The sequence below is a fragment of the Cryptomeria japonica genome, chromosome 7 (assembly GCF_030272615.1).
Source record: "Cryptomeria japonica chromosome 7, Sugi_1.0, whole genome shotgun sequence".
In the NCBI taxonomy this organism is placed as follows: Eukaryota; Viridiplantae; Streptophyta; class Pinopsida; order Cupressales; family Cupressaceae; genus Cryptomeria; species Cryptomeria japonica.
In genome coordinates, this window is record NC_081411.1 from 174,562,443 (window position 1) to 174,634,531 (window position 72,089).

Below are 72,089 nucleotides of genomic sequence, written 5' to 3' on the forward strand. Positions count from 1 at the left end.
TCCAACAAAAGTATCACCTATTACAAGATCTTCAGGATGATTTTTCTGTAAAAGCTTAGTGGATAATTTTGTGGATGTTTTTACAGGGGTATTCTAAGTGCTTCTTTCTTCTGGTTTGTGTTCTACATCAGACATTTGATTAATTTTAGAGTATTGTTTAGATTGAGCAATACCATGTTTAGTTTCAGGCTGGACAATACTGTCAATGTCATCAATATGATGTTCATTATGCAAATTTTCATCAATTTTAACATTCGCACTTTCTATTATCCTTTTTAGCCTTTTATTATAACACTTAAAGCTTTGTTGTGAGTAGAATAGCCTAGATAAATACATCACAACGTGATTCAAAATTGCCAATTGTATCACTATCCCTCTTAATATAGCATTGATTGCCAAATTTTTTGAAGTAGCCAACATTTGTTGGCTTACCATACCAAATATCACAAGGAGTTAATTTAGTGTTCACTCTTAACTACACTCTATTTAAAATATAAACAACAATATGTACTGCTTCTTTCCAATAGGTATTAGATAGTTTTGCATCTCGAAGCATAGTTCTTGCCATCTCTTTTACAATTATGTTTTTCCTCTCGGCCACACCATTTCATTGTGGTGTTTTGGAGGTTGAGAATTGTCTTCTTATCCCATGTTCTTCACAGTAGTCCACAAATTCTTGTGCAGTGTACTCTCCCCCTTTATTTGATCTAAGACATTTTATCTTAAGATTTGACTAATTATTGGGTAATCATCAATAAATAACATGAAGTACCTTTCATTGTTTAAAAACTTTATTCTTTTAGAACCACTCATGTCAATGTGTATTAGTTGTAATGGCTTTGAGGAAGAATACTCTTTAGGCTTGAAACTCACCCTAGTTTGTTTGTCCTCTTGACATTATTTACCCACGCTGTTATCAGGTTTAATTAGATTTGGCATATTTCTAACATTCTAATTTTTACTAATTTTGATTAGGTTATCATAATTGATATGTCCTAACCCTCTATGCCAAAGCTTAATTTCATCAATTTGACTCATAAAGCACACACTTGGTTCCTTTTTGTTGTTGGTGCTTTCATAAAGATTATAAATATTACCATTTGTTCTGAAACTTGCAACTATGATCTTACCTGATTTCTTTTGTATTTCACATCCTAGTGCATTGAATGAAACATTGAAACCATTATCACAAATTTGGCTCACACTAAGAAAATTATGTGTCAATCCTTCAAGATAGTACACATCATGCACCAGAGTTTCATTATCAAGTAACACAATGCCTTTGCCTACAATCTGAATAGAGTGATCATTTCCAAACCTCACAGCTCCTCCTAAGTAGTTTTCATATGGTGAGAGCAGCCACTATACACTACCTAGAGACTCTTTTTGTCTGAATGCAAAGTTGTCTGCACAAATAAAGCTCTGGGATTACCTTTTCATTTCCAGACAAGTTTTTGTTTGACAATCTTATCTAACTTGTTTGATTGTTTTATATAATCAGATTTACAAAAAAACAATAGTGTTCAATGTTATGTCTAGAAGAAGACCAAACTTTATAGCCTAAGGAGGTTAAATGTATTTTCATTCTGAACTTCCTGTAGCGTCCTAAAATTGTGACACTTGCAATTTCGACTGCATTTCGGTCTTCACAATGGCGACGCAACATGCAACCTAAATGGAGAACCCGAAACATTCCACGACACCAAAAACTGCATTTTTCAAGCACCCTGGCATGAACCTCCTTTGCACCCTGTTGTCCCGGGAGGTGGGACCAGAGCGCCCAGCGCCCTGGTCCCCCAGGACCATGGCGCCCAGTGCCCTGGTCCCTAGCCCTATTTTGGGCCCGGTCTCCTTTGGGACTTCGGGTCTTTTTGTTTGCAATTTGGAAAATAACATTTCCTGGTCGGCCTAAGGTCGGGAAAATCAGTCTATTAACCCTAATTGGCAAGTATATAAACTACATTTTCCTCTCCCATTTGGGTAAGAAAGAGGGACATATGTGTACAAGCGTGGAAACGATACTCAAGCATTTAAGCATTCAAGCATTCAAGCATTCCTTCAAGCAATTGATCATTCCAAGTCTCCATTCAAGGCTGAGTGTTGCATTCAAGACAAGGATTCAACCATTGAAGAGGAGATCACTTACTACATGCTACATACAACATACAACATACAACAAACAACAACATCTATACCTTCGCACATAAGGATACAAACATCCTTACAACAAGGTATTAGTACTTGTTTTACATTACAAACATTTACATTTACAGCATTTCTCATTTCTTGGTTAATTCCAAAACCGGGGTTTGACCTAAAGGCAAACCCCTAATCCCTAACCCCCCAATCGTCTTCGCTTTTCTGTGTGTAGGTTGCAGGTACGCGGCTGAAATTGAAGATCTGGAATCCTTGTGCAGAGATGAATAGATCCCCCTTCTTTTCGCGGATTTTTTGGAGGACCGTGTGCACGCCGGGCGCCATCGTCCCGTCAACTTTTGCTCAAATTTGCAGGACAGCGCCGTATCGACATTTTACTGCTAATTCCAGGTCCGTAGCTTCATCCTATATCCCTATCTCAGTTTATAAGTGAATCTTTCTCACTTTCTATGCATTCCTAGCTTAATTCTTCTATCAACATTCTTTACAAAAGAGGGTAGCCTTGCTGTCTTAACCCTTGAAACTCATTTAGAATCCAATCTTGCATTGTGTGGGATTGGATCTTGTGGGTTTCAACCCCTCTTTTGAATGTAAAGTCTCCCAAGTGAAAACCATCAACCCTAGCAACCTCCCTTCTCTCTCCTCGGAGTTGGAAGAGGGGAGAGCAACTAGGGTTCGATTGCGATTTTCCGCTTTACATTTTGGTGAACCCGACGTGAACATCCTTTCTGATTATTCATGATTAGATCTGAAAATTGGCTTCTTTGATTACATTTCCATGTTTGATTTTAGAGGTTAATTGCATAAAAACCCTAAATTTTCTTTTTGAAAATTGAGCTTGCGAAATGTTTAATTATTAATGCTTGCTTCAGATCTGCTCTTCTATTACAAATTATCAATTCATATTTGTGCTTTAATTTTGAAAATTAAGTGGTTAAGTGTCAAAACCCTAATTTTTGAAACCCTCTTGATTCAACCTTTGTCCGACAATTTCACTAATCAAAACATCTCCAAATCAGCTGTAACTTTGGATTCCGCAATAAAATCACAATATCTTTCATCCCTGAAAATTTGGAAAAAAGTTGCGAGGACCGTGTGCACTCCGAGCGCCATCGTCCCCGACATTTTTTCCGAAATTTCGGGAGCAAGATCTTACTGTATTTTTCTGCTAAAATCCAGAATTTTGGCTGATTTTATCAATTCTAACACTTTCAAAATTACAGTCAAAGTTGGTCTTGTGGTTGCTTGGATTAAGGCTTCTAATTATTCAAAAATTGTTGAAATTGAAATTTTGTGTCAAAATTGTGTTCTTACTGTCCTAAATCTGAAAAGTGTGTTTGCATTCATTCGAAATTTCAGTGCTTTATTCAAATTTTTGCAATTTGTGACTTTAGAAATTAAGTGCTTAATTACAACAACTTTGATTTCCGCTTTCAAAATTGAATTTTGCGTGAAATTGAGTCAATTTTTAATTTTCAAAACTTGCATTGCTCTTAAGATTCCCTCTAAAATTATAAAATTCAAAATTTCAGTTTCCCTCTCTTTTTCAAAATTCAAATTTTGCATTTTTCGACAATCTTGGTAGGATTCAATTTCGAGATTGCAACTTTAATTTGGCCTATCTATAGATCGTAAAATCACTCAATTTTTTCAGATTAGCTCTAAAATCATCATACCTTTCATCCCTGCAAATTTCGAAAAAAGTTGCAAGGACCGTGTGCACTCCGAGCACCACGGTCCCGGACATTTTTTCCGAAATTTCGGGAGACTGTCATGATTGCATTTAACAGCTTAAATCTAGAAGATTGGCTGATTTTACTGAAAATTGCTACCTCTGAATTCAAAATCTTCTCTCCCTCTCTAGTGCATGAGTTTTACAACAATAAGCCCTACTTACACTATTCCCGTTAGACGAAGTCGTAGAATTAAGTCTTTCCGAGGTTTAACTACCGAGGAGATGGAACCTAATTTGAATAGCCTTTTTAACGAGGACATGGGTAACTCTAATCCTCCTAATGATGAAGAAGCTCTCCATGAGGTTTCTGTAGAACAACTTGCGAAATTGGATAATCAATTTGACGATTTTCGACAATGGATGTCTCAAGAATACCCTGATAGTCAAGCTCTTCCTTTAATTGAGGGTCTAAAACGCATGCTTCAAAGTGATAAGAATGGAATTGATATTTTGCGTGGTATTGCACACATTGTGGATTCGAATGTGATGCCTATGAAGAATTTTGTCAAATCTTTAGGTTATACACAACCTCCTACACAAGTCAATCATTCTATTCCCTTGACAACTCCTATTGCTAGCATACCCACCTTTACATCAAACATAATGACTACTTCTATACAAGACATTCCTCCCGTGATTACCAGTCATGGGGGCAATCCTTCTTTTCCGACTTCTTCATTCATTCCTTCAATGAGTGTTCCTATTACATCTCCACAAATGAACATGACACAAGGGGGCAATTCATTCAATCATTCCATTCCTCCTTGTAGTGTTCCTCCTGTCCAATCATCTCCTATGACTAACTATCATAGTGTCCCACCACCTTACTCTCTACCTTCTTTCAATAACATAACACCTCCATCTCAATCTAACACATCTAATATGAATTCTTCGACTGAAGCGACCATTAACAATCTTGCACAAACTGTCTCTTCTTTACAACAACAAATTGCCTCCATGAATCAATCTAAGTTTAGTGTGCCCACATTTGATGTTGCGAGCCCACTTTCTCTTGACATTGTTTGAGCTATCCCTCCTAAACATGTTGAAATCCCGCATTTGGAGCTTTATAATGGTAAAGGTGATCCTCTAACACATGTTAAGACTTTTCAAACAATTTGTACCGATTTTGCTTATGACCAAAGGTTGCTTGCAAAGCTGTTTACTAGAACATTAAGAGACAAAGCCCTACAATGGTATTGCTCGTTGCCTTCTTATTCTATTACTTCTTTCGAACAACTTGCAAATGCTTTCATTCAACAATTTCAAAACAATATAAGTCCTAAAGTTACTTTGATTGATTTAATGCATTGTAAACAAGGTGTTAAAGAAAAAGTGACTGATTTCATTGGTAGATATAAGCATTTGTATGCTCAAATTTCTTTTCCAGTGCCTGACAATGATATTCAAAGAATCTTTATTTCTAATTTATAAAAAGATATTTGAGACAAACTTCTGTTTTCTGAGTTTACTTCTTTCCAACAGTTGTGTGCAACTCTTCACAATTATCAACTGACTGTGAGTCAAATGGAACAATCACATCCTATGGCTCTGAGTGATAAGGGTGATAGCAGTCAACAACCATTTGGGAAGTTTAAACCGAACAGAGATTCCATCAAATTCAATGAAAACATCATCAACAACAATGTGAATGCAGCATCAGGTGTGCCTCCTATTTCTAAGTTTTTCAAGAAAGAAAGAAAGTATACTCCTTTGAATGAATCATTGCATAGTATTATGAATAAGTTATTGGAACAAAATGTGCTTACTCTTCCTCCTGTACGACAAATTGATCCTGCAAAGATTACTTCACCTTATTTTGATAACAAAGCTTTTTGTCAATTTCATCGTCAACCTGGGCATGATACTGAAAAATGTTTTTCTTTAAAGGGTAAAATTCAAGATTTGATTGATAATAATACTATCTCTGTTTCTGGAATGAATGATAAAGGAAACACATCTGTAGCTCCTCCTAATCAAAATCTTCAGATTTTTACTGATCCATTACCTTATCATACCTCTAATGCGGTTGAGACTAATGATTCCTCTCTCTCATCTGATGGTCTTGTGTCTATGACTCCGAATGTGATTAACTTTGTAGAGCAGCAAGAAAACCCTAAAGAACCTTCCATCACATTTGATTCTAGTGAAACTATCAAGGCACCTGATGGTCCTTTATACATAGTTGCAAAAGTTAAGGATACACCTTGCCGTGGAGTGCTTATTGATCCTTCGTGCATGGTTAATGTTATTACTGAAGAATTCCTTTTTACTTTGCAATTGAATCAAGTAATCTATGACAAAACAGATGTGGTTGTGAAATTATTTGATGCATTTTCTTCTCCTGCAATTGGTTCTATTACATTACCTATTGAAGTTCATAACAGATCCCTTGATGTGAACTTTGCTATTATTCCTTCATCCGAACACTTTCGTGTGAAGCTTGGCTATCCTTGGCTATCTTCCATGAAAGCTATTGCTTCTCCTATTCATAAATGTTTAAAATTTCCCCATAATGGTGAAGTTGTTACTGTCAATCATAGTCTCTTTAAACCAGCTGAAAGAACTTCTAGTGTTCCAATTGATTATTTTTGGCCTAAACAATTCGAATCCCTTCCTCCGCGAAGTGATCATCTTTTCAAATCTTATCAAAAGTGGAAAACAGATATGATCCTATCTCTAAGTGAACCTAGAACACCTAAACTTGATATTCCTATCGTTCTTGAGAAGGAAGTTCTTCCTTTGAAAGATAAAACTAATGTCTTTCCTCAAGAAGATTCTCAACCCATCCCTATGGATGTGACTATGTCTATGCCTAATAAACCTTCTAAAAGTAGACCTATACCTCCTCGTCATGAAGGACTTGGTCTTCTTCCTAAACCAAACATTCCTCCTTTATATGGAGCAGTTCCTCCTCCTTCCTTTTATAGAGAGAAGAGACCTTCTTCTTCTCCTATTATCCAGCCTAAGAGACCACAACCTAAACACCCAAGTGATAAGGATGAGAACATTCCTCCTCCTCAATCTTCTTCACTTCCTACTAAGACTAGATGAAATCATTCTGCACGTGAACACTGATGAAAGCGTCGTCTTAGAGCTCAAGCAGCTGCTTCTCAAACTTTGCAATCTCCAAAAACACCTTCAACAAGCATTATTCCATTTTCTCCAAAATCTCCTAAACATAAGATGCATGATGGTCTTGATCTTGTACGGGTTAAAGATCCTATTTTTATAAATCTTGATGATGATATAGATGAAAATGTTATTCATGATGAACATGTTACTCCTCTTGCTTCTGATAGTGAATATGAACTTGTTGATATTGATAACCATTTATCTAACGAATTTTCTAAAGCACTTATCCTAGCTCCTAGACAAGAACAATGTGGCTCGGAACATGAACATAGCCCTTGTTTGGATCTTGTGATAGCTCCATCTGCTGTGTTGGATGTTCCTCCTCTAGCGTGTTCCCTGCCTTCCCGAAACATTGATTAGCAAGATCGGGGGGTAGATGACGTGCTAGACTAGTTACATTAGCATAGCAGATTCTCTCCTCCTCTCTTTTGTTACTTCTTCTATATGTTATTCTCATTCTTCTATTTGTTGTCCTTAGTGTTGTCTACTTGAGGACGATGCAAAGCATTGAGATCTCTTTTGGTCTCTCTCATGTTGACTCAAAAGGTGTTCCCTTCTTCTAGGTGACCTTCCTTGATTGGGGAATGAAGAACAATTATGCATACATACATATGATATATATACATGACTTATCATACAACATACTGACCCCGAGGAAAGCGAAGTCACCTCGTGCTTTGTGTTTTGTGTCTATTATCCTTGGGTTTATCTCACACTTGGGGGCTAAATCTTTGTGATAACGTGCTCCTTCCCTTCTCATTTCTTATGTGTATCACTACGTTAAAACAATCACCCCCGTTGAGGCGTGTGCGATCGCTTTAACATAGGGGGGCATACACCCTGTCTATCCCTTCAAGATACTTGAAAATCTCTTGGCGAACTTAGCTTTGCCTTGAAAATTTTTGGTATTTCTTTTGCATGACTCATAGTGAGGGAACCTTACTACTGACAGTCATGGTTCTCCCTCGTGATCTTCCCTTTTACTTTGTCAATCGAAGTCGTAAGATCCCTAGTCCACTGGGGGCTTGGTGTGTCTTGCCTCCTTGACGTGGTGAAAGTCTTTCAATGTTGTTTCCTTGTACTTTACCGAAAGTATGAGCATACATACTCCCACTAAAGTGGGGGCTAAATGTAGCGTCCTAAAATTGCGACACTTGCAATTTCGACTGCATTTCGGTCTTCACGATGGCGACGCAACACGCAACCTGAATGGAGACCCCGAAACATTCCACGACACCAAAAAATGCATTTTTCAAGCATTTTTCAGGACTAGGGCGCCCAGCGCCCTAGTCCCTGGCCCTATTTTGGGCCCGGTCTCCTTTGGGACTTCGGGTCTTTTTGTTTGCAATTTGGAAAATAACATTTCCTGGTCGGCCTAAGGTCGGGAAAATCAGTCTATTAACCCTAATTGGCAAGTATATAAACTACATTTTCCTCTCCCATTTGGGTAAGAAAGAGGGACATATGTGTACAAGCGTGGAAACGATACTCAAGCATTTAAGCATTCAAGCATTCAAGCATTCCTTCAAGCAATTGATCATTCCAAGTCTCCATTCAAGGCTAAGTGTTGCATTCAAGACAAGGATTCAACCATTGAAGAGGAGATCACTTACTACATGCTACATACAACATACAACATACAACAAACAACAACATCTATACCTTCGCACATAAGGATACAAACATCCTTACAACAAGGTATTAGTACTTGTTTTACATTACAAACATTTACATTTACAACATTTCTCATTTCTTGGTTAATTCCAAAACCGGGGTTTGACCTAAAGGCAAACCCCTAATCCCTAACCCCCCAATCGTCTTCGCTTTTCTGTGTGTAGGTTGCAGGTACGCGGCTGAAATTGAAGATCTGGAATCCTTGTGCAGAGACGAATAGATCCCCCTTCGTTTCGCGGATTTTTTGGAGGACCGTGTGCATGCTGGGTGCCATCGTCCCATCAACTTTTGCTCAAATTTGCAGGACAGCACCGTATCGACATTTTACTGCTAATTCCAGGTCCGCAGCTTCATCCTATATCCCTATCTCAGTTTATAAGTGAATCTTTCTCACTTTCTATGCATTCCTAGCTTAATTCTTCTATCAACATTCTTTACAAAAGAGGGTAGCCTTGCTGTCTTAACCCTTGAAACTCATTTAGAATCCAATCTTGCATTGTTGGGGATTGGATCTTGTGGGTTTCAACCCCTCTTTTGAATGTAAAGTCTCCCAAGTGAAAACCATCAACCCTAGCAACCTCCCTTCTCTCTCCTCGAAGTTGGAAGAGGGGAGAGCAACTAGGGTTCGATTGCGATTTTTCGCTTTACACTTCCAAAAAGCATAATTAGACCCATCAAATAAAGGTGCTCTAATAGAGGATAGACCCTCTTGGCTGGCCATAAGTACCCCTGCCAGAAAACCCCTAGTTTGTTCTTTAACAAGGGTTTGGCTCTGATACCACTTGTTGGAGTACAAACAACACTAAGAGGGGGGCGGAGGTGAATCAGTGTTGTTAGCAAATTATCAACTTGAAGAACATGAATAAAATCAAAGAATAAGTAGATGCATCATTACACACAAGACAAATTGACATAATGAAATGTCCTGAATGTAAACCCTCCTGGTAAATAAAACCAACCTCACTGGCAAGAATGTCCTCACTGACCAAAGAACTTCACTGGTTACAAATGTGCCTCATTGGCTTCTTAAGATTGCTCCATTGGACTTCTAACAATGCAGATTGAATTTTATAACAGAATTTAATCTCTTCTTCTTTACATAACATCTTCTAATCTCATACCAATTGAGATATATCTAAGCAATAGTATAACATTTCCCAACTCATTCACACACAACGCAGTACAATGTACACTTGAATATGCACAACAATATCATATAATGAGCATGATTACTCAATTTAAAATATAATTGTGTATATAGGAAATACACACAATGATACAATGAAGTGAAACTAAAAAGTGTTCTTATAAAAAATCTCTCAAATGATCTTCATAAAAATCAGATGTACAAAGAAAGAATGTGACTGTAATAGTGATATATCTTTTCAAAACAAAATATACCAAAAACCCTAGAATCTTTTTTTTGATCAATCACTGCACTTTTTCTTTGAAAACCTTCATAGTATATAATATAATGTTATGTGTCCTTGAATGAAAAATGAATCTTCTGCCTCATAACTATTATTGATAATCGAAAAACTGTAAAACTGAAATGAGAACAGGCTCTGCACAAGTATTTGTTCGTCTTTGACAAGTTAAACAAAGCTTTCCACATAATATCCAAACAAACCCCCAAACTAGGGTTATAAAGTGACCACAACAAAACAGAGGAAACCCAAACTAGGGTTTTAGAATAGAGAACAAATATTGAATACAAACTAGATACAAGTCACAACTTCAATAATAATCGAATGTCTAGTTTAAACAAAATAAATTGGCCCATTTTAGCTAGGCAAAAACAAAACTAACAAACATCCCATAAATAGAAATAGATAATAGATAAGGAACTCGACTTCAAAGCCAAAAACTTAAGACAAAAATGACAGTCTTTCCATAAAAAAAAGTTAACCAAGAACAAGGCAACATACTTATTTTTCTTTGTTAAAAAATAAAGCTCCGACTAATCATTGAAACAAAAATAGTTAATGATTTAGTAGATGTAAGCAAGAGATTAAGAATAATAACACCTATCTCCGCCCTTGATAAACTTTGTTACAATCTGCCATTCTTTTCTTCCAACTACCAAATCCATGCCCTAGCTTCATGATATTAATAGAACAAATTACTAAACTCCATCTTAGCAAGAAAAACAACATTTCCATTGAAACCCTAGCAACCGTCATATCCTTGCTCACGGCCAAAACTCATAATGAACAAATGAGCTCTAAAAAAATTAGGTTTAACCCTTTATTTAAGGCCAAAAGATCCCATCGATCATGAATAAAGTGGGATGTATAATATTTAAACAAATGTCACGTGGAAGTGGTCATACCAAGTCACTTTACCTAGTGACTGAACCTTTACTTGCTGTTGTAGACGTATAAAAATGACCATATTCCTAAATGAATATTTAATGTTCATTTTATTCTTATTCCTCTATTTAGTTAAATCTAATTTAATTAAATCACCCACATTCTTCTATTTAATTAAATAAATTATTCAATTTATTTATTTAAATTCACTTAAGTCCTTTATGTCATTTAATTGAATAAATTATTTTATTTAATTAAATCTCTTCTCTCTACTTTTTAATTAAATTAACATTTAACTAAATAGTTTACCCCAATTAAATAAATCTAATTTATTTAATTTCCCAACTTGCAACCAAATTGAAATAAATTAATTTTATTTTAATTCCATTTTCCCCACCCACTTGCATTTTCCTACATCTCCCACTTGCATCCTAACCCCATTCCTAATTTCTTCTAGAATCCATCTAATCCTAATCAATTAGCCTAAACCCATCCATTATCCCCTTTCCCTAAATTTGAGGAGGTCACTTCTCAAATTTGGAGTAAAGTCTTCAAAAGGCATTAAAGCCTTTATGCCTTCAACAAGCTAACATGTTGAATACCCCCAAATTTGGAAGGACTCTTACAAATTTGTCCCCAAAGTCTTCAAACCATTAATGGTTAACTAACCCTTAGTGGCATGGTTAGAGACTTTTTACCTAACTTAACCCTCATCTAACCCAGGGATCTCATCAAGCATTCATTGCTTTGACCATGGTTATCCCTTTAACCCTTGCACAAGAGTTTATCCTTTGGGTAAAAGCTTTATCCATTGGATAACCCTAACCTAACCTTAACCCTAACCTTCTAAGGTAACCATGAGGTCTTCTCAAGAATTTAATTCTTCTTACCTCTCCTCTCAAGCAGTCTTATGTTGACAATTGTCACCATTTCATTGGTGAAAATTGTAAACATGGATCGATAACTTTCAATCCTGACCCTTGATTAACTCCTCCAATCTTGACCATCCATTGCCCTATTTTCCCTATAAATAGATCTTTCATTCCTCCATTTTAGATCATCAAAGCTTTTAGTATCTCATTTATGCTCAATTTTATCAATACATCTAGCCTCTCTTTATAATAAGAATTAATCTAATAAGCATTTAGAATATTTCCGTTATCATTAGCTTAAATCATTAACTAGTATATCATGTTAGGATAGTATTGCTACTAACCTTGTCATCTTATAGTCTAGTTTAACTCATTTATAGAATCATGCATAAATACGATGCATTTCATGTTAAAATCAATCAAAAGCATCCCTCGTTCTTGCATTTGTCATCCCTAAGTCACTTTGCTCAGTGAAATGAGAGAAAAGGCATTGGCTTAAGGGACCTTGTGAGATAGAGAACCATGGAACCTACCTTGGGAAGTTGAGTCATTCTTCATGACTCTATAACTTGCACCAAGAAGTCCTGTGGGTGTGTGGACAAGCCCTTTGAACAATATTTTTCACATTTTGAGTTTCATAGCTCCGCTTTTCCCGCATACATTTCTGGCGCCCACCGTGGGGCTCAACCCCATTAATCAAATCAGTTTTTGAATCTAACCACTTTTGCAGGTACGCGGGAAACAGGAATCAGTGCGTGGGGAACATCCCTTGGCACATCTAGTTAACATTCTAGCGTATCCGATTCATTGTTCAGTGTGTGGGACTCACTTCCTAGCGCATACAAACCATCACTTAGCGCATAGACTTTTTAACATTTTTCCTATAGGTCTCAGCGTAGGAACTTAACAGAGCAGTTCTTTCAGAAAACATTTCAGTGCATTGGGTCTGTCCGATAGCGCATCCCGGTTATCCTGTAGTGCGTACAGTCTTTTCTGTAGCATATCACAGACAGAAGAAAAAAATTAAATTGTAACCGCGATTAAATATAGACTTGTAGAAGTCCACAAGAGCTAATATTTTCTAACTGTTTTAATTGATCTTTTTGCAGGATTTATGACAAAGTTTCTTGCAGGTGGAGCTTAGTTTTATCTTAAGAGTTACAATAGTTTAATTTTTTTTCTAACTTAACTAAGTTAGTTAAAATTTAAAGTCTTTTAATTCTTGTTTAAATAAAATTGAACTCATCTTTATTTTGGGCAAGTAAAAAGAACAACAAAAAAACATCTTTCTTGTTTTCTTAGGAGAAATTTTTTCACTTTGGGCCCTAAAAAGAACAAGGCAATCTTTCTATTTTTGCAAACAAAGGGCTTAATAACTTCACCATCCTTTGGTGCATAAAAGGATTCACTTCAATTTTTGCAAAGTAAAAGAATCACACATGTCCAAATTCATTCGCAATTAAAGAGGGAAGATCTTCCCCTTTTAATCGATTTCTTTTGTTGACCAAACATCGGAGTTGCTTTGTTGACCATACTCTTTTCCTAGATCAGACAATCATTGCTTTGAAGGGATAAAATAAAAACCATGTTTTTGTGGAGCAACATCTCCATATATATTTTACCAAATCATTGAAATAAAAGTTAAAAAGAACACTTGTTTGCTTTGCTACGAAAGTGTAAGGAATATGCTCCCCCCTTAACTGGGTGATCGAAAAACCAGACCACTCTTACACTTTCAGTGTTTATTGCATTAAATCCTTTAGCAGGCCTGTCTTCCCGAGGGGTTGAAAAAAACTTAAAGCCATTCTTTGGCCGGTGTGAAGGGAACGACCTAAGTGGGAAATGACTTTGACGCCAAGTGTTCCAACCCACTATAATCAAAAGTGGAAAGTGACGAAAGTCCTTTTCAACGGTTGTGCGCAACGATTAACCTTCCCCTAGTATCCTTGAGATACGTAAAGCCTTTGTTCTAAAGGTTGGGAAGCCTCCTGAGGGAGTTTATCACTGATGGCCGAACGAGAAACCTGATTACAAACTTTAGCATAGAAACTTTGAGCCGAGTCAGTATCCAAACATTTGTAATATCATAGTGCAAGGGTGGGGAAGAATCCGCCCCCAAGATCGCTCACCATATATCTCCCAAGATAACTACTCAATTGTGAAACAATTCACTTTGGGTTAATTTCTGGCAAAAGGCAAAAAAATGGGTGCCCCCTAGGGGGTGACAAGGCTGTTTGAGCTGACGGAGTGTCAAGACTAGTGGGCTATGATATTACTTATGACCCTTGAATAAAGAGTCTGATTGAATTGTATGTTGTTGTATCGAAACCTGTTAAAACATTGGGGATTTGAACACATCCTCCCAAAACATACACTCATTATTTAGATTAAGCAAAATAGTTGCTTCTTTTATGCTATGCTTTCATTTATTAGTTCAGAAAATCATCCATCATCATTGAAAACAAAGTTCCAAAAATTGTAGAAAAACAACCAAGTCAAACTATCAGGGTAGTTTAGCGCGTAAAAGCAACTTCTTAGCACGTAGAAACCATCCTTTAGCGCACTCGAGCTTCACTTTAGCGCAATTATTCTGAACTTTAGCGCTTCATCAAAATCCAACACTAGCAGTTTTAACTTAGTGCTTTTTGAAAACATTCTGGCGCGTTGAAGCAACAACTTAGCGTGTAGGGATCAAGAATTAGCGTGTAGAAACCAACAGTTAGTGCATTGGCAGCCCATATTAGCGCATAACCTTTTAGACCAAGAAAAATTCAAAATAAACCAGTTAGCGCGTCACAGAGGGCAACTTAGCACGTGGAGTCTTTTCTCTAGCATGTTGAGGAAATTCAGTAGCGCATTGTGTCTCTGTCTTAGCGCGTAGCAGAAACTAAGAAAACGGGGGTAAAAACAAAGGCTATTTTTGAAAAATCTGAAAGCAATTTAGGAACCTTTCTTTCCTTAGCTTGAACTTCATCAAACAGAGAATCACAAAAGAGTATCGAAAACGGTTCCCAAAGCAAGTTCTCCGTAAAACAAAGTTGTCAAAATCTGAAAACTAGTCGCAAGGTAAAACACATCTCTCCTATCAAAGTTAGGAAACATCACCACAAGTATCAACAGGTCCTTCAATCAAAAGGATTTCTATCAAAAAACACACTTGTTTTAAACTCCAAGTTGTCAAATCGGGTTTCCATATCGGGAAAGCTCTTATTCCATATCATTTGACACGCTTTGTCATGAGGGGGCATCTAAACCTTTGTTTGATAAAGTAAGACTTGAGTTTCAAAATAAGATAACTAAATCCAAAACAAATCAAAATAAACTATTGATCGCTTGTGCTTGACTAATCCTCATATTTTGAGAAGAAAGAGTATTTATCATAACACTAAGTTGAGGAAACAACAACCCAGTTCTCTGAAACTTGCCAAACAAAATAAATTTTTATACATCAATCGCCAACTCTTCAAATCTCATCGAACATTCCTTCATCATATCCGCTTATATCTTCAAGACAAAACCAAAGAATTTGACAAGGAACCATTGAGGAGTAGAGCATTCTGTCAAAAATCAGCATTCAGTCAACGCCTAAATCAAGGAGGAAAGATCAATCCGGCCTTATTCCTCGAAGAGTGCATCACTTACAACATACCGCGGTTTTAACCACCAACCCATGAACAAAACATCAAAGAGGAGTTCGTTCCTTTTGTCATAGAAAGCTTCTACTAGATGCCCACTGTCACTCGCTCTCAACGAAACAAGCAAAGCGAAATGCAACTAGAGTCCAGCATGGATCGAAGATTATCAAATCCTTTCAAGTGTCCCAATATAGAAGACACCGAAATTTTTGAGGAACTCCTCCAAGAGTGTCAAGAAAGCGCTTCATCTCAAAAACTTGTGGAAAGACTCATGGAAAACAACAAAGAAAAATATCTACTCATGCTCACAAGCAAAGGAGTTAAACTCCCTGAAGACTTTGACACTGATGTATTTAGAACAAGATCTCGACACTATGATTATGAATAACGATAAAGAGAGGAGGAAGCACGCGACCCTGAATAAAACATACCTAAGCAAAATCTACCAGAACAAAATTTGCCTGAGCAAAACATCCTGAGCAAAACATACCCCACCACACACCATTTCAGCTTAGAAATAATGCAAGGGAAGAACTCTTCCCTTAGCAAGCAAATGCACCTTTGATTGCTCTCACTCAGCAAATGCAAATGTTGCAAAGACAAATGCAAGACATGCAACGGGGGACAACAATACGGTACTTCTTGACTAAAATTTGTCCTTATCCTTTTGACAGGCGGTTAAACATTGTACCTTTTCCCCCAAACTCAGATATTCCCAAATTTGACAAATATGATGGGAAAAGTGATCCTCGTGATCATGTTCAGGAATTTTGTACCATGAGTCTTGAATTTGCCCATGATGACACCTATTTGATGAGGTTATTCCCAAGAAGCTTGGGAGGATAAACAATGGAATTGTTATCCAAAATCACACCTCCTATCAGATCATTCGATGAATTAGTCAACAAGTTCATAACTCAATATTCCTACAACATTCAACATGCTATCACTATGCTAGATGTCTATAATACCAAGCAGAAAAACAATGAAACATTCATGGTATTCCTTCAACATTGGCGACGTATGGTTTCGAGATATCCTTGAGATGTGCCCGAAAAAGAAAAGATGGAAATTTTCATCGACAACTTGAATAGCGAGATGAGTTCCATACTCAAACTTCAATGCACACCATCTTTTGCCAAATTAATTGAAAATGACATCCAGGTAGAGGAAGCATGTGTCAAGAAAGGAACATTGAAATTCTTCAAAGAAGGAAAAAATTCATCCAACTACAACAACCCAAACAACAACTTAGACAAATCCAGATTCTGGACCAAAAACAAAAACACTAGAAATGAAGGAGGAAATGAATCAAATGATGCAAAATCCAAGCAACCAGTGCTAGCATTATCAGACAATCCTCAAGCTACAAAGAATCCAAAAGGTGCTAGCCAAGGCACTAACACTTATGTAACAAACACCAATCAAGATCATCTCAATGCAAACAAAGCCAACAATACCCAAAGTAATAACACCAATCAAGGACCCAATACAAACTCACGAGGTAACACCAACAAATTTCCAAAATGCATTTACACAACACTAGGGCAATCCTTGGAGTTAGCATTCAGAGAACTCCTGGCAAACAAAATTATCTCCTTACCAGTGATCAACAACTTTGAACCACAAATCAAACCACCCTGGTGGAATGACTCACACTTTTGTGATTTTCATCGTAACAAAGGTCATCAAACAAATGATTGCATGAGACTGAAAAACATTGTTCAAGACATGATTGATAGAGGCGATTTAACAGTCGATGGTCTCAAGACAAATGGTGACCATGGAGCCTTTAAGAATCCTCTTCCAAACTACAACAAGGATGGAGCTTCAACCTCAAATGATACACATGGAGCTCATATCAATCATATATACAATAACACCATCAATCATATATTAGCCAAGGACAATCAAGTAAACGTCATAACAATCAAAGACAAGCATGAACATGATTCCGTCAATGTAACAACCAGAGCTCAAAAATATGTCTTGAAGGGGCATACATCAACAACAAACACCATACCCAAAATTCAATATGATCTAGTCAGTCAACTATGCAAAACTCCTGCTCAAATATCTATACTGGAGTTGCTAAAACTTTTGCCAAAACACAAGGACATCTTAGACCAAGCACTATTGGAAACAAATGTACCTCAAGATCTGGATGCTGACAAATTCCAAGCCATGGTGGCTCATATGACAGGGCCTCATAACCTTACATTTTCTGAGCATGATAATATCTCATTGAGCCATCCACACAATACTCCACTCCACATTGAAGTCTTGGTCTACAAGCATCAAGTCAAAAGAGTATTAATAGATGGAGGAGCTAGACTTAATATCTGTACCCTAAAACTTATCCGTGCATTAGGCTTCTCTGAGCAATCTATTGATCCACGCAAAAAGATCACTATCAAAGCATATGATGATAAAGAAAGATCATCCAAAGGAACGACAATGTTATCAATTCAAGTAGGACCAATACAAAAGGACACTATGTGCCAAGTCTTAGACATAGACCTCACATATAATCTTATTGGGTCGACCTTGCATACATGAAATGCAAGCAGTACCTTCTACTTATCATTAGTGTGTTAAGTTCCCCTACAATGGACATGAGATTTCTATATCAGCAGATCATAACCCATTTCAACATTGTAATGCTATGGGGGCAGCCTAAGACAACTTGGTTCCACATAATAGAGAAAAACAAAGTTCCTCATCACCAACTATTCAACAAGAAAAGTCTAAATTGCTATCTATGGATTTCAAGCAGAAAATGAAAATCAAAGAGCAAGGCATGGGAGAACACTCTTTGGAACCTTTGTGTTTGGCCAACTTACCAGCATCGCCTAAATCTCATGGATTACCTACAACATCAACACATCAAGCAACACAACCCATCACCAAGTTTGATGGCAAATTTATCCAACTAGGCAATTTGGCACATGAATCAGAGGAAAAAGACATCCTTAGTTGGCTATACAAGGATGAGGAAGAAGATAGAGTGGCTAATATGGAGGTAGCTATACCAACACACCTGTCTGGAAAAGGTTACTTAATCATGCAACAAATGGGATACAATGGCAAAGGACCTATCAACAAATGTCAGGAAGGCGTCATAGAACCATTAGATCCTCCTTCACAATTCAGTAAAGACAAAACAAGATTGGGCTATGAATACACTCTACCACCAAGGAAGACACCAAGCAAATAACAAAAACCTCAGTGGAAGGCAAAGAAGAAATACAAGGAGGACTCATGGCAGGAAGCACTATTTGAATTAGTAGAGACAATATGCAAAGAACGTGAAAATCATAATGAAAGCAACATCAAGAGAAGCCCATCAATCAAAAGAAGGAAGCATCTACTACCGAAGTACATCATGTTCAAGAACTAGTGTCTGATAAAGAGGAATCACCTCCTGATAACATCATTCCTCCCTGAGGAGAGACAATATATGACCAGATGCAAAGAGTGGAAGCAGGATCTGACACAGAATCAGAGAAAACTATCAAACTTGTATCAATCATCAAAGACCTGTTTTCACCCTACAACATACCTGTCCACAACACTGCCAGAATCTGGGATAATACCTCTGAGACTGATTCAAATGATTATGAATGGGGCAACTTTCCTAATGTCACTGAAGATATTGCTACAAATGACAGTCATACACCCATCTCTCAAGAAGAACACGACACAGAACCTAGACTCCTTGAATTTGGTCCACAAAATATCTATGACACCAAAGAAAATGAGCAGTGATATTACGAGCAAGTCTATACAGAAAATGATACCATCGAAGACCTCGATGAAGTCCTTAACTTATTTAATATCCTAGCCAACCATGATGATACCTCCATCCCGACACTTACAATAGTTGAACTTGATCCACCTAATGACTCCTTACCACTTAACCTGGAAACAGACTCTACCAGTGAACAAAGTAACGACATCTGCAATCAGGGGAGTGCCAAGTCTCTTAGTCACAAAAATGAACAAAATAAAGGATCTACTGCTGAAAACCAGTCAATGGCAACAATAGATCACAAAAAAGTAAAAATAAAGGACGCATCTCAAGGTGAAAAGATTTTTAAGGCACCTAAAGATGGGAGACTTGACACTCTTCCTGAACATTATTAGGAGCGACCACCCATATTGATTGAGCCCACTCAATCAATCAATATTGGTACAACAAAAGAAACCAAAAATATACACCTTGTAGAATCTTTGACAGAGGAAGAAAAATCAGAGTTTATCCAATTTTTCAAAGAAAAGCAAATCAACTTTGCTTGGTCATATGCAGATATGCCCGAGATTGATCCACAATTAATCATGCATCACTTGTCCATTGCTCCAGGAGCTAAGCCAGTCAAGCAAAAACTGAGAAAGATGAATCCACATGTAGCACTCATGGTCAAAGCTGAGCTGAAGAAACTATTAGACGTCGGATTTATTCGACCTATCGACTGTGCTGAATGGATTTCCAACATCGTACTAGTAACTAAACTAGATGGCAGTATTAGGATTCACACTGATTTTAGAGATGTCAACAAAGCCTGTCCAAGGGATGACTTTCCTTTGCCCAGTATCGACATAATTGTAGACCTCACAACAGGCCATGCAATGCTATCACTAATGGACGATTTTTTGGGCTATAATCAAATCAAGATAGCCCCAAAGGATGAAGATAGAACAACATTCACTTGTCCCTGGGGAACATATTGTTGGAATGTCATGCCTTTTGGCCTAAAGAATGCAGGGGCAACTTATCAATGAGCAATAACAACAATCTTTCATGACATGATGCATACCTTCATGGAGGACTATGTGGATGATTTACTAGCTAAATCATTTACCCAGACAGAACATCTAAGCATCTTAGAAAAGATTTTTGACAGATTGGAGAAATTCCAAGTCAGGCTCAACCCTAAGAAGTGTGTCTTCGGGGTAACATCAGGCAAATTACTAGGCTACATAGTTTCAGCAAAGGACATTGAAGTGGATCCAACAAAGGTACAAGCCATAATGGAGATGCCACCACCAAAGAACATCAGCCAGCTCAGATCTCTACAAGGATGACTCCAGTCAATCAGGCGATTCATCGCTCAACTAGCAGATAAAAGTCTACCATTCAACCATTTTCTACATAAAAATGTACCATTCAGATGAGAAGCCAAATGTGCAGAATCATTCTATCAAATCAAGCAATATCTAATGAACCCACCAGTTCTAGTACCGCCAATAGCAGGGAAGTCACTCATTCTCTACATTTCAACAATAGATATATCACTGGGGGCATTATTAGCAGAAGAAGATCAATAAGGCAAGGAACGAGCTATCTATTACATCAGTAGGACATTAAACGGATATGAACTCAACTATACATTCATTGAGAAGGCTTGTCTAACAATGGTATTTTCTTTTCAAAAGTTCCGACATTACATGCTAGCTCACACAATTAAGCTAGTCACAAAAATTGATCCTCTCAAATATTTGCTCAGCAAAGCAGCTCTTACAGGCAGATTGGCTAAATGGGTCATGATTCTTAGTGAATTTGATATCCACTACATAGAGCGACGAGCTATCAAAGGACAAGCAATTACAAATCAACTAGCTGAAGAACCGCTACTGGGAAAACAACCAACGGAGATCAAATTTCCAGACATGGATGTTCTTACTATTTCCACCAAACAATGGACCCTATACTTTGATGGATCCTATACTCAAGATGGCTCAGGTGCTGGAATTCTGTTCATCACTCCTGACGGGAACACCATACCAAGATCATATAGGCTTATGTTTCCATGCACAAATAACATTGCTGAATATGAGGCACTGGTTATAGGCATCAAAATGGTCATGGAATGGAGAATCATAGAATTAAAAGTCTACTGAGATTCACTACTAGTCATCAATCAAATCAACAATGACTATTAGACAAAGGACGACAAGTTGCTCCCATATAAACGAATGGTGGATGATTTCAAACAATATTTTGTACACATCACCTTCAAACAAATACCAAGGTTGGACAACAGAGCAGCCGATGCAATGGTTACTATCGCTTCACTACTACAAATTCAGAACAACAGAGTCATTATGAGTTTTTGGTAGAGCAACTATTCTCCCCAGCCTATGACCATTCTAAATCCCATGTTATCTATGCCTTGACCGGTTCTGACTCTCCGTTATATAGACTGATACACGACTATCTTAAAAGCAATATCCTACCCATTGACCTATCCCGAAACCAAAAACACAACTTTATCCGGCAAGCCGCCCGTTATACTCTCATTGCTGATACTCTGTACCGTCGAGGTCTAGATGGTACTCTTCTTCGTTGCCTTGATCATAATGAATTTGACTCTGCTTTACAAGAGTTTCACGAAGGTATATGTGGCACACATTCAAGTGGTCCTACTCTTGCTAAAAAACTTCTGAGAATGGGATATTACTGGCCAACAATGGAAAAAAATTCTTACCATTTTGCAAAGAAGTGTCCTAAAAGCCAAATCCATGGCAATCTTATACATGCACCAACATAGGAACTACAACCATTCACAACATCCTGGTGCTTTTGCCAGTGTGGACTAGACTTAGTCGGAAAAATTCATCCTTCTTCTTCAAATGGACACAAGTTCATTACTACTGCAATAGAATATTTTACTAAATGGATTGAAGCGGTCCCCATGACCACAGTGACTGGGAAACAAATTGCCTCTTTTATCCTTAATTACCTAATATGCAGATATGGCATTCCAAGTTCCATCATCATAGATAATGGACGACCTTTCAAGAACCAAGATGTGTGAGAACTATGTGAAAAATTCAAAATCCAACATCATTTCTCTACACCTTACTACCCACAGGGGAATGGTTAGGCAGAAGCATCCAACAAAACAATATTGAAAATCCTAAAGAAAACAATGAATGATGCAGGCAAAGATTGGCATGTACAACTCAATCCAGCACTTTTGGCATACAAAACTAGCATCTGCACACCTATGGGAGCTACACCATATTCATTGGTATATGGATCAGAAGCAATTTTACCCCTGGAGGTAGAAATTCCATCTCTCAGAGTCTCTTTGAAAGGCATAATTCCAGATGAAGAGTATCAAGTCAACTGACTGCAAGAGCTAGAACTTCTAGATGAAAGATGCCAACATGCCTACACTCACCTCAAAGCATATCAGCAATGCATGTGTAGAAGCTACAACCACAAGGTCATTCCCAAAATTTTTAAAATTGGTGACCTAGTACTCAAGGAAAATCCTAGAAATCAGCAAGATCGGGAAAAGAAAGGGAAATTTGAACCTAAATGGTTAGGTCCCTATGTCATCATATCAACCTATGGATTAGGTGCTTATCAGCTAACAAATTCAGAAGGAGATGTGCTCAACGAACCAAATAGCAACATCCATATGAAGAAATACTACACTTGAGCAGTCTAATGCACGGAAAAGTCGAAAATATCAAAAAATAAAAAAAAATAAAAAAATCAAGAAAAAACAAATAAAAAGGTACAATAAAAGCAATTGGTGAAAACTTGGAAACATGCGCTATTGTGAGAGGACAACTCCTCTATCTATCTACCCTAACAAACCGTTATATTCATAGTCAAGAACTATCGGCCATCGCCCACCATTTTATCACATTATCTAGGACATACTTAGCATAGTCACTGTCCTGGTTTATCCACATATCCTTTCACCACATCCCACCATGGCTTGGTAATCACTATACATATCCACATTAAGAGGAAAACTCAGCTAGGGGCAGCATTGATCAAAACTTGTAGTACATTCAGAACATCAAAACTTGCAGCAAACTCAAAGCACCATATCCAACAAACAAATCAACAATCACAAAAATAAACATTGATCATTTTAAATAATTCACAAAACATGATGGATGATTTTCTGAAGTATCAAATGTTTGCATCTTGCATAAAGTTTTGACTATTTTGTGCTTGAACTTTTTGAACTATTGGATCCTCTACAACGATGCATCAAGCTAGAGAAAGTCATGGGGACTCCAATATTTTTTTAAGTTTTCTATTTGTGAGGCGATCACTTGTACTGTGCAAATACTTGTCTCGAGACATGATTCAAACAAATCACTAAAGACATGATTCCAATTTGCGCATACAAATGGTTTAATCTTGTCTGTTTATACGTAAGCCGCACTCAGGTCATCCTAGTTCAATTATACCTTGATGCTTGTGCTATCTTGCAAAATAAAAAATCATGTAAATTTTTCTCAGGTCATTATGGTTCAATTATACCATTATGATTGTATAAATTTTCAACATATCCCAAAAAAATCAATGCTCAATGATGATACCTACAAAGAAAACAAAAACATGTGACTATACAAAGATGACAAACGGAAGAATGAGGATGCTCATTTAGTTACATATTGATGTCATGGAAATGGGGACAAGGCAACAACAAAGTTCAATGTTAATAAGTTAGTTTCAACCATAAAACCAAAACAAAGAACTAAAAACTATTCCAAACATATCAAAAGAGATTTCAAAAAAGCATGAAAGAAGTTTAACAAAACAAAAGAAACGAGAAGAGCTAAGATGCTTCCATGATGCCTTTTGATGCTTCTCCCTTGTTTCTCCCCTCTCCAAGTCCCAAATGAGTGTAGCTCTAAGCTTTTAGCACTAGCCATGGATTCCATATGGAGATTCAAGATGGTTGGATGTGATAAAAAAATGCTATGCAAGTGTAGATAGTGATGCTATGAAAAAGCTCTATGCTAATACCAGTATAACAACAATACTCTAATGCTTCCTTCTTTGCTTGAAGAGAAGGGTTCTATTTATAGAAGAAATGGGGAAATGAAGGGTTAAGATTGAGCAATCTTAACAAGGGTTAGGATTGAAAGATATTCAATCCATGTGAGACTTTCAACTCAATCCCATGTTGACAAGTGTCACCATGAGGAGGCTTGAGAGGAGAGATAAGGAGCATTGAATGCTTGAGGCGACATGATGGTTACCCTAGGGGGTTGGGTTAGGGTTAGGTTAATGGATATTCCTTTTATCCAAGGGATAAATGAATGTGCAAGAGTTAAATGGTTACCTTAGTCAAAGAAATAAATGATTTGAAAAGACCCATGAGTCAAAAGGATGGTTAAGTTAGAGGAAAGTCTCTAACCAAAGGTAAAAGGTGAGTTAACTATAAATGGTTATGTAAGAGCTTTTAAAGGTTTGTAAGACTTTAGAGGTTAACCATTTGAAGACATAAAGCCTTTAATGGTTATTGAAGACTTTGGAGGTTTTTGAGAAGTGACTTCCTTTTATTTAGGAATGTGACAATGATTAGGATAGGATTAAGCTAATTAGAAGGAATTAGAAGAATCTAGAAGGGATTTAGGCATGCAAGTGGATTTTGTAGGAGAATGCAAGTGGGAGGAATTTTGGGATTTTCAATTGAAATAAAATCATTTATTTCAATTAAATGGTGTAATTTGCATTTGGATAGATATTTAAATAAATATTAATTTATTTAAATGTGAATGTGAATTTTGGATTTTATTTAAATAAATCTTAATTTATTTACATGAGAAAAAGGAAGATAAAGCATTAAATGCTTGAAGACTTTGAGGGAAACCATTAAAGGCTTGAGAAGACTCTAGAAGGAAGCCATTAAGTTTGAAGACTTTAAGGGAAACCATTAAAGGTTTCAAGTGGGTGAGGATAAATAGGATTTTAAATAAATAATTTATTTATTTAAAATAGTTATGCAACTTGCATTTGTAGGAAAATACAAGTGGGTGAGGATAAAGGTGATTTAAATAAATGTTAATTTATTTAAATGTGAGAGATGGGATTTTGGGGGATTTAAATAAATATTAATTTATTTAAATGTGAGAGAAGATTTAATTAAACAAATATGATTTATTTATTTAATTAATGGTCTGAATTTGGTTAAGTGAATTAAATCAAATAAATTGAATAATTTATTTAATTAATAGGAGAAGAGGGTTAAGATGAGTTAATTATTGATTGATGGTTAAATAATCAAATAAATACTAAATATTCATTTAATTAAGTGGACAAATTTATGTGACTACACATATCATTTAAAAAAAATTAGGTGCATATCATTTAAAAAAAATTAGTTGCATATCATTTTAAAAATTAGTTGTAATAAGTTACACATCATTTTTAATCTTGCATTTAGTTGCACAACATAGCATATCATACATCTCATTTTCAAGATACATCTCATAACATCATGCACAAACATATCATATTAATCACATATCAAATCACATACATCGAAGCATTGCATCATCATCATAGAAACATCAAAATCATATAGAAAGCATCATCCATAACATATCACATGATGATCAAGGAAAATGGTCTCATATATATATATATATATATATATATATATATATATATATATATATCAAAAATGATATCGCAACACCTAGATCTCCATCCCATCCTGTTCCCATATCTCACACTCTATGTATGACTATCTCCTGAGGGTGACGGTCTCGCAGCTGATATCCCAACACCTGGATCTCCAGGTAAATCCTATCTAGTAGGCCCCGTCATGCCTCTTCTCTCTGTCATCGAACATGTCTCCCTGAATCGTCTGGATCTCGAAGCTGTAAAACTTGGCACTCAACGCTCCCTGGGCACCACATCCTCGTAATGCCTCTGGTAATACTCTGCCTCCTTGGCTCTCAAAGCCACCTCTCTCAGGTTATCTCTCATCGATCCACCCACCGCCACTCTCTCCAAAGCCTCTGCTCGAGCCTCCGATCGACCCAACCGCTCCAGAACTGTATCCCGCTCAGTGGTCAACTGTGTAATCTGTCGCTGATGCACTAGTAGATGTGTTTGTAGGTGCTGCACTGATAACTACAGCGACCTAATCTGTGCATCCTCTCGGTTCGTCGGAATCTGCATCTGGATGGGTACCTGTGAAGTGGTACCCCCTATCCCTCTCCTTGTCCTCAGTGCTGGTGGGGGTAACACATCAGAACTCATCCTCTGAGTTGACCGTCTAAACTTGTCAGTCCCTCCCACCGCTACTCTCACCTCTCCTACCCTCTCCTCACCCCCAACTCCAATAGCCAAAACTCCTCTCCCCTATCCACCACAACTCGTTGCACTGCTCTCTCCACTCGAATCCCTCTGTCATGACCATCACCACCCCTATCTCCTCTCCTCCCTCTATCCCCTCACCGACCTCGACCACCTCCTCTACTATCTCCACCATCATCACCTCCACCATCCCCACCTCCCTCATTCAGATCCTCTCCATCCTCTCCCCGTCTCCCTAGCCTCTTGGGTTGCTCATCCTCATCATCATCAAAAGCGGGAATCATCTCCATTGGATCTGATATCCTAGCCACAACATGTGCCACAAATAGTGTGGTGAACTCCTGTGTCATCCTTATGTCCACTACCCCATAGGCGCAGTCCCATATCTGGCCAGCTAAGTGAAAGAACTCCTCAACTACCGCCACACTATCAATAGTGGGTCCCCACTCTGGTATATCCTATCTCCATCGAGCATATAAGCATCCTCCCTGTGGAACTCCCTGCTGACGACCATACTGCCGCAACACTCAGCTATGCAGGAATCTCTCAATAACAAAGGGCATCCGCCCTATCAAAAATTGAGACATGTAGACATAGGGCATCTCCATCCCATCCTGTTCCCATATCTCACACTCTATGTACGGTCTCTAGACGACCGTATCAATGTCGTCTAAAACTCTCCTCCAATGCTCTAGTTTGCCCAGCTTACGCTGAACAACTATCCCTCGATATCCGTATGCATAAGCACACCCAGTAGGCCTATCTCTATCCGCCAGTGGCTGGCTACGGGAATATGCTCCCATGCCCATACCTGTAGCAGTGTCACTCCAGCGGATAGACTGTTGTACCCCAAGTAAACCACCTGATGCAGATCCCTGTATAAGTGGGCCAACATAGCCGACCCCCATGCAAATCGGCGACCCTGTTTCACCATATCCTCCAGGGCCAACCCCCATCCTATTGCCAGTCCCTTTGACCTACGGTCAGGACATAAGAAACCACCTATGAATCCTGCCAACACCGATGGTAGAGGAGCGTAATCCAAATCTATGAATTCCTGCTAGGGGATCTCATATTCGCAAACCGTATCATCCTATAGAATCCGACAAAGTGCCTCTATCCCGCCCTCCTCTGTCTACTCATATGGTAACAATGCACCTACCACAAGAATTTGCAGAATCTGGTAGCAATCCTCAGGTGTCACTGTGATCTCACCTGTACCCAAATGGAAGGTGTTGGTGTCACTATGCCACCTCTCGGCCAACGCTGTCAATAAACCCCGATTAAGATAAACCAGGGCATCTCTAACAAAGAGGATAGGTCACACCTCTCAATGATATCCCTGTTAGCCTGTGTCAATCATGGTATCAATGACCACGATCTCAGAAATCACTCTCACGACTGAACAACCCCAATGCGCTCCTGTCACAAACAAAACAAGTCCAATATCAGTTTCCTCATCAAATCAATTCACATCCAAATCAAATTCATATCAACTTGAAACATTGAAAACCTAATCAAGTTCCACATCATATCAAATCCATTTCCATATCAAATCATATCAACTTGTAAAACAACTCAAGTTCTACAATCATATCAACTTGTAAAACAACTCAAGTTCCACAATCATATCAACTTGTAAAACAACTCAAGTTCCACATATATATCAACTTGAAACAATGCATATCAAATCAAGTTCATATCAAAACATCCATATCAAAAACCACATCAACATCAGATCAACATCAACTTGAAAATCAAATCAAGTTATCTATCCAAAAACCATATCGAAACTCATATTGGACAACTTATCAAAACAATGACAGCAGACACGCAGACTGAAATTCACACCCATCTCGACAAAATTGACAAAACCTACCTCTTTTTCTTCATCTAAAAATCCTGCTTTCCCCAAATTTTTTTGGTCATGTGCTAAACAATCTCATCTACGCACTAGACTGCACCTATGCGCTGCCCTGTCCTATTAATGCGCCACACCATTAAGCTGAGGCGCTAGCCTACACCTATGCGCTACCCTGTCCTATCGACATGCCACCTAAACTACCCTCTGCACCACTTCTACGCTATGCACTATCCTACGTGGTCCCTGCACTGTGAACCTAACCCTACATGCTAGGTCATGCCTATGCGCTATCCTACTCTACCCCTGCGAGCACCTGCTAACCCTATGCGCTAGGTCTTTCCTATGCGCTAACCTTTTTCCCCTATGCGCTACCCTGTGCCGCCGATGCGCTAACCTAGTTCTCTGCGCTACCCTAAACCACACCTGCGCTATCCTAATCTACCCAGATGCTACCCTACTTCATTAAACTCTACGCGCTACACAACTTATCGTATGCGCTATGGTTTTTATCGGACGCTCTAAACCGTTTAATCCGCGTGGAAAAATTGAAAAATATGCCTAAAAATGACAAAACAAAAATAAAAAATGGGGTAAAAAATGATGACTTACTTGTGGTACATACATGGTGGGCCTCCGATACCTCCGAATGTGCTTGAATCGATGAGAAGCAAAAGGAATCGATATTTTGTCTTTTTCTCCAAGTGTCACTTTCTCCAAAGTCAACAAGCACAAATAAGACAAAATAAATCATTTTTTACCTTTTTATAGGGTAAATGAAAATTAGGGTTGCGTGGACGAACACGTAAATTGCTCATGGTCTCATTTCTAACCCTCACAAATATAATTATCGGGAGATGAATCAACTTATCGCATTCAACATAGACAAAAATTTAAAATACAATCAAATTTATCAAAACAAATCAAATTTTCAAATTTTTGATTTATCTCCCTAGGGGGCATTATCAACATCATTTATCAAATCTGGGGCATGACATGAACATATCGACACGACATTACACTGATCATAACCAAATCATGACAACTCATTTTCTTTGAATCAACATGTGCACACACGTCACTTCAAAGAGGGGCAAAATGTAGATGTATAAAAATGACCATATTCCTAAATGAATATTTAATGTTCATTTTATTCTTATTCCTCTATTTAGTTAAATCTAATTTAATTAAATCACCCACATTCTTCTATTTAATTAAATAAATTATTCAATTTATTTATTTAAATTCACTTAAGTCCTTTATGTCATTTAATTGAATAAATCATTTTATTTAATTAAATCCCTTCAAGAGTACTAGATCTCTACTTTTTAATTAAATTAACATTTAATTAAATAGTTTACCCCAATTAAATAAATCTAATTTATTTAATTTCCCAACTTGCAACCAAATTGAAATAAATAAATTTTATTTTAATTCCATTTTCCCCACCCACTTGCATTTTCCTACATCTCCCACTTGCATCCTAACCCTCTTCCTAATTTCTTCTAGAATCCATCTAATCCTAATCAATTAGCCTAAACCCATCCATTATCCCCTTTCCCTAAATTTGAGGAGGTCACTTCTCAAATTTGGAGTAAAGTCTTCAAAAGGCATTAAAGCCTTTATGCCTTCAACAAGCTAACTTGTTGAATACCCCCAAATTTGGAAGGACTCTTACAAATTTGTCCCCAAAGTCTTCAAACCATTAATGGTTAACTAACCCTTAGTGGCATGGTTAGAGACTTTTTGCCTAACTTAACCCTCATCTAACCTAGGGGTCTCATCAAGCATTCATTGCTTTGACCATGGTTATCCCTTTAACCCTTGCACAAGAGTTTATCCTTTGGGTAAAAGCTTTATCCATTGGATAACCCTAACCTAACCTTAACCCTAACCTTCTAAGGTAACCATGAGGTATTCTCAAGCAATTAATGCTTCTTACCTCTCCTCTCAAGCAGTCTTATGTTGACAATTGTCACCATTTCATTGGTGAAAATTGTAAACATGGATTGATAACTTTCAATCCTGACCCTTGATTAACTCCTCCAATCTTGACCATCCATTGCCCTATTTTCCCTATAAGTAGAGCTCTCATTCCTCCATTTTAGATCATCAAAGCTTTTATTATCTCATTTATGCTTAATTTTATCAATACATCTAGCCTCTCTTTATAATAAGAATTAATCTAATAAGCATTTATAATATTTCTGTTATCATTAGCTTAAATCATTAACTAGTATATCATGTTAGGATAGTATTGCTACTAACCTTGTCATCTTATAATCTAGTTTAACTCATTTATAGAATCATGCATAAATAGGATGCATTTCATGTTAAAATCAATCAAAAGCATCCCTCGTTCTTGCATTTGTCATCCCTAAGTCACTTTGCTCAGTGATTTGAGAGCAAAGGCATTAGCTTGAGAGACCTTGTGAGATAGAGAACCATGGAACATACCTTGGGAAGTTGAGTCATTCTTCATGACTCTATAAGTTGCACCAAGAAGTCCTATGGGTGTGTGGACAAGCCCTTTGAACAACATTTTTCACATTTTGAGTTTCATAGCCCCGCTTTTCCCACATACAGGTGTCACTTTTATTAACACCTCTTTCTTTTAAAAATGACCACATGAAATAATCAGCCTTGCCATGCTCAAATAAATCATAAAGAACGATTTGACACAAATGCCAACTAAATGCCTTAGGGGTGAACACAATACATAGACAAAATGTATGCTAGGAAGGTGGAGTCAATTTGACCTAAAATGAGTGGTTATAATTTTTGTGGAATCATTTAAATCCTTATATTTATTTTCATCTCACCCATTCTAATAGTGTTTAGAGAAGAAGAGGAGTAGGATGACAATTAAAATAGTAAGAGACCATAAATAAAAATGTGCCAATGATCAACCAAATGAGGTGAGTAAGAAAATAAATATCATTCACATTAATAATTGATTTAGAGATAAGTTGTAGTAATAATATAGAGTTAATCATATCCTAATTATAATAACTTCTAATGAAAAGTAAATTAAAAAAACTATTTCCCATAATTGTTAACCATGTGGAGTTGTAGAGAGTAAATGAGTCATTCATTTGAAAAGACTCAAATGAGGCACAAACTTTAACAATTAATTAAAGGGCACATGAAAATAAACATTATGATCGTTATGGAAATTCTAATTTTAAATCTTTATACTCTATGTTTGAAGATGAGTCCTAGACCATAGTATTTTCAATTTGATTGATTCTCATATTGACATTATATGGGTAACTTGATTTTCTTATCTATAACAATGGTTAAATTCATATGAGATAAAGTCATCCTTATTTTGTGTATGAGACAAAAAATATTTTTTCTATTTGAGAAAGAAATCAACCTTGTGTTTGGGCTCTAATGAGTTACTTGTAGAGAAATGAAAAACATATTAACATTAATTAAAATAAGAAATAAGATTTCCACAATCCATAGTAATCTTGGTAAGTAGGTTTTAGGAATCAGTTTATGTGCAAGTTTTTTGATCAATGTTTTAGATCGCACTCTATGATCCATCATCAAGATGATTGAGAGCACCAGAAGAAAAATTGATGATGGATCACAGAGTGTGATTTGAAACATTGATAGAAAAATCGAACACAATCTAATACCAGAAACCCGCTTACCAAGATTAATTAAAATAACAAAACTTGATATTTTTAGAAATTGTGCTTTTAGATCTATGAAAGTTTATTCTTTTCTTCTCAATTTTTTTATTAATATGAATTGAAGTGGAGATAATTCTACATTTTCAAATAATTTCTTAATGTTTATAACTTGGCACCAAGCACCTCACATTTTTATTAGTAACTCTATCCAAAATGTTTTGGCTATATCTATTTTAAATAGATTTTTTTTGGTTCAATTTAATGCATAATTGATTATGTGTACTTAGAATGTGTCATGATAGTTTTAAATTCTTTCCAATAACATTCTAGTGTAACTTTTTCCTTGTGATTGCCTAGGTTGTGGGTTTCATTGCTACGGTCTTTTTCTACCTAGTTTGTGGGTCTTCCTTTAAATGTTGATTGGGAGTGGGTTTTTAAAGATCTAGATTACTAGAGGGGGCATCTTTCCTCATGTTTTCTCCTACAAAGATTTTGGTTCCTATTGTTGAGGCTAGTTTTGTAGATCCTATTGTGGTGGCTTCTACCAATTATAGCAATCTTGGTCCTATTGAGGTGGGTTGTGGGGTTTTCCTTGCTCCTATGTACCCAATCGTTGTGTTTGTAGGGGTTCATGCTAGTAATAGGTTTAGGGGTGTCTTTCAAAATCCTTTGGTCATTCATGTTCTAGTTCATTCCATGACTACACTTTTCATTGTGCTTATTTTCTAGGAATGGCTAGGTGATTGTATTGTTTCAAGGATTCTAAGTATGTTCCAAACCTAACTTGTTTTTAAATATTGGTGGTCCCTTTCCTTATATGAGATATTTTTTATTCAAGGTGATCCTATAGGGAAAAGGTTTTAGGGAGTCTTTCAAAACTTGTTGGTTGTTGTCTATTCCCTTAGCTGCTTTTGTCTTAGCTTGATTTTTTTTTTCAATTTGGTTCAGGGTTCTTACCTAAACCCCTTTGATCCAACTTTTTTTTAATCTAATGTAGGTTCAAGACCCTTTTTCTTATCGGTTTGATGATGTAGTCAAAAGCATCTCTTTCAAAAAAGGGTTTTCTCTAAATTTTGGTTTTGGTTGTCTCACTACTTGTGAGATCCTCTTTCTGACTAGTTTGTTGTTATATAAGGGTTTGGACACTCTCTTGATTTACCTAGTCTTTAGACTAATTCAAAATATTCTAGTGTGACCTTTTTGAGTTGGAAGTAGTTAAGTCACATAAACGATGGGTTACAATGATGAATAATTTTATACATTTTCTTAAAACCTATCATAACTTGTGTGATAGAAAAATAGAATTTTACTTGATCATAAATCTTTAATTAGTTTCTTCATGTAGTGATGGGTTTTAAGATAAGGACCTCCTAATTAGAATGTTTATTCAAGATCTCAAATTAGTTTTGTTATTTGCTACCATTAATGTATCCTACATTGCATGATAAAATATTATGTCTTAATTCTCCCTAATTGGTCTTTTATCTCAAAATTTTCAATTAAAATAAAGGAAATGATTATATTTCCTTCTTTAGTGTTATCTTTCTCTAGATTAATTAATTAGGGATTCTATGGAACATTTTCCATGAAATGAATATAATATAAAGATTACATCCATAAGAGAACAAATCACCATAATAGTCTATTATAAAGTATATATACAAAAATATGAAGGAACATTAAATTACCATTACACACCCATAAACCAAAAAATAGTTAAAATAGATATAAATTTATGAATGTCTCCCTACAAACACCACAACCAAAACCAACAAAATCATAAATAGTAAGGGATAAAAAAAACTCAATAATGCCAAAATCTTGAGTTCGCTATACCACATTACAATCCACTAGGTATTCATCCTCTATTGCATTAGGGTTCTACATAATTACATTTGTCAAGACACTACCAACTATGGGATCAACTAATGGAACCTATTTTATGAAATAAATCCTTTCTATGCCAAGCTCTATGGATCTTATATCTAAAAAACAATAGAAATGTGAAGATGCTAGATACATCTACTTGCCACTTACTATGAATCACCATGAAATTTGTCAACAACTACCATACATGTACATAAAAATTATGAAGAAATACCAACTTACAATTTACTAGTTTCAATTATTCATTGTTTATAGTTAAAAAACTTAAAGGATTTGAATGAATGCTCTTATCATCATCACTAATAATTTTCTTCCATATTTATCACCACTTCTTCCTTAAACTTTAATAAATTCATATCTTTAAATGTGTAGGATATAGAAAACATATAAGCTCTACACTCTAAGCTACACTAGGGATATATACTACTAATCAATATGAAATCCTCTCGTATGTAGGCCTTCTAATGTAGGGGACATGATTAACAAAACTACTATTACCCAAAAGTAACTTAAGGAACATTAAGGCAACTATTTCATTACAAGTGAAGGTTTGAATCAATCTTGTATCCATGAGTTGATTTGTTCTTAAGAGATCCCTTCTAATAATGATGCTTGATTGTCATGGTGATTGTTACACTATATACCATCCAAAGAATAAAAATATAAATTGCCCCAAAATACCACGTCATAGGTTATAACCAATAATAAGATAGAATAGTCGAAAACCACCACATTATATGAATTCAACGTCCACATAAATGTAGGAAGATTCTTTAATATTTTTTAATATATAATATATTATTACAAAACTATTTTACTAGACCAAGATTAATTAACTATTTCTAATAATTCAACTCAAAAATATTTTGATTTTTCTTTGCAACCCATGTGAAATTAAGTTATCTTCAAATATAATGGCATTAGGATTCTTGAAAGTTGCTCTCTTATTCATTTTTGGAGCATAAAGATGAAAAATTCCTTGATTTCATATATATTGAGGGAAAATCCTATTTCTCTTACATTATTGATAGATAACAAGAGTTAGAAGTTGGGTTTTTGCCCTTAAGAGCATCATGAGGCAATGAAGAGGGTTTTATTTGTTCTTTTTTTTTTTTAATTAATTTTTAATTGCTTCTTTGCCATATATTATTTTGATTTAGTTAATGAATTCAATTTCCATGTCCATAAGAAACATATATTTAATATAATAGAATTAGAGTTACAAGCATAATATCTAGTTTTTTCTTAAGCTGATCAAACTAATTCATTAGTGTATTGAAAATATGGATGTGGTATGAGAAGCATAGGAAGAATAGAGCATGTCTAAAGAGGGTGAGAAGTAAGAGGGAATGGAATGGCAGTGGAAGGAAAAATCACTCTATAAATGAAGAATTGTTACAAGAGGAATGATATAAAAAATCATTATAGTACTTAAATGAATAAAAATTATGTAACTTTAAAATGATAACTTTAGCTTGAACATAGATCAAATGTTACAATTTAATAACATCACAAATGCCACACATAATGAACATCGACAAATTTCAACCTAAATAGATTTCATCATCTCGATAAACTTTCTTACTCTCAGATATTCTTGATCTACATTATAACTCCTAGAGATTTGAAATCAGTCTTAAACATCTTGCCCATATATATACATAACATATAGCTTAATGTATAAGAAAGGAACATATTAAATGTCACTTATACATTTTATGTATATTGCACTAATGGAGAGGAGGAGAGAGAGAGGGGAATATAATATTATAATGCAAAATATTTGGTGAGGACCAAATTTGTCACTCACCAAATTGAAAAGTTTTAATTTTTCTCTTACCAAATGCAAGATGTGCGTTGGATTTTTTGAACTTTCCAAGCACCAAATTTGGTGCTTTCCATATGTGTTGCATTGGGACATAACAAGACTTAGGTTTGGATTTGCCTTCAAAATCTAACCTAATGCCTTAGATGACCTTTTTAGGCTCAAGACATGTTTTTTTTGAAAACAATTTTTTTTTCTTCACATTTTTGTTTGTGCTCCTCATTAGGTTTGCAATTGTTTCAATGCAAACAAAAAAAAACACCACAATGATGTTAAACTCTCTGTTAGCTACCTAACCATATGATTTTTTTCAAGTTTTCATTATGTTAAGGCTTTCATCTCTATTTTATTTTGCTAATGTGTCTGTTTTTTCTCAAAAGAAAACATGTGCTATTTTGGGCACATTTTTTACTCATTCATTGAATTTGGAAACAAATTACATTTGTAGAAACTATACTCCATTCTACACGTATTGAAAAAAAATGATTTTTAATTATTTTTCAAAAAATTCAAAAGGGAGCATGCTCAATTTTTTTGTTTTTCATGATGTGTCCACTATAAAAATGAGTAAAAAGTCAGATATTCACCAAAAAATAAGCTAAAAAACCCGAAATAAACTAAATGGTGTGAGCCAGTTTCTCACTAGAGTGATTTTTAAATTTTTTAAAAAGAAATTAACATTTTAGGGGCACCACCTTTGACAGTATGAAAAAAACATGAACAATAAATGTAGTTCTCCTTTTTGAAACCCTTAATCTCCATAATTTATGAAAAAAAAAGTAGATTAGAAAGTAGATTCATAGCTCTACAACTCTAGTTCTTGTTGCATGTTCAAATTTTGAGGGTAGCTATCTTTAATTTATTGTTGAACTTCAAAGTTTATTGATTTCTAAGAAAAAAATGGCATCTTAAGACCCCCTTTTGGTCTCTCATCTGGAGGCTTCTACAATAAAGTCAACTCTCTTAATATTTTTGGTTTAAGGTATTCATATTGTTATTTACCTTGGATGCATCCTCATATTTTTGGTCCATATTCCAGATAAAGCATTGATGTGAATTAGTGGGAATGAGGATAAGTACTAAAATCATAATTACATAAAAGACATTTTTTTATAAAGCATGCTCAGATTTGCATATGTTAACACATAGATATGAAAATTATAAATATTAATAAAATTTATAAAACTACCATTCTTTAATGAGTGAAAGTGATGTTAGTGCATTTATAGTGTATTTATCTATCTAGTTAGGCTATCTCCTTTACTAGCATATGCCTATTCACATCTACCTTAATTAAGCTTACTCAGGCTTTTTACATTACTTTGTCTCACCCCATGTAGTGTAGACACATGTACTCGCTTTTGGAGATGTAGGTATTGCATCTTGATTCACAATCAGTAAATTATTTTTGATGAAATCAATACCTTTTTCTTGATCATAACCTTTTTCCACCAATCTGGCCCTATATCTTTTCTTCCCACCTTATTCTTCCTTCAATCTATATACCCATCTATTTTTTAATGCTTTCCTATTAGGTGGAAGAAGTACTAAATCCCATTTCTTATTTACCATAATAGATCTTGTCTCATATCTCATAGCCTCCATCCATCGTTTGTTGTTTTTATCTTCACATGCTTCTTCAAGTGTGGTAGGTTCAACTTCATTAGATAGTAGCAAATGTTGAACAAAATCATTATATTTTGTTAGAGGCCTACATTCCCTATTGAAATTCAAACTCGAGGAATCAATTGTTGTGGAATACCATGCTTAAAAGTACGAGTGAGATGATCTTGTGCTTCATTATTATAAAAATTTGTTGGTTAAATTTGTGGTTGTTCCTATGGCTGATTTATAATCTTCTTTCTTAAAATGCATCAATCCCAATTGTGATATTGTCTAAAGTAGCATACTCTTTGGTCAGTATGTCTATTTATTGTAAAAATTCCAATACCTTTTTATTCAACATCACATCTCTACTTTGTGTGACTTGCTTGGTAATAAGATCCAACAAATTGAAATCATATTTTTCATCTTCATAGAAAATTAGAACACATACTTTTTAATTCACATCAATCTTCACTCTTTTTTCTCGTGAGCTATGAAAAAATCTTTACATCCAAACATCTTTAAATTTTTTTAGGAAATCCTCTTTCCCAACCACTTCTCTTTGGGAACCTAAAAATATAATTGAGAGGATGGACCTCAATTAATCAAATACACTATTGTATATCCAATATCTACATAAAATTATTTTCCTAAGCCAACATTCATAAGCATCCTGTGTGATCTTTCAAAAAAGACAATGTTCAATATTTTTCGTTGCACCATTTTTTTGTGGTGTAATAGGAAAATAGTTTTAGTCCTCTAAATACCATTCACTACACCAAACTAAACAAATTATATTGAAAAATATTCATCCCCATTGCTAGTTTATAAACCCTTAATTTTACTACCAATAGGTTTTCTACTAGTTTCTTGAAAGCTTTAAACATTTGTGAAACATTTTAAACTTTACAACTCATTACTGTCATATAGACCCAAACATTTCTCATGCAATCATCCAAAGTAACAAAGTAAATAGGCCTGCAAAAAGAGTTTACACTTGAGGAGACTGAGATCGAAACACATTAGCTCTAACGGGCATGACTTATTCACATGTTAATTATTGTATACAAAATCTTGTCCTCTTTTGTTTATCATATATGTAACGTCACATAACTCCAAATATGATGATTTTAAACCTATAAGTTGATTTTTCTTATGTAAAATCTCTAGAACTTTCTTGCTCCTGTGACTACACCTATAATGCCGAAGCTTTTTACCACTATCCACAACTACCGTGCAACTCCCACTTTTGTTTGATCCTCTTGTAATGGAGGAAAAGTGACCCCGCAAAGAGGAAAATTTGATCCTTTGAGAGATAATTATAAACTCTTGTGTAGCTTGATGGTCCTACTACTTATGGTTTACGTTTTCATATTCAGTAGCTTATGTTGACTATGCATGTCTATGGCTAGGGAACTCTAATTTTTTTTTCATTTTTTTAAAAATTTCTTAATAGATACGATCAAATGTACATTTGAAATTAGATAGACAATAGTTGCATCTATAGAGACATATCTTCTAAATAGATGTTTTACCATTTAAACCGCTCATCTTAAATAGAACAAGTGTAAACAGCAATTTCTTTAGCATTATTTTATGCTATTAAAAAATTTAAACCCTTCAAAGATAAGTGAAGAATATTTTTTATTTTATTTTATTGTTAAATTAGATTAAGCAAAAGAAAAAAAATCAGCGAATTACACTAATGGAGAGTTGGGGAAATCATCACAGCTCATAGATGATAAAATCACCAAACATTGCTAAATTGATCGAGATAGGCCTTAATTTTTTCAGAGAAGAATAGATTAATAATCTCCACGTTGGATGCTAGTGAAATTAGACATTTCTTTAAAATTATTTTAAGAAGGGAAAGAATAAAGAAAAACATGTCCAGCCCATAGGCGATAACAAATGACTCGACTATTTCGTCAGAGGGCTTAATCTCCACGTTAGATGATAATGAAAACAGATATTTCCTTATAATTATTTTAAGCAAGGGGAAGAAAGAATAAACAATCTCCAGGCAGGTTGATAGCGAAATAATAATAAATTTAGTCAAAGAAAATCAAGTTGTACCTGTTCCAGCATTTAAAATAGCCACATGATGCCCATTGAATGTGTAATAGACGATGGGGACTTTGTTTTGTATGTGATATTTTGCATAAATTTAGAATCTTCAATTTACATTATAATTTAAAAATTAATATAATAATGTATTATGTTATCTTTAAGAAATGGTTAAAGTGATATAAAACAAACTACTTATTATACTTGATGTTCAAACATATATAATATTAATTTTAAATATTTAAACAAATTTATGAAGTTGATGTATTCTTGAATACATTTATAAAATTATTATTAAATAATAGAATATTTCAATTAAAATTTTAACTTGTAATTGTAATGAAAGAAAACAATTTTAATATATTATCATTTTACACATGAGAATCTTTTCTTTTTCCATCTCTATTATTAATCAAATCCTACTAAATATTTTCACTCTTGAATTTCTTAAAGTTTAAAATTTATAATATAATTTAATATAATCTAAATTTAAATCAATTAATCATACTGATAAATATAACCATTACAAAAAAATCATTTACAAAAGCATTTAGCACATCTAAGCTCAATAGCTATGTGTATCCATATCTAAAGATGTTGATTTTGTAGATTTGGATTTTCCTCCAAGATGTGGAGAATAGCGTAAGTGTTTAGGGTGTATACCTTTTCTTAAAAGACCAAAATAAATTTGGGAAGAAAGAGTGTGTATTATTGCACTTCTAGCATGTGGGAACAGAAAAGCATTTCATTTTAGAATGTGTTGCCTTCAAGGACAACAAAGATAGTTATGGGCATATCTTGACAGCTAGCTCGTGGTATAATTTATTCAATGAGTAGTTTGTTGTGAAGTTGGAGGCTCTCACTTGTCATCACCTTGCATAAGAAGAAGTGAAATTGCAAGTTGATTGGATCAGACTGGGCCAAGAATTTGACAGTCTATATGTCCATTTTTCTCCTTTTAGACTGTATATGACGACCTAAAAAATTATTGGACCATACTCATTGACATGTTTTTTTTTTTAAACGGTATTAATGACGCTTCAAATTATTAATAAACTATAAAAAGTTCTAATAGGTAACATATATTATATAGTATTATTATTATTTATAATATTAATATTTATTTATTTATATTTCTTCTTTAGCATGGTCAGTGGATACAGGCCTAGAATTTGACAGCCACCCTGCCTGTCACATGATATTTTTGTGATGCTTTGGTTCTTTTGATGACTTTCATTTGACGTTTTTAGAAAAATATTCATTGTCAAAAAAAATTAATTTATGACAAAATCTTAAATTTTATGACTTATGACAAGTTTATTTAAAATATGTAAAAAATTAAATTTACTAAGTTTCTAAATTCATATAAGAATATACAAACTAAAATATTTTAAAATTGATTCAATTATGACAAATTTCCAAATTTAGAAAATAAAAACTATTCTAAAAAATAATATTAAAATATTTTTAAAATTACAAACAATAATATCTTACCATTTTAAAATATTCTAAATAAATTTATATTTTTATTAAAAAAATTCTAAAATAATATATATCAATATTATGAATTATAATACTATATAATATATATTATCTATTATAAATTTTTATGATTTATTCATAATTTAAAATGTCATATATATATATATACGTCTTTAGAAAAATATAGCAAGTCAATACATACGATCCAATACAAATTCCAGGCCTGGGTGGATACTTCACTTTAATCAAGCATTGTTGGTGGATACGTCAGTTTAAACAACCCCTCGCGCAATTTCCCTCGTCCGCCAGAAAAGACAGAAAAACAAATACAGAAGAAAAGACAGGCATGCAGGTGGTGGGAAATGGGTAAAACCAAAGAGATGGCGTATCTCGCAAGGTTATCCCTTTGCATTAGAAAAGAACAAAATAGACAACAACTAACGCTAATGTACAGTTTGTAATGAAGAAAAACAGAGGAAAAGACAGTGACATTTGAATAGGTAGGTATGATAGACCCGTGGCCTCTTCTTCGTAACAAATGGGTTTTAGGTACCTTCGTCGTTCTCACCTTTTCTAAGTGGCCCACAAAGTAATTTTCAAACATCTCAAAAATTATTGATCGACAAGTTAGGGTTTAATATAAAGAGAAATATCTAGAATTCATCCATTACTAAGATGACCTCACTCCATCTAAGTATCAGTCATTATTTAGCCTTCCACATTAGCTCTTGCATTAACATATTGATTAAATCTTAGCTTTTCAACTAGGTTACTATTATATATGTTGCATTGCACATCATCTACACCAAGTCTCGAATGTTAATCATCAATATCATTAGACTAAATTTGTACTCCTCTTGATAAATATATATACATTTTACATTATTGTTAATCATCATACTAAATATTTCCAATCTTAAATTTCTTAAAGTTTAAAATTCATAATATAATTTAATATAATCTAAATTTAAATCAATTAAATCATACTAATAAATATAACCATTAAACTAAAATTTAACTTTAAAAAACTCATTTATAAAGACATTTAGCACATCTAAGTTCAATAGCTATATGTACCCATATCTAAAGATGTGTTTAGGTCAGGATGCGACTATTTTCTGCACAAAATGACAATTCGTACAGTTTCAAAAATCTGCAAAACACAACGGATTTGCACTAAATTTTTAGTTGGTCAATCCTCATGATCTGTCTCCATATTGTTGTTAAATCACAGAAAAATTGAAAAAAAAAACAATTTTTTTTAATGTAGATTTGGGTTTTTCTATAAGATGTGGAGAAAAGTCGCATGCACGTGGTGGGAAATGGGTAAAGCCAAAGAGATGGCGTATCTCGCAAGGTGAAAAGAAAGCAAAAGACAGCCACTGACGCTAATGTACAGTTTGTAATGAAGAAAAACAGAGGAAAAGACACAGCCATGTGAATGAATAGATAGGTCTGGTTGACCCGTGGCTCTCCTTCGTAACACATGGGTTTTCGGTACCTACGTCGTTCTCACCTTTTCTAAGTGGCCAACAAAGTAACTTTCAAACCTCTCTTCCGTTCATTCCTGGTTTTAATCATGCAATTTCTCCGTTTGTACAGCTTACAAGTCGGTCTTCTCCCTATTTTCCTCGTTGATTCTGGGGACTAATGAACCTGCCGGCTTCTTATTCTATCTATGTTAACTGCAATCTAGTGCAATTCACTCTTCTCTTCCTCTTCCACATTTCTAAAAGTTCAGTAAGCATTAACGAGCTAAAACCAATGGCATCTTCAGCATCATCATCCCACTCACAGAAAAGTATAGATCGTGGCTTCTCAGGAATTGAACCTCCGGGCATGAGGCGAAAGGTTTCTGAATCGACAACACTTTATGACGTGTTTATCAATCACAGAGGCCCTGATTCCAAACAAACTCTGGCTCTACCGCTCTACCAGTCTCTTGAGGAGTTGGGCATACGGGCTTTTCTTGACAAGGAAGAGATGGAACTTGGACAATCCTTTCCTTCTGCCATTCAGACTGCTATCAACTCTGCGCTAGTTCATATCGCTATCTTCTCCAAAGGATATGCAGAGTCCCCTTGGTGTTTGGCGGAGCTGCTTCTCATGCAACAGACAGAAGCTAAGATTACTCCTGTTTTTTATGGGGTGGAACCCTGGGAACTGCGCTATATAGAAAAGGGAGCGTACGCTGATGCATTCATTCAATACAAAAGCAAATCCAGGTACTTGGAGAAGCTTGATGACTGGAAGGAAGCTCTTCGTTCTATTTCATTTACCACAGGTCACGAAATAAAAGATTTCAAGTAAGATTTCTTTGTTTCCTTTCTACTTTGATTTATGCCTTTGCAAATAATATTTGGTTGCATTCAATGAGTAAAATTTATTTCTCATCAAATTCCCCTTTATCTTTGTGAAGCGTCAGTGACTGCAAAAGGATAGTAACAGCAGTGCAAAAGGAAGTTCAGAGGACAAAACCTTTGCATGTTGCCGAATATCCAGTAGCACTTGACAAGCTTGTACACGATTTTGAAAGGCGATGCCTTGATAAGCTTGTACAAGATTTTGAAATCCGGCGAGGATCGAATGAAGGGCAAGGGAAGGCTGAGATCGTTGGCATTTTTGGAATGGGTGGGGTAGGCAAAACAACTCTTTGCAAAGAATTGTTTAACCGAAACCGTAAAAAATATGATCGAGCCTGTTTTCTATTTGATGTCCGGGAAGCCTCAGCTAGAAGCAAATTACCTTCTTTGCAAGAGCAACTCCTCAGAGATCTCTTTGGTGTAAAAGTGCCCAGTTTTCAAAGTCGAGAGGAAGGGTCGAGTTCTATCTTTGATCACATAGAACGAAGCAGTCATTCGAGTTTTCTACTTGTTCTAGATGATATTAATCACCTGGAACAGTTAGAGGCTTTTATGATAATGGAGATGCTAAAGAAACCTGGTAATAGTCTTGTAATTATTTCAACCCGTGATGTAGGGGTACTTAAAAGGGCCAGAATTGAGGTTTGTTATCACTTGAAAGGAATGGATAAAGTTGATTCCAGAGTGCTTTTTAGTTTGCATGCTTTCTCCCAACCACAGCCAGCTACCGGATATGAAGATCTTGTTGATGCCTTTTTACATGTGTGTGGAGGCTTACCTCTGTCTCTAAAAGTTTTGGGAAGGCATGTTAATAATCAAGATTTAAATTGCTGGAGGATAGCGCTAGATAAATATGGTGAGACACTGCATGTAGACATTAAAAAAATACTTAAAATAAGCTTTGACGCTTTACAGGCAGAAGAGAAACAGATTTTCATCGACATTGCATGCTTTTTTGTTGGTCAATCGAAGCATACTGCTATAAGAATATGGAAGGCATCGGGATGGAAAGCTGAATATGGACTAAAAGCATTACAACACAAGTGTCTTGTAGAAGAAATAGATGATCTGGTGCCTGTACTGAGAATGCATGATCACCTGCGGGACTTGGGAAGAGAAATGGCAAATGAGCTCAGTCAACCTCGTCGCTTGTGGCATCCTCAGGATCTCAAAGAATTGGTATGTGTATTTCTCCTCCATATTTCTGCTGTGTATCAAATTAAAATTAAAATTTTATTTCAAATCTTAATCTTTAACTGAGAGCAATGACTAGTCGAAAAAATATATATTCTAAAAAAAAAAAATGTTAAAAGCAAATTTGTAAAATAAAAAGTAATTTAAAAAATCCTTATGTTTTTTATGCATTAAAATAAATATATAATATTTTTTGATTCCCCATATTGCAGCTACAAAAAGAAAGCCTATTTTTTCATATTAAATGCAGCTGTTATAATAGTAAAATTAACAAGTAAATCAACAAAATTATTTGTTCAACAACAAATATTTTTTCATTTGTTCTCTTGATGATCAATATGGGTCGTTTGTAATAATGTCTCAAAGCTATAAAATTATCTTCAGAAAGAGATTTATTGAGGATTTTAGTTATTTGCTTAGATGAAAGACAACATTATAGAACTTTCACTTGTCTATTTGAGATTAAATCTTGAATAAAATGCCGATGAATCTTTATGTGTTTTAATCTAACATAAAATATAGAATTCTCGATCAATTGAATGGTGCTACAATTATCGCATTAAGTCATATTTGGGTGTTCTTGAAATACATGTAATTCCTCCAATATTCTTCTAATTTATGGATTGAATACTTGATGCTACAATAACAATATATTTTATTTTAGTGGATGAAAAAGCCACAATTCCTTGCTTCAACTAATCATAGGTAGAACTCTAGGTCCAAGTGAGAAAATATATCCATATCATGTTGATTTTTTATGATCTATAAACTAGCACAATCAAAGTTTGTATAACCAATTATCTATATTTTTATTGTAGAAAAATCATGTGGATGCCAATTTTTTTAGTACTACTCACATAGTTTAATATTCTATTACTAGCAAGCTAATGAGACTCACTTGGGTCTTACATTCAAACCAAAAAATGTGGCTCCCAACATACATAATATTAAGTGTACTTGTAGTAAAGTACATGAAACTCCCAACTAGACTTATGTACAAAATAGTATCCACCTTCAATCTTCCATTGTCTTGGTCAAATTATCACTAAGTACAAAGGATGTTGCAAGTGTCGTACATGTCATTATTTGATACATTTTTCAATAATTTTTTTACATACTTAGATTGAGAAATGAATATTCCTTTTGATTGTTATTGCACTTTTATACCAAAAAAATAATGTATTGTTTTGACATTTCATTTTATCTATTTATTTTTTCAATTTAAAATTTCTCCATTATAAATTTTTATAGTACACTAATAAATCTCACTCAAACTTTGTATTTTTCTTGAAGAGCTTGGACTTATATTGGATTTTAATTATTACTTGGATTTGTACTATTAGGTAACTTCATGAACTTGATTTACTACTGGATTTCAAATTTTCGTTTAATCTTGTGGGGATAGTAGCAACATTGTGAATTTTTGTGTCCATTACTATTGGATTTTTTCACTGAACATCAAAAAAATTTGCGTCCATTATTATTGATGTCTTTTAGTAAACACTTTCTTGCCACTACCATACTCCTTCATAATAATCCACATCTTGATGTATAGTCTATTATTTTTCCTTAATCTTATAAAATACCTTTAGTTGCATAACAATGTTCCATAAAGATACAAAGATGATATTTATCATTCAATTTTTTCTTTTGAATTGGAACAAATATATGATAGACAACCTAATGCATGGAAAGGAGCAAAAAAACATTATCACCACTCCAAACTTATTTTGGATTGATGTTCAACACTAAATTTGTGGAGCTTTAACTCAAGATGTATATTGTTGATACCACTACTTATGTCCAATAACAACTTGGGAGGTTCTATAACCATAATATACTTCGTTCCACTTCCATAATGCCATGGTTCTTTCATTTTACAATAATATCTTTTCAGAGGGTATAGGTTACATTAAGTGATCTCTTGATGATAAATTTGTAATAAAAATTGGAGAACTCTTTTGAACTAAATGCTCTTGCTCTATTTCTTCTAAGAATTTGTAGATAATTTCCACTTTTCTTTCTAGCAATGGATTTGAAATGTCCTTAAACCAATCAAAGGATTTAGATTTATTCTTAAGAAAATTGATCCATGTATAGTTAGAAAAAATATTAATAATATTAAAAAAATAGAGTCTTAGGTAATGATTAATCTTACATATTATCACAAATGATAGTATGAATATGTTGAAGAGGATATTTTTTCCTTCCTTGATTTATTTACCAAAAAAATCTTAGTATGTCCTCTAAAGTGCACACCTTAACAAACAAAAAATTCCCTCAAAATTATTGAAAATACTCTCACAATATTTTTGTTTTGTTAATCCTTGGAAATTTACATATCCATAATTTTGTTGTCATAACCATGAATAGTGGAAATAAAAGGGAGAGGAATTGATCTATTAGCTATCTTTAAAGCATTTGAATTTGATTGGAGGTGATAATTAACTAATTTATCAAATTCTTTGTAGTAGTTATCTTCAAACATAACTTTATATATTTTTGCTACAAGTTGTCTAATATTAAATACTTATTCTTTACTTTTGGCATCTATAAAATATCATGACTAAAAGTAGTTATTCATTTCTTAGTCTTTATTATATGACTATATTTTTCTATTACATCAACCTTTTTATCATCACCAAATTTACCTCAACCAATTTCAAATAAATTTATCTAATTTGACAAAAAGATAAAATTTAGTCATATTGTTTAATTGATTGCTATAGGAATCACATATCTTTATGATATTCTTTTGGAAAATTACATATAAATAATATGGAGTCTTTTGCATTTACAAAGGACTCTTTAGTATAATTGTCTTGTGAATTATTCAATTCAAATTTCTTCTTTCTACTCTTTGATTTATAGTATCAATAAATTTCACAACAATTATTTTCAATACTTTTGTGATCCATATTGCTTCTTCCACTTCTTATATTATTTTTTCTATCTCTTCCTCTTCACTCTTTTCTTATTTTCTACTAGTATAAGGACCCTTGAGATTTTTGCAACTGAGAGAGAAGCAATATGTTTTTTTTCAATTCTTATAGAAAAAAAGAAAGTTTGATATACAAGCTCTTTATAGAACGATTGTAAAGATCTTGCCAACTTTTTCACTTTGAATTTTGCTAAATATTTATTTATTGTTTAAATGGATAAGCGCTATTGAAGGGGTAGCTCTTACTATATTGAAAACCAGCAAACGATTACAAATACCTGAATGCCAAAATAGTTTACATAAAACTTGATTCCTTTTCTTGGTTAGGAATCTCAATCGTTCATAAAAGTCATAGATTTTCCCAACTTGAATAGGAGAGGAAAGATCAAGATATTACTCTGAAAAATATTTGAATAGGTCTCCATGTTGTCTTGAATGACTTTGTCTCCGAGGAGCATAAATGCTTCTCTAAACTTGATTTCTTCCTTTGCAGCCTTCTTCATGTCAATGGTGCAACTATCATACTAAATAATAGTATCCTAACCAATTAGTATAATAAAGGAATGAGAAATAAACTTTCCCGATAGTTTCTTTCTTAAGAACAAGATAACCATCAAAATAAAATTTTGATATATCCTTTTTCATGTACATGAACTTCACCAATTTTTGGCAGCCTAAGGATGTAAGAAATAGCCTTGATTTCCCTAATCTCCTTAGCCTCGAAGAGACACCAAATTTGATCTAGAGGCATCTCATAAATACAATTCAATATTTACTTATTAAAATTGCTATGATCACTAGATTAGATTTTAGAAAAAAGATCTCATAATATTTTCTATAATTTCATATTTCGTAATATCTTCTCCTATTTGGCTCATAATACCTTGAACATTTGTGATAAAAAAAAATGAATAGAATCAGTTTCTTTCATTATAAAATTTTAGAACATCTTCTAAAGGTTTGAGGCCTTACTAGTTTAACATTATCAAGTACTTGGTAAGCTATTTGTTAAGCCTTCCATGTATTTTTTAATTAAAATATGCAATGCATATTGAATAAAGTTTGATTGTCCTGCTTTTGGTGTCTTGCAATTGCCTTCATTGATTTGTTGTAAATGTATTTAATATATTTTAATTTGTATGTTCAGATTATCTTACTTCCACTAATCCTCAAAGATCTTAAGATAATAACAAGGTCATTGTTTTGATGCTCTAATATTCATAATTTTTTTCTTATAAATGATGGAAGTTGGAATGATAAGCTAACACCATTAACCATTTTGATAATAGTTTGAAAATAATTGTTATCCTTATCATCATCTACACAATAAAATTTTCACAACCTACTTGATACCAATTTAAAACAAGTGCCACATTGTGGCGCGTACTTGCCTTAATAATTTTTAGTTTAATAGTAATATTTGTTATAATTATTAGAAATATTTATTTATTGTAACTAATATTAGCCAATCATTTACAAGTAAAATAATTTTTGTAAATTATAAAGTTAAAAAACATGCATCTATATTATAGAAAAAGTTGAAAAATATAAAACAAAAGAAAATATTTTGTTTTCATTGATCTAAATAATTTTATTTAATAACCATTTAAACATGACAAATGATTTGGAAAAAAAATTAAAATAAACTGATTTTTTTTTTTTAAATAAATTAATAAATCAAAAAATGTCATTAAAATGTTTATAACTTATATTACATGTGAATAAACTCATAATTTATATTATTAAATTATAATGCAATGAATATTTTAGATCAATTTTTTTTATGTTGCTTAGGATTTTTTCACAATGATTTAGTTTCATTATCCTCGTTTTTATAAGATTTAGTGTTTTTTTGGTTTTATGATTAAATTAATATGAATATTTATGTTTTTATGAAATTTAGTTTATTTTGATTATAAATTAAAGAACATTTTAAATATAATACATATTCTTAATATATATATATATATATATATATATATATATATATATATATATATATATATATATATATATATATATATATATATATATATATATATATATATATATATATATATATATATATATATCTTGCTCATAGGTTAACTTAAAAGAACTACCTATTACAACGAATAATGAAGTTAAAATTTAAGCACTTATTTTAGATTAAAGAAGGTAAATAATTTTAAAATGCGTGGTGATTCCAAAAAACCTGAGATTATGCGTTGTTCCGAGAAACCCGCCTATAAGAGGCAAAACGATATTAGCCAATTGTTTGCAACAAAAATAATTTTTGTAAATTATAATGTTAACAAATGTGCATCTATACTATAAAATAAATTAAAAAAATTTAAAGAGAGAAAAATAATTGCTTTTCATTGGTCTAAATAATTTTTTTTAATAACCATATAAGCACAACAAATGAATTTTCATTACAATAATATTACCCAACAAGAAGTACTAATAATGATTAAAAAAGCAATCCAACCAAAAACTTATTAACAATTTCTCTCTCTATATATTTAAACGGACCAAAACAAATATATAGCATCTTTTGATATTGCGGACTGCACAGCTAGAAAAACACACGACTTTTTACATTGCATGCAGCACCCATGACAGGCGAAAGAACAAGCAAATCTAATATAATATTAACTACAAAAGAAAGATTACATGCAGTTAGCATGAATATAATTTAAAAAAATAAACATCAATAAACGCTGTCCGTTGAATAGCAAACATTTTCACTTACTAAAACACTATCTGAGCCTCTTCTCTCAATGCAGGAATCAAAGGGATTTGAAGACATCTTTGCCCAAACCAAGGGAAGGTGTTTCCATTCTATTTTTGACAAGTCCCTGAATTTTGAAGTTCAATTCTTTCTTGGGGAATCAGATGATAATGCAGAAATGTCATCATGTTTGCTATGGCTTCACCTTTTGTACCCCTATTATTCCAATTTAAATCATCTAAGGTATCCGCATCAGCTGAGTTTCAGTGTACAGCCAAAAATTCCTTCATGGATTCCGCTTCAAAATATGCAATGTTTGAGAATCAGCAATGGATGTTTCAAAAGATTGTGGGAACAAGATGAAGAGGTATTCTGTTATTTTCCATAAAAATTTGAAGTCTCCATTAATTATATAACGAAATGTATTATGTTATGGTAGATTCCGGATTATTTCTACCATCAAAAGTTTAAAACAACTTTGCTTTGAGTTTCAGGCTCCCACTGAAATGAAACAGCTGGAGATTTGCGGAACTCGTTTAGAAGAGTATCCAGATTTATTAGGAATATCCACTCATGTGGAAAAGGAATTAAAAAATGAACCCAACGAGGTTCAACGTAAGTCAAAAATGAAGTCATTGATGGTGAAGACATGTAGAAGACTTTCAGGCACCCTGACTATGAATTCTGCTAGTAAGTCAATTTTTAAGGCCCCACTGAACGGTAGCCAAAATTCTGCTACAGTTAAGGCCCCATTGAGCTTGCTTGAAAATCTAGTAATTAGCGAGCAAGAAAACATAGAAAGAATTGTACTCAACGGAAATTATTGTCCAAACCTTCAATCCTTGGAACTTTATTCCATAAGAAATCTTATTGAAGTGCAATTTAGAGGAGTTGAAACATTAAATTATCTTAATATTAGCAAGTGTGGATATCTCAAAATTTTGTCAGATACATCCAATCTTAAAGAGCTTGAAGAGTTGAGCATTAGTGCATGCCCAATGCTCGAGGTGCCAAATCTTGACCATTTGAGCCGCCTGAAAAAGATAAGAATCGCAGCTTGTAATATGAATAGTGTGCCAGCAATGCCCAGTTCTAATATGCTCGTAGAATTGAATGTTAGCAGATGTCCAAACATTCATGAGTTATGTATTGAACATTTGAGTTGGCTGGAAAAACTTATAGTTCATCACTGTGATGGATTGGAAAGTTTGACAGGACTATCTCATCTCCTAAAGCTTGTAGAAGTTAGCATTTCTTGGTGTTGGATTCTACAGCTTGACCTGTGCCTGGTGGGTTTGAACTGTCTCAAGAGCATAACAAGTGATAGGTCTGTCAAGGTAAAACGTTTTGAGCTGAACGATTGTAAAGATCTGGAAACAGTATCAGGAATATCATTCGAAATGGTTCAAGTGCTGAAAATTTGTGGCTGTCCAGAGCTTAAAAATTTCACAGTTATTTGTGGCCGAAGGTGCCTTGAGCTGGTTATGGTTGGATGTGGGAAGCTCAACTACCTCACGTTGACTGATTTTGCTAGTTTGAATGGAGTGTTTGCTAAGTTCCATCTTGACCTTTATGGATTATCCATATCGGATTGTCCAATGCTTAAAGAGCTACCATCTTTTGGGAAGCTAATTTACATTGAGGAAATTCGCATTCTTCAGTGCGGTAGCCTGCAAAACATGACTTTACCAATGACTCTGAAGCGTCTTGAGTTAAACTCTTGCGGAGAACTTGAAACAATGGTAGGAATTTCTTGTCTTATAAAACTTGCAGAGCTAAATATAAAAAGCTGCCCCAAACTTCGACTTGAATTGAACCTTTCCAGCTTGAATCACCTGAAGAGGATTACAATTGTTGAATGTTTGAGTGTGTACAACATAACATTGCCAACTACACTGATCGAACTCACAGTGCAACGGTGCATGCAACTACAAATTAAAGGAGGAATAGGCCATCTGACAAAGCTAACAGAACTGCACATTAGTGAATGTCCAGTGATTGAGGAGATGCCTGTTTTTCGTGGTCTAAGTTGCCTGGAAAGTATTACGGTTGATGGATGTAGTAAGTTCAGTTATTTTCAGGTGATTGATTGTGCGATTTTGAAAGCAGTTAGGGGTAACCTTGATATGGGCCATCTGGCACTGTTGTGTATATCCGATTGTCCGGAGCTTGAACAGCTGCCTTGTCTTGAACGTTTAGCTTGCTTGGTGGAGATCTGCATATTCAATTGTAGGAAGCTGCAGAAAGTTACTTTGCCAAGAACATTGAAGAATCTTCAGTTGGAATCTTGTAAAGAACTGAAAAGTGTGTCAGAGATATCTAGTCTGAAGAATCTGGTAGCACTGTTTATTTGTGAGTGTGAGCAGCTTGAGCTTGACTTGCATCTTGAGCATATGGACTCTCTCCAGAGAATTAGACTTGATGGTTGTAGGAAGCTCAAGTCTTTTCTTTTAAGAAACTGCCAAAATCTTGAGAGAGTGATGGGTAACTTTGATACGGAATGGATTTCGATTTGTGGTTGTCACGAGCTGGAGGAGTTGTTCATACGTGATCTTCCGGGACTGAGCTTCTTGAAGAAGATTAATATTGAATCATGTGATAAGCTGCAAAACATAACACTGCCAGCAAAGCTCACCAATCTTACTGTGCAACGTTGCAGACATTTGCGAAGGATCGCAGGACTGGATGATCTTTCAAAGCTGAGAGAGCTGGACATCACTCAGTGTCCAGAGATTGAGTTGCTGCTTCTTGCCGAATTGAGTTGCCTGGAGAGAATTACCATTAACTCTTCTGAGAAGTTGCATAAGATAATATTGCCAACGTCTGTCTTGAAAATTACAGTGCAATGTTGCAAAAATTTGCAAATGGTGGCAGGGATAGGCAATCTTTCAATGCTTACAGAGCTATACATTAGAGAGTGTCCTGTTCTTGAGGACTTGCCTATTCTTTTTGGTATAAATAGTCTAGAAAGTATTAGAATTGATGGATGCGGGAAGCTTAAGCTGGCTGATTGTGGGATTTCGGAAGGAGTGTCATGTAGCTTTGATATGGGCCATCTGGTACAGTTGTGGATATCGGATTGTCCGGGTCTTGAAGAGCTTGCTTGTTTTGCAAGTCTAACTTCCCTCGAGAGGATTAGCATAATCAGGAGCACGAAGCTGCAGAAAATAACTTTGCCAATAACATTAAAGAATCTCCACTTGGATTCCTGCAAAGAACTGAAACATGTGTCAAAAATGGGCGATCTTTCAAAGCTGTCAGAACTGTGTATTAGTGAGTGCCCATTGATTGAGGAGTCGTCAATTCTCTCCGTACTGAGCTGCTTGAAGATGATTGTAATTGATTCTTGTGACAAGCTGCGGAGGATATCACTGCCAACGACACTCATCAAACTCACAGTGCGCAGGTGCAGAGAATTGAAAATGGTGGCCGGAAGCGGCAATCTTACAGACATGTGCATAAGTGAGTGCCCATTGATTGAGGAGTTCTCAATTCTCTCCGGACTGAGCTGCTTGAAGATGATTGTAATTGATTCTTGTGACAAGCTGCAGAGGATATCACTGCCAACGACACTCATCAATCTCACAGTGCGCAGGTGCAGAGAATTGAAAATGGTGTCGGGAAGCGGCAATCTTACAGAACTTACAGACATGTGCATTGATGAGTGCCCTTTGATTGAGGAGTTGCCAATTCTCGCCGGACAGAGAGCCTTGAAGATGATTGTAATTGATTCTTGTGATAAGCTCCGCAGCATAACATTGCCGACGGCACTCCATAAACTTAGAGTGCGAAGTCGCAGAGAGTTGTCAATTCTTTGCAGACTGGGCTGTTTGCAGAACGTTGTCATTGAGCCTTGTGAAAGACAGAAGAACATAGCAGTTATTGAAGAATTGAGAGCATCGGAAGCAGTCCTATTCCGATATTGCAGCAACGCAGCAATACAGGACTGCATTCCAAAGCTGAAGGTATTGATTTCCACCCTGCATTTGACATGCAATCTTCTCTATTTGACAGTAAAGGTCTCCCAGTTCACAATGGACCATCAGTTTATTTTCACAAACACTCCGTAGATCTTTAAATTAATGTTTAAAGTAGTTCTGTAAATGAAAATAAACCATTTTTTTTTCCTTTTTAATTTCAGGACCTGCCGTCAACCTTTATTCAATTGCTTGGAAGAGTAGCGGACGGAGCGAAGTCAAATTTGAACCCTTGTTTGCTTTCCGAGGCTTACCTTCGCCATGAAGACATTTGGCGTTCACCGTCAGAAATCATCATTTTATGCGCTATGATTGAGGTCAGTAGCTCTTCTCCAGTTCACACCATAAACAAATCCTCTAAGGATTCTACAGGGAAATTTAAGTTGCCAGAAGGAGAATCGATAATTACCACGATAATTAACCACCAAAATTATGGACGTCTTAACTGGCAATATGATATTCTCAGCAAGCTGGGAATAATGAAGAAGTGGTGTGTGTGGGGAGTGACGAAAGGTGAAGATTGGAGAATCTGCCACGCTTTAACTGCAATTATCGATAAGCTACATAAAAAATAAGAAACAAATTTCGGTAAGTCAAGTCACCTTCACATCAGTCTACTCTCATACCACCAGATGATAATCATAGTTAGTTTTTATTCTATTTAAATTGCGCAAGTTTTTTTATCATCATCGTTTAAGATACAGTTAATAATAGAAAAGAAAAAAACTAACATTATGAATTGTGAAAAGTATATGACTAAAAAATAATCATATTTTCTTCTCTAATATAAAAGATAATTTGTATAAACTTTTATTTTATGAGTAGGCACTTTTCTTTCTCGTTAGATCAATCTTTTAGTTTTATATTAATACTATTTTACTTTTTTTTTATAAATATTAAGTATTTATTAAGTTTATTTTTTGAATTTATGATTGGATTATTTTGACTATAATACTAGAACTGATCTTATTCTAGAGTTTGGTGATAATTTGGTGGTCGATAGTTATTGATTGTGGCAATTTGATGGTTTTATATGGACAACTAATAAAGAGGCTTGAGTTAGGTAAAGACAATTTTGTAGAATTACCAAGAGTTTCTTATAAAGGCATCATCACAATTGGGGTGGGTTAAATAAGCTTGTCAAGTAGGTATTAAATTTATGCTTTTGTTAAATAAAAAATTTAATCAAGAGACATGAATTTGAAACTTCAATTTTTATTTTACAAGTGACTTTAGTGGTGAGGACCAACAAAAGCACTAGTTTTCTCTAATGGAATCTAAACTCAAAAGATTCTAGCTAATTCATTTTGTGAAGGGGTTGATAACGATATATGTTTTTATAGATGGATGCATAGAAATAATTTCACGTTGAGAATGCACATTTATATACCAATTGATTATAGATTTAAGTTCTATTTTGATCACTATGCCATGAATTTTGGTGGGGCAATTTTATGAAAGATTTTGCTACACATGTGAAGAAAATATACAAAAATTTGGTTGAGAGATTGATGTATAATGTCCTTTATGAAAAAAGAAATGTTCATTATTGTAATGTGAGATTATTCCTTAGATGTTCATTAATTTGATTACCCACAATAATATAAAATTTAAATACAAGTGAAGGTAGATGATAAATATTTTACTTATTAGGGTATTCAACTCTAAATCAATACTATATCATGTGTGTACATATTCAATATATCATTTCAGTAATAAGGGAAATAAGATAATTTTGATTGATGTTATTTGGGTGGACATTAAAGTTGGAAAGCTTATGTGAAAAGGGGATGAAGTGTTTATGAATGAAATTCTAAATCCTCAAAAAATTAATTTACAAACATAAAAAAAATACCATTCACTATGCTAGTCTTATCAAGGTCATGAAGTTATATTTTTCATACAATGCATAAACATTATTATTAAATTAATTAAAATTTTCTTGTGATGAACCGGGAGTAATTAAAAATTTAAATGTTATTTTGAATTATGAGAAATTCAATTATTGATTTTAATATGAGGAGACTAATCGGGATTAATGTTTCTTGTTTCTATGAGTGTATTAGACAACTTGAAATCACCACAAGAAAATAACATCGTTGAGAAAGAGGTAACCTAACAATCGAGAAATGTTGGTAGTGATAGAACATGACATTAAATTCTTTGTTTTAATCAATTAAATAATTGATTTGATTTGTCATATTGTGATTCATATTAGAAAGTGTATTATTATTTTTTAATATAATTAAGAAAACTAAAAATAAAATTTGACATCATTACCTTCTTTATTTATTTAATTGATAAATGATCTATCATAATTAAAAGTCTTTTTTATATAGTATCTTTTTAATATCAGATTAAGTTTTCAACATTTCATTGAAACAACGAATGAAAATGAAAAAATCATCTTGTGCAAAGTGGGCGAGATTCATTTTTAGGTTATAAATGGTCCTGAGAAGAAAGGGGACAAGAAGTCGTAGAAGGAAAATGGCTGAGAACCAGAGTAAACTCACACCAAAATAGTTGGGCTACCGGTTTAGTTTAAGACCATTGTTCGGGTATGCAATCAAATTCGATGTCTAAGATGTTTATTGCTTGTATTGAATTAGAGCTATGCCAAATAGATATAAATCTAAATTAGATTTAATAGAGAAAAAATTGGGATATTAATAGATTTTAAATATATTATGAGTTCTTTTCCACCTGAAACTCTTATTACAGTTCCAAAAATTTCTTCTATTCTCGGCACATATTCTCAATTTCTTTCTAATCTTATCGACTCCAAAATTCGAATGTGTCCTAAATTTTTTGGGCTTACAGTGATGACATTGAAGACCTTATCCAAAATTCTAACTGGTTGAACTGTTATAGTGTGATGTTTCCATTAGGCTTTGAGGACCTTTATATACATACATATATACCAAAATCCATTTCGTTCGAGTCTTTACAAATGTGAGCGATCTGAAAAGTTTTGACATTACATCGGTCTAAAAATGGGCAGCCCACTTTTTCCATCGCTAGCTCTGTGTTCATTGCTTATAATATATCTAGACATTCTCTGTTTACAACGGTCTTGAGGTAGAGGCTTCGTTACAAAAGTCTGACTATTTTGCATTCTGTTTCTAAATTGCTGTCAGATTGTAAATTTGATAGTTTCAATTTGTATCGATGTAATTTTGCTTTATTTTAGCTTTTTTATATAATAAGAGACGTAAAGCATCATGTTCCTGTCATTAGTTTAGAGTAGATAAAAGTAGAGATGAAGATAGAGGGGGAGAGAAAGAGAGAAATATATAGAGAGAGCTAGAGGGAGAGTTAAAAGATAAAAACAGAGAGAGACAGACAAGATGGGGCTAGAGTGAGAAAGGGAGAAGGAGACAAATACATGAAGTAGAGAGAGGTATTGAGAGGCAAAGATATATATATATATATATAGAGAGAGAGAGAGAGAGAGAGAGAGATTTGTTAGTTGCAAATGACATTCTAGATATTTGCATAAAAGGAAGTGAAGAGGAAGAAATAAATATTGAAAATCTAAATACCACCTAAATTGCCTTAGTTTAATATTATGCTAGATTTAATGTGAATAATATTTAAATAATATTAAAATTTCCTAGAATTAAAACAATATTATTATGACATAAATTAAAAATAAAAATGAACTAAAAAAAGTTTAAAGTTTAATTTTTACATAAAAATTAGAGGTAAAATATAAGAAGTCAGTTGATATTTATTTTAAAATTTATGATTAAAAACTAAATATTTATATTTGTTTAATTTATATTTTTTATTTAATGACAATTTTAAAATATGATCTAATTACTATTATTATTATTTTATCGGTAAAAGGCCGAAGCCAAAATAAATATTAAATTATAAACATATTACATTCTCTGCTCAGTGCGGGCGTCAGTAGAAAAGAGCGAAGAAGAGAAAACCTTCGGCCTTGCCCAAGACTTTAAGTCCAATTCAATGATTCTGAAACAATTTAAATTACATTATTTCCTTCTTAAGCCTTTCATCCTCTACTGAGAAAACTCATCCAAGTGCTCTTCACTTCTGACTATTGAAACGAAAGTGTCCCATCACAGGGATGCATTTTGCAACATACTACCTCCAATCTCTATAAGGACTTTGCTCCTTTATCCTTATACCCAAGCTTCTAGCTAGCCCTGTCACCTGCAAAATCAAATCTCAACACAACCCTGCAACATACCACTTCATAATTTGTTAGTCTAAAAGACATCTTTCATATAAAATAGCATTATCTTCACTTTCCACTATTGCTATTACAATCCAGGCATCTTTTATATTGAGACAACAAGGAATTCATTTTAATGTTGACTGCAAGATGAAAGATTACCCAGGTTACAATAACCTTGTGAGAAGTGAACTTGCCCCATCCCCATTTCAAGAAGACACCTTTTACGTCATAAAATCAATTATACCATAGATGGACTAAAACGAAAGGATACACTACTCTCCTAAAGAATAGAATAATAATAATTTCCCAGAGAAGTTCCAATCCCATTAAGTTTCTGCATACAGAAGATTCCCATTCCTTTCTTCCAATAACTACATATGATTTCCAGAACCTTTCTTAAACTATGATTGTGAAGCTATATATATACAAATATATTTAGCTTAATATATATCTATTTATATGCATGAGTATATTTTACTGTATGAAGAATATAAGTCCCATAATACTTGCAAGTGTGGACCATAAGAGTGTTAAAAACTACTGATCCTCCTCATTTTAGGATTACAGTGGTTCCTTAAGAATACCATGCCACAACTCATAAGTGAAACCAAAAGATATATTATATATCTATCAAAATCAGCTAGAATGCACAAGAAAAAGGTAATGTTAAAGGACAAGTAGAGATATCTGATTATAAACTTGGGGCTTCTCCCATAAGGCTCATCAACAAACAACCTATATCTGATAGGCCTTAAGATAAAACCCATCCTTGGGTTTCTAAACCTACCTTAGACTTAACCAAAAGAAGCAATCATAAGGGAGATTCTTCTACCTTCCTATTGTCATGGAACACACGTGTCCAAGCAACAGGTGAACAAGTGAAGACCAATCTGGAACCCATTCTATAATACACCAAAGCTCATCAAATGAGAAAATGAAACAACATGTCAAATGCACCGCTTCAAGCCAATAGAATTGCTTTAACTTGTTAATCAAACCTATATATAAAGGAACATGATCCATACCAATTTGCTAATATACACAAAAATCATTAGTGTTTAACAAATATTACTACATATAACCTCCTATGTTAAACCATAATATAACAAAATTTACTAAGTTATCGTCCAGAAAATTGCCCCAGCAAGCACATATCTAAATACCTTGTTTAACCATATAAACAAGCTAAAATTTACGTACATACTAATATGCTTGCCTGATAGTTTAAAAAGTCCATGTACCAAACTTAAGCTTATATATCAAAGGTCTATATTGCCTATTCCTTATTCTTCCATACTTTTGGGGTCTATAGAATGAGTCTCCTTGTTCGAGGTCATTTCCTCAGCTAGATTGTTAGAGATATCACCAACTTTTTCTTTCCCTTTGACCTGCACAACCTTAATAATTATTGGAGTTATTACCTGGATCCTATCCATTGGAATGGTTGACATATCCTCTGGGGCCGCATACCCTTCCTTCTTTAGATACTCCACCCACCAGTTTGTATGAGGATGGTCCTTGATATGATTCCAGATTAGCAGAAACTCTACATTCCTGCGGATAATGGGAGTTCTTCCCTCAAATAGTGTTTCATCTTTAACAACCAAAATTGGTCTTTTCTGTATGTTTGTCCCCTTATCTCCATAATCCTCTAGATATGGAATGATAAGGGTTTCATCCACACTACCTACTGCAATCTCAAAGAATCTCTATTCAATTCTTGCTTAAATAAAGATGAACCCATCAATATTCCCTCACTCTTCTGAATTCCTACCCTTAATAGTATTGCCGAAAAAATGGTCAAGATATCGTAGTTAACACGGTATGTGAATTCCTAGCTAAAGAATTCTTCCCCCATAATCTCCCTCACAGCTCTAATCGTGAAATCATCTACCTCATTCAGGATTCTAAACCAGTGTTCCATTTTAATTTTGCCTCTAAATGCCACAAGATGGTTATCGCTTGCAAAAAAGACCTTAATGTTTGATTCCATGTCTCTGAGCTTACTCAAGCATTCCGAACTTAACTAAGTATTAATTACTGGGTCCTTTCTTATATTATCATTCAATCTATTGTGACTCGTGTAAACCCAACCTCCATCCAGCTCAAAGGTCCGTCGGTTATTAATTAAATCATATTATGAAAATTTGAGCAATGTGCTTCAAAAAATATCAGACCTTGAAATGAATAAAAATGTTGGCTGAGCCTTTCCTAGGAATGATAACCGCCGTCAATTACCTTATAATCATAACCTTTGAAATTTATTTGAAAGGAACACATCATGTCATGATGCAAGAGGTGACATTTCAGGTTGAACTCACACCTGGCCACAATAAATGACTCCCATGTGACCGGGAGGAGAGCCACAACCCAGAAAGCGGGGAAATTAAGGCATCACTATATAAACATTTCTATCTAACTATATATTATCTATAAAGTCAAAAAATTATATATTAAAGTTTAAAATCCATGTATATACAAACATCTATATAAAACTTGTATATATATATGTATATATATTTGTATATATATATATATATCTGTGTGTGTGTGTGTGTGTGTGTGTGTGTGTGTATGTATATGTATATGTATATATGTATATGTATATGTATATGTATATACATATATATACATATACATACATAGATATATATGTATACATATATATACATATATCTCTGTATATATATATATATATATATATTAAAGAAAATGGGAGATGAGAGAGAGCAAGAATATATTAAATTATTATATATATCTACATAATGAATATTTACTCTTCACAGAAAAAAAATAAAAATGACAGTTGTGTAAATATGACAATAACGTAAGGTGATAAGAGATAAAATCACTATCCGACTTGCAAACTCCCTATCTACTTTCCCCTTATAGATTAGGAAGCGAATGAGAAGGTATGGCCTTTTCGATCTAAGAGGCTGCAAACATGAGGTTACCATATGCTCCCATATTAGCTAATTCATCAGCCCTAGAATTTCCCTCACGGAAGATGTGATTAAATATGATCTTCTTGAAGGCCTGGCCCATGTTTAGAGCTTTGCTGACCAATGCATCTAACCTCCAATTTAGAATGGATCCTTTTCTCATAGCATTGATTACAATGTCCGAGTCCCCTTCAAAAACCAATTTATCCACTCCTGATGCCATGCACATTTCGAGCCCTTCCACTAGCGCCAAAAATTCTGCCCTATAGTTAGTTTCAATGCCTACTAGTTTTGCTCTCCACACCACCTCAGTCCCATTAGAGTTGTGAAGATAGCATCCAATGCTAGCCTGTCCTAGGTTACCTTTGGAAGCCCCATCAAATTTTAGCTTAAACCATTCCTTCTTAGGTGGTTTCCAAACACAAGTTTCCCTATTTCCTTTACCTAGCTTAGGCCCTAGTCCAATGTAAGGAGGGATATTCAAGCCATTCCAACACCCCCTCATATTTTCTTCCCAGAAGGACATATTTGCCTCCCCGTGCCGACCCTTCATGACTGTTATTCAAAATTTCAATAACAACAACATCCATTTTATTAGTGAGTTGTTCCCATCCCAATTTTTGTCCTTTGAAGCGTCTCCTATTTCTTTCTTTCTAAAGTTCCCAGATGACAATAGATGGAGAAATGATCTAGAGACCTCCATACAAACACTTCATGTTTTTCATAGGCCAAGCTTGAAACATGTTCAGAACAAAGCTTGGGATTCCTGAACTCCACTCCAGTTTATTATGAAGCCAATTCTAGCATTGAAGTGAGAAATCATAGGATCTAATAAGTGATCCACATTTTCCTCCTTCTCGCAAAGAGGGCATCTGCTTGGGTCCTCATAACCCCATTTTCTAAACAAGTCAGCAATAAGGACCCTATTCTGTAGGGCAAGCCAAGAGAACATTCCTGCCTTTGGGAGGCAATTTTTATCCCAACATAACTTTAATGGAAATCTTGCATTTTGGTCTGAGGTGTTTTCCAACAAGGAGTTTATATCCCTCCTTGGTGTTATAGCTTCCAGACTTGGAGCCATCCCACATTAGTTTATCATGGATAAGATGAAAAGATATGACTCTCGATTCTAGGATTCGAATCAACCCTTCCTTCTCATCAGTTGGAATATCTATGTTATCCAAAGATTTCCATCTCCACTTCTTGGTTATGCTGCCATCTTCTACTTCAATATAATTTCTGACATGTTTTCTCCATCTATCTTCCAAGAGGGTTTGTGCATACTTGAAATCAGCCAACTTGTTGATTACCAGATAACCACCCCAAGAGTCTAACCAGAACAAGGCCTGGTCACCCTCTCCTAGATTCCAGGTAAGTGTTTCCAAAATAATGCTTCTGCAATTGAGCATGAAGTTCCAAATGCATGATCCTCTAGGGGGGTTAGCATTTCTAAAGATGCTTATAGGGTTGATGCTATTCAAATATTTATGATAAAGGATTCTAGCCCATTTAAGGTGGGGAAATTTATGCATTCGCCAAATTAATTATGCTCCTAAGGGCTTACTCTGATCTCTTATGTTCTTAATTCCAGCCCCACCAATCTCCTTAGGCTTGCAAACTTTATCCCAAGCCAGTAATGCAAATTTCTTTTTATCTCCTGACCCTTGCCAAAAGAAATTTCTTACGATTTTGTTTAGCTCCTCCTTTTTGACTATCAGGAGATCAATATAAGATAGTTGATAAATTGGCATGGAAGAGAGAACTGATTTAATCATGGTAGCTCTGTCCGTAGAGGAGAGCCATTTTCCTTTCCAGGGTTCCGCTTTGGATTTTATTTTGCTAACAATATGTTCCTTAAGTTTAGAAGTTATACAACCTTTAGCTAAGGGCAAGCCAAGGTATTTGCATGGTAGTTCACCTACCCTAAAATTCAAAATATTACAAATTGCATATTCCTCATTTTTATCAATATTAAAAAAAAAGATTTCAGATTTTTTCAGTATTAATTTCTTGCCCTGAAGCTTTAGCATAGGAATCAAGAATTACCTTGAATGAGCATGCCTCATGTCTCTTTTCTAGGATATATAGCATAATATCATCAACAAACTGATGATGATTGATGGAAGACACCTCCTTGGTTATTCTAATGCCTATCAGGGACTCCCTATCTCTAGCTCTAGAAATTGACCTACCCAAAGATTCTGCCATAATGATAAAAAGAAAGGGAGAAATAGGATCCCCTTGCCTCAAACCTCTAGAAATGCCAAATAAACCCTCAGGGGAGCCATTTACCAAGATGGATATTCTGGGAGAGGAGATGCATTCATGAATGAGGTTAATCCATGATTTAGCAAAATCGAAGGCTTCCAGACATTTAAAACGAAATGCCAATCCACTTTGTCATAAGCTTTCTTAATATCCAACTTAATAAGCATACTCGATTCCTAGTTTTGTTGGATGGAATGAATGACCTCTTGGGCAATGATAATACCATAAAAAATATACCTACCTAGGACAAAACTAGTTTGATCTTCACTTATAAGAAGAGGGAGCAATTTTTGCAGTCTGTTGGCAATAGTTTGGAGAGCAATTTGTAAATAGTATTGCATAGAGATATTGGCCTAAAATCATCAAAGTTGCCTACCTTATCCTTCTTAGGAATAAGGGTGATAAAAGTGTTATTGATTTCCTTGAGCATCTTACCCGAGTTTCTAACTCCCTCCAGTGCCCCTGTTACATCATCCCCAATAAAATGCCAGCACTTCTGAAAAAAGGCAGTTGGGAATCCATCAGGCCCAAGAGCCTTGTCAGGGTTCATCTTCCTTAGGGCTATTTCCACTTCTTCTTTGGTGAATCTGGCACCTAGACTCTTGTTTTGTGCGTCGGTGATAATTTTTGGGATGTTGGCCAGGATAGCATCTTGGGAGCTTAAGTTAGAGCCTTCCTAGTTATTTAGGATATTCTCAAAATACTTGACTGCCTCAGCTGCAATTTGGTTAGGGTCTTTAGTGTGCACAAGAGCTCAAGAAAGAACAAATTGTGGTTGATATCTTGATCGCAAGAAGGCTTGATTGATGCAATCATTGGGGTTAATAATGAAGGAGAGGACATCCTCTTATATAGAAGACACTGTAAGAAATGGGGGGATAAAATTAAGAGGTGTAAAGATAAATGGTCGGCTAGGATTAAAGGGTAGGTAGAAGAAATAATTAAATGATAAAGGGGTAGGTAAGAGAAGAATTAATGGGTGAATGACATGTGTTATGGATAGAAAAGGCTAATGAATTAATTTAATAAATAAAGATTTATTTAATTAATAGAGGAAGTAATCAATTAAATAACTAAAATATTTATTTAATTTAGGAAAAAAGATAATTTAAATAAATAAAAGTATTTAGGGTATGTGCACCAAGTTGTGGTACCAAAAGGAGGTCTTAAGATGCCACTTTTTTTTTTTTTTTTTTTGTTTTTCTGAAATTAGCAAAGTCTGAACTTCAATGACAAATTGAAGATAGTTACACTCCAAATTTAAAGATGCAACAAGAACAAGAGTCAAAGTGCTTCAAGTCTACTTTCTAAACTACTAATTTTTTTTGAAAATGGTGGAGATTAAGGGCTTCAAAAAGGGGGGCCACAAAAAGTGGTCCTGTTTTTATGCAAAAAACATAACATAGCGTTTGTTGTGGCCCCCCTAAAATGTTAACTTTTTTTTTGAATTTTTAAAATCACTTCGGTGAAAAATTAGCTAACACCTTATAGTTTATGCCAGAATTTTCAGCTAAATTTTTAATGAGTATATGACTTTTTACTAATTTTTGAAGTGGACACATCCTGAAAAATAGAAATTTGAGCATTCTCCCCCCTAAAATCATTGAAAACAAATCAAAAATCAAAACTTTTTTTTTAAAATTGTGTAGAATGGAGTCTAGTTTCTAAAAATGTAATTTTTTTCAAAATCTGATGAACGTGTAAAAATATATACCCAAAATAGTGCATGTTGGTATTTGACAAAAAACAAACACACTAACAAAAGAAATTATACATGAAAGACTTAATGAAATAAAAATTTGAAATAAATTAGATTTTTGGATAGCTAAGAGGGAGCTCAAGTTTACCACGGTATTTTTTTTAACTTCATTGAAACACGTGCAAACTTGATGGAGAGCATGACCAAAAATATGTCAAAATGTTCAATGTTCTAACAAAAGCACGTCTCTAGCCTGAAATGGTCGTCCAAACCTTTGGGTTGGATGCCCAAGGCAAATCCAAACCATAGGTTTGGTGTTTCCCAAAGCGGGCTATTTGACGCTCGCCAAATATGGCGTTGCAAGCCAAATGTGGTCCATATTCCACATTTGGAATGCGCCAAATAAGGATGAAGAGGGAGATAGCTCGAGGGATAGGAGAATAAGGGAATTGTGAGAGCTAGAAAGGGGAGGGACAAAGAAGAGTATGCATCTATAAGAATGAAGAGCTCAAGAAGAGGTAAGGTGAGAGAGAGAATATGAGATCTAGTTCATAGAGAGAGATGGAACTATGAGGGAAGGGAGATAAAGAAGGGAGAGGTGAGATGGGGGTTTCTATGTACACATTTGGCACTCTCCCTATTTGGTGCACGACAAATTTGAAATAGATACATACTCTTCTTTGTCCCTTCCCTCTCTAGCTCTCACAATTCCCTTATTCTCCTATCCCTCGAGCTATCTCCCTCTTCATCCTTACACCCATCTAATTCCCTCTCTCACCTCTTTCCCTCATTTTTTCCCTCACTCCCTCCTCCCTCTAGGTCCTAGGGGTCATAGGACACCATATGACCCCTTAGGACACAAAATGACCCCTAACGACACGTAAGTGGTCATATGGTGTCCTAAGGGATCATAGGACACCATATGACCTCTTAGGTTACCATAGGAACCATAACGACACCATATTTTGTTCTAAGTGGTCATAGGACACCATATGACCCCTTAGGACACCATACAACCCATAACGACACCGTATGGTGTCTTAATGGGTCGTAGGAGACCATATGAGCCCCTAGGTGTCGTTAGGGTTCATATTGTGTCCTAAGGGGTTATATGGTGTCCTATGACCCCTTAGGACACCATACGACCCATAACGACACCATATTGTGTCCTAAGGGGTCATATGGTGTCTTAAAGGGTCATAGGACACCATATGATCCCTTATGATACCATACGACCCATAACAACATCATATTGTATCCTAAGGGGTCATATGGTGTCTTAAGGGGTCATAACACACCATATGACCCCTTACGACACCATACAACCCATAACAACACCTAAGGGGTCATATGGTGTCCTATGGACCCATAGGACACCATATGACCCCTTAGGTGTCCATACAACCCATAACGACACCATATTGTGTACTAAGGGGTCATATGGTGTCCTAAGGGGTCATAAGACACCATATGACCCCTTAGGACACCATACGACCCATAACGACACCATATTATGTCCTAAGGGGTCATATGGTGTCCTAAGGGGTCATAAGACACCATATGATCCCTTAGGACGCCATGCGACCCATAACAACACCTTATTGTGTCCTAGGGGGTCATATAGTGTCTTAAGGGGTCATATGACACCATATGACCCCTTACGACACCATACGACCCATAACGACACCTAAGGGGTCATATGGTGTCCTATGGCCCCATAGGACACCATATGACCCCTTAAGTGTCCATATGACCCATAACGACACCATATTGTATCCTAAGGAGTCATATGGTGTCCTAAGGGGTCATAGGACACCATATGACCCCTTAGGATACCATACGATCCATAACGACACCATTTTGTGTCTTAAGGGGTCATAAGACACCATATGACCCCTTAGGACACCATACGACCCATAACAACACCGTATTGTGTCCTAGGGGGTCATATGGTGTCCTAAGGGGTCATAGGACACCATATGACCCCTTACGACACCATACGACCCATAATGACACCTAAGGGGTCATATGGTGTCCTATGGCCCCATAGGACACCATATGACCCCTTAGGTGTCCATACGACCCATAATGACACTATATTGTGTCCTAAGGGGTCATATGACACTATATGACCCCTTAGGACACCATACGACCCATAACAACACCATATTATGTCATAAGGGGTCATATGGTGTCCTAAGGGGTCATAGGACACCATCTGACCCCTTAGGATACCATACAACCCATAACAACACCATATTGTGTCTTAGGTGGTCATATGGTGTCCTAAGGGGTCATAGGATACCATATGACCCCTTACAACACCATACGACACATAACGACACCTAAGGGGTCATATGGTGTCCTATGGCCCCATAGGACACCGTATGACCCCTTAGGTGTCCATACGACCCATAACGACACCATATTGTGTCCTAAGGGATCATATGCTATCCTAAGGGGTCATAGGACACCATATGAACCCTTAGGACACCATACGACCCATAACGACACCATATTGTGTCCTAAGGGTTCATATGGTGTCCTAAGGGGTCATAAGACACCATATGACCCCTTAGGACACCATACAACCCATAACGACACCGTATTGTGTCCTAGGGGGTCATATGGTGTCCTAAGGGGTCATAAGACACCATATGACCCCTTACGACACCATACGACACATAACGACATTGTATTGTGTCCTAAGGGGTCATATGGTGTCCTAAGGTGTCATAGGAGACCATATGACCCCTTATGACAGCAGACGACCCATAACGGCACCTAAGGGGTCATATGGTGTCCTATGGCCCCATAGGACACCATTTGACCCCTTAGGACACCATATGACCCATAAAGACACCATATTGTGTCCTAAGTGGTCATATGGTGTCCTAAGGGGTCATAAGATACCATATGACCCCTTAGGACACCATACAACCCATAACGACATCGTATTGTGTCCTAGGGTGTCATATGGTGTCCTAAGGGGTCATAAGACACCATATGACCCCTTACGACACCATACAACCCATAACGACACCTATGGGGTCATATGGTATCTTATGGCCCCATAGGACACCATATAACCCCTTAGGTGTCCATACGACCCATAACGACACCATATGGTGTCCTAAGGGGTCATATGGTGTCCTAAGGGGCCATAGGACACCATATGACCCCTTAGGACACCATACGACCCATAACGATACCATATTGTGTCCTAAGGGGTCATATAGTGTCCTAAGGGGTCATAAGACACCATATGACACCTTAGGGCACCATACAACCCATAACGACACCGTATTGTGTCCTAGGGGGTCATATGGTGTCCTAAGGGGTCATAGGACACCATATGACCCCTTACGACACCATACGACCCATAATGACACCTAAGGGGTTATATGTTGTCTTATGGCCCCTTAGAACACCATATGACCCCTTAGGTATCCATACGACCCATAACGACACCATATTGTGTCCTAAGGGGTCATATGGTGTCCTAAGGGGTCATAGGACACCATATGACCCCTTAGGACACCATACGACCCATAACGACACCATATTGTGTCCTAAGGGGTCATATGGTGTCCTAAGGGGTCATAAGACACCATATGACCCATAACGACACCGTATTGTGTCCTAGGGGGTCACATGGTGTCCTAAGGGGTCATAAGACACCATATGACCCCTTAGGACACCATATGACCCATAACGACACCGTATTGTGTCCTAGGGGGTCATATGGTGTCCTAAGGGGTCATATGACACCTTATGACCCCTTACGACACTGTATTATGTCCTAAGGGGTCATAGGATACCATATGCCCCCTTACAACACCATACGACCCATAATGACACCTAAGGGGTCATATGGTGTCTTATGGTCCCATAGGACACCATATGACCCATTAGGTGTCCATACGATCCATAACGACACAATATTGTGTCCTAAGGGGTCATATGGTGTCCTGAGGGGTCATAGGAGACCATATGACCCCTTAGGACACCATACGACCCATAACGATACCATATCATGTTGTAAGCGATCATATGGTGTCCTAAGGGGTCATAAGACACCATATGACCCCTTAGGACACCATACGACCCATAACAACACTGTATTGTGTCCTAGGGGTCATATGGTGTCCTAAGGGGTCATAGGACACCATATGACCCCTTACAACACCATACAACCCATAACAACACCTAAGGGGTCATATGGTGTCCTATGGCCCCATAGAACAACATATGACCCTTTAGGTGTCCATACGACCCATAACAACACCATATTATGTCCTAAGGTGTCATATGGTGTCCTAAGGGGTCATAGGACACCATATGACCCCTTAGGACACCATACGACCCATAACGACACCATATTGTGTCTGAAGGGGTCATAAGACACCATATGACCCCTTAGGACACCATACGACCCATAACGACACCGTATTGTGTCCTAGGGTGTCATATGATATCCTAAGGGGTCATAGGACACCATATGACCCTATACGACCCATAACGACACCATATTGTGTCCTAAGGGGTCATAAGACACCATATGACCCGTTAGGACACCATACAACCCATAACAACACCTAAGGGGTCATATGGTGTCCTAAGACACCATATTATGTCCTAAAGAGTCATATGGTTTAATTTTTATGGTTGTGGCTATCAAACTATAGGGTATAGAGTATAGATTATAGGGTATAGAGTAGAAATTTATCAAAGGTTAAAAAATTTCAATGGAAGTCATTTGGCTATTGCCAAATATGGCTAGCGCCATATTTAGCACTAGCCAAATGAGTTGCACAAAAAAAAGGTTATAGGGTATAGAGTAGAAATTTATCAAAGGTAAAAAATTTCAATGGAAGTCATTTGGCTAGCACCATATTTGGCGCTAGCCAAATGAGCTGCACTAAAAAATGGTTATATGGGACCCTTGACCCATGATCCAAGCCCACATTCTCTCATTTTGTCTTTTTTCTGTGCATGATCAGACAAAAAAATGCTTTTTGCATGGTGTTGACATTTTATGCAAGGTTATTTTATACATTCCATTAGCTCTCCACCACCTTTTTTTTTCATTTGGCAATAGCAAAGAGGAAGAACATAGTTTTTTTAATCAAATTTGAATAATTGAGGTAATATTTTCTTGTTTTTAGAATTCAAATACTTATTAAGTGTTAGTTTGTTTAAATGTTAGAATAGAAGTGCGAGTCGAAATTGATTATAATCCTATTAGATTTACATTAGATTTAACAATGCATTTGAAGGAAGTTGCATAAGAAAATTATTTGTCTAGTGGTTTAAAACAAAATTTGCAATTTCATACATATAATTTAGAAAAGGAATACATGAAATAATTTCAATTTCATATATCCATTTTAACATATGCATAATTAGGACAGTCATAGATGCATAATTTCACTTTATTCTCTTTTATGTGCATGTACATGTAGAAATCATCATCATGCTGAGGAAACGACCAAAAAATGTAACATCGAAAGAGTGTGAAGCTAAGAATGCAAAAAAAGAGAAGGAATGAAGCAACTTCATGAACAAACGGAATTGAATACCATAGAAGAAGAGGTGCCAATTGAAGAGGAACATGAAATATCCATCCAATCTAAGAGAGAGACAAAATTGGCCACACAAAGGCAACGGATGCAAAACCTTTGTGCAATGAGACAATTGAATCTCGAGGTTAAGAGCATGTCTACCACAATTCAAGTTGAAGGCACCCCATCTCTTACATCTCAAGTTAAAGGCACACCATCTCTTATTGGCACATCGTTGGTGTCTACAACATCTCATATTGAATGCACTCCCTCTATGACATTTGACATTGCAAGTACTTCATGACTGACATCAAGTATTGGAGCTACACCATCTTGTACACCTCAATTTCAAGGTATGTCATCATTTTCATCTCCGATTGAAGGTTTGCCACCTATCCCTAATGTTGTTGACATTCCTAATCTTGAGGTAACTCAAAGTTTGAGAACACCTCTTAGAGTTTTGCATAGAAAGCCTAAGTATTTGATTGATATTGATGCTAATGTTTTGAAACCAATGGTTGAGAAGATTCTGAAGTGTACTTCTTAAAGACATGCTAACCGGATATGGAAAATATTTTTTGAGCCTTTAAATGAGACAGGAAGATGTCAACTATTTGTTGAAATGATGAGAAGTCTGAAATTTAGGACTATAATTAAGATTCTTGGGCTAAGACCATCGATTGAATCAAGTGACAAATCTATTGTGAAGAATCCAATGAATGCATATGATACTGTTAGTTCTAACTCACACACAAAAGATAGTAATGCCACACGACGTGTCATTACATCAACATTTGTAAGCACTCAAACTAAGAAAACTCACCTCCTTAGAAAGACAAGTAAACAATTGAAGATAAGTAGACAAACTCTAGTGAGAGCTATGGGAAGGTGACAAAGAGCGGAGGATCCATATAACAATGAGTTATGGGCATTTTCTGGTAGATTACCACAGAAAGATAAAGCAATTGTTGAAGCGTTGAGATCCCTAATTGAAGATTTTTGGAAGAATAACACAAGGGTCTCTCCAAATCAAAGAGATGTTGTAAGAAGGAGGATTGGTAGTAAAATCCGTGATCCACATCCGAAACATTTTTTGGATATGACTCAAACACAATTTTTTACCAAGTTTCAACGTATGTACCCTCAAATAAAAATTAGTCAAATATTCTTTGAAATGGTAAAGCCTTCTTATGTCAAAATAAATCACACACGCACAACTTGTTGTTGTAGAGTACATATTGAATTTT

At 35.2% G+C, this 72,089-nt stretch overlaps 1 protein-coding gene across 1 annotated transcript; it reads left to right on the forward strand.

Annotated features, from left to right (window-relative positions):
* Positions 1–42,564: 42,564 nt before the first annotated feature.
* On the forward strand, positions 42,565–54,858 carry LOC131062388 (disease resistance protein Roq1). The gene is made up of 5 exons (XM_057996024.2): positions 42,565–43,283; positions 43,397–44,519; positions 50,244–50,555; positions 50,683–54,153; positions 54,330–54,858. The coding sequence occupies exons 1-5, from the start codon at positions 42,628–42,630 to the stop codon at positions 54,738–54,740; spliced, it is 5,973 nt and encodes a 1,990-aa protein (XP_057852007.1). The 5' UTR covers positions 42,565–42,627; the 3' UTR covers positions 54,741–54,858.
* Positions 54,859–72,089: the final 17,231 nt, after the last annotated feature.

Excerpts from the sequence above, each read along its gene's own strand:
- LOC131062388 (XM_057996024.2), top strand. The coding sequence starts at position 42,628 with ATGAACCTGCCGGCTTCTTATTCTATCTATGTTAACTGCAATCTAGTG. Across the intron at positions 43,284-43,396 it reads CACGAAATAAAAGATTTCAA|CGTCAGTGACTGCAAAAGGA; the intron begins GTAAGATTTCTT and ends ATCTTTGTGAAG. Across the intron at positions 50,556-50,682 it reads TGTGGGAACAAGATGAAGAG|GCTCCCACTGAAATGAAACA; the intron begins GTATTCTGTTAT and ends TTTGAGTTTCAG.